Source organism: Esox lucius, chromosome 24, assembly GCF_011004845.1.
Source record: "Esox lucius isolate fEsoLuc1 chromosome 24, fEsoLuc1.pri, whole genome shotgun sequence".
Lineage (NCBI taxonomy): Eukaryota > Metazoa > Chordata > Actinopteri > Esociformes > Esocidae > Esox > Esox lucius.
The window spans coordinates 3,412,780-3,484,868 of NC_047592.1; the positions used below are offsets into that span (position 1 = coordinate 3,412,780).

Consider the following 72,089-nt stretch of genomic DNA (forward strand, 5'->3'; position numbering starts at 1 on the left):
TGTTATTAAGAAGGGAACATCAATGCACTTCCTTTCTCTCCCCTGAAGTGCTCTGATCTACTGACACCGACACGTTTCGTTATTAGGTTGTCCAGTTCAAAGCAACTCATTACGTTGATGCATTTCTTATTTTAGAAAAGTTATTGATTCATTTTCTCTGAGGCAGAGGTCTTGTACAGCCTTTATTAGTAGTAATATTAAACCACTAATTAATAAATGTTGACCTTATGTTACTAATAAAGGCTCTTATAAACACTGACAAATACTGAATTAAAGGAGCTTCCTGATACAACTGTTTTTAATTTTTTTATTGATTCCGTATTTAATATCTGTTTACGTTGCTGTCGGCTTGCATGTAGCTGAGATTTCCGGGGGCAGAGGTCAGAGGTCTTAGCTTGGAGACGAGCATTTCCAAAAGTCACACAGCTGATCTGACCATCTTCACTTTGAGATATGGTGTGGTGAGATGCAGAACGGTTGGCCACAGATACTTAGGAGGAATGCATGCGCTCATTTTCAACTCTCCCAGGCTCATTGGGAGTTGCTGTGACAATCAGGGCGTAGGTTCAACTAGATATATCTAAACTGGGAAGGGAAAATGAAATGCGGCTGAATATCCTGGATCTGAATTCATAGGTTTGGAAGACCTTGGTGCCGCAAGGATGATTTATCTGGTGAAGTTAGAGCTAAACCAAGCCATAACAATTTTTTTCCCCCTGAGAACGTGCCAAATCGAATAGAACACAATAATGCACCCACCCTTTGTTCTGTGATTCTGTCTGTCTTTTAGAACCCGCAACAGTCAAGGTTCCACCCGCATGGACAAGTTCCCTGGGTTCTGGATATGACAGACAGATCTTACATTTGTACTCCCTGAGTAATGTGCTGTAGGATAAAACATGTGCACCATTTGGAATAGATGTGCACCATTTGGAATAGATGTGCACCATTTGGAATAGATGTGCCCCATTTGGAATAGATGTGCATCATTTGTAGTAGATGTGCACGGTCTGATGTTCCTTCTGGTCTCCATTTGTATATTAAAACCTGTTCCCACACACACTGGGAGGTTCCCCTGGCGTCAGTAGCAAGGTATTAGTTTACATCTTCAGTAGGACTGGGGCCTCGTTAGAACCCCTCGTTAGCAGGCCCGGCTGAGACCACCCAGGCGGAGACACCATGTGTGTTCTTCGTCCTCGCCCTCCTCTACCTCTCTGTTTCTGTCTTGACACTGAGATGCGCACAGCCACCCTCGTTCTCCACATAGTGCATCCGTTCTCTTGATCAAGTCATAGGTCCTGTCAGCTAGCGACTAGAACAACCCCAGAGGAAGGATTTGTCAGATCATCTTTTCTCATGTGCCTCGTGACTCACTGGCCAAAACGTTGCTGGGCCTATCAGGTGAAACCACTGTCTTTCCTCTGGTTTATTGTCTTGTTGACATGTGATTCTCGCATGATAAAATGTGGCAGATACGGGGGTCACAAGCTACAAGATGTTTCTCTGGAAGAAATGTAGAACCCCAACTGCAAAAGACTTGTGACGCTGTGTAGAATTCTAATAAAAATAGAATGCAATGATGTACAAATCATTTAAGCCATATATTTAACTGCAAATAGTACAAAGACAACATTTCAAATGATTAACCAGAGATTGTTTTTGGTAAAATATATGCCCATTTTGAATTTGATGCCAGCAAAACTAAGATCTGTACATTCCGGATAATGCTGAAATCTGTAGCTGTGCACATTCCAGATCATATTGGAACCTGTAATCGTGCACATTCTGGATAATGCTAAAACCTGTAATCTTGCACATACTAGATAATGCTGTGTAAATTGTGGTTCCCCCACTCTCATATGGCATGTAGTTCATAATGGTAATGACCTTATGACCTCTTAAAAACCTCATGACCTCTCCAGTTCTCCTGTCATGTATGTGTGTATACGTACGTGTGTGTGTGTGTGTGTGTGTGTGTGTGTATGCATGTATCTACATATTCCCTCTCTTTGGCAGCTTTGGTCAATGACGGGTGACATGACAGCGTGCGAATATTCAGGTGTGTGTGACTATGAAAGGTGTGTGTGTGTGTGTGCCTGTTGTGAGTGAGAGGTGGGTGTTGAATGGTGGGTGGTGATCCCAGGCCGCTGCAATACAAACTCTCTCCACGCTCCACTGTGTGTCTGGCAGCTGAGACCCTCTTGTTTTGACTGGCGGCCTCCTAACAATCTTTAGAAGAGCATTGGAGTGTGAAGGAAGGAGGGGGTGCGATGGAGAGGAAGAGGACGGAGGGGGAGCAACTGTGAGGAAGAGGAGAGGAAGGGTTGACGGTTGTCTATGCTGTGAGAACAGCGCTGTGAGAGAGAAAAGGGACAAGGGACTAGGGAGAAGCGGAGCGAGGGAGGGATGGGAACAGAGGAAAGGGGGAGAGAGGAGTTGGGGAGATAGAGATGGACAGAGTTGGAGAGGAGAGAGGGAGAGAAGGAGGGAGAGAAGGAAGGAGAGGGGTCATGGTTGTGAAGGGTGTTTTGTGATTTCTGTCTAAACTCTGAGCGCTCCACTGATCTTCTAAAGACTGTTGGGACCACATACACACACACATACACACAAATTCACACTTACACAAACTTGATCTCACAGCTGATGTTAGTATTTAATGTCTGTCCACAGGAAGATAAGTGTCTATATTTGAAAACTGAAAAGGGTCAGGTTTGGTACAAAAGGTTAAGAGTTAAAGGGGAATAGTGGCGGACACCGAGAAAGTGTCTAGGATCATAAATCCCTTTAAGTAATTATTGGACCGCCAAAGTGCAGCAACCAGGAGATCCATGCCACAGGGTCACCCCCCCCCCCCCCCCCCACACACACACACACACACACATGCACAACAAAAACACAAAATGATTGAAACCCATTTATTGTTATTCTAGGCACGTGTTTTGTGATACATTTGCAGGGTTGGTGTGCAAGATGACAATATGCCTGCTGGCTATCCAGTGTTGCTAATGATGAACTGTAAGCTGTCTACGATACGGGATGTCATACGGGATGTCATACGGGATGTCATTCGGGATGTCATACGGGATGTCATACGGGCTGTCATACGGGCTGTCATACGGGCTGTCATACGAGATGTCATACGGGATGTCATACGGGATGTCATACGGGATGTCATACGGGATGTCATACGAGCTGTTATACGGGCTGTTATACGGGCTGTCATACGGGATGTCATACGGGATGTCATACGAGCTGTCATACGGGATGTCATACGAGCTGTCATACGGGATGTCATACGGGATGTCATACGGGCTGTCATACGGGCTGTCATACGGGCTGTCATACGGGCTGTCATACGGGATGTCATACGGGCTGTCATACGGGCTGTCATACGAGCTGTCATACGGGCTGTCATACGGGCTGTCATACGGGCTGTCATACGAGCTGTTATACGGGATGTCATACGAGATGTCATTCGGGCTGTTATACGGGATGTCATACGAGATGTCATTCGGGCTGTTATACAGGATGTCATACGAGATGTCATACGAGATGTCAATCGGGCTGTCATACGGGCTGTCATACGGGCTGTCATACGGGCTGTCATACGAGCTGTTATACGGGATGTTATACGGGATGTTATATGGGATGTTTTACTATATTTGGGAAAGAAACGTGTGTTGGTAAGGAGTTGTGGGGACAGGCCACGACAAGTTATACCTCTGGCCCTGCAACATCTGCTGAATGCAGGTCGCGATATGATTCTGCTTGTTTTGGACTCCAGAGAAGTGGCATGATATCCCTGGTTGATATTGGCTGCTGACAAGATTCTCTTTAATCTACAAATGCCAGATCCAATCAGTCCTGCATGACAATGAAAAAAAACAAACATTGAAATGTTGGGGTTATGTTCAGGTAAAGAAAAAAGGTAATCATGAATATCGCAGGGTATTTATTCAGTTGGAACGAGTTATGGTCAGAGCACCGAATCATTTTGAAATAGAAGATACTGTGTTAGGGACATGCCTATTCTGATATTTAAAATGCACCATGAATGGGCAGCTATGTTTGCGCTTTCATAGTCTAAACCAGTACAATATGACACTGAAAATGTAATACTCCTTGTCTTGTAATATCATATAATAGGAAAGTCATCCAAAGGTCAGATATTTTTAAACGGGTACCTGTGACGGATTACATTTGAAAAGGAACATGCTTGACCCTGCTGAGGGCTTTCAATGTTTCTCACAGTATGACGAACTGGATCAGGTGATAGCACTGCGTTATCTTTGGTGATAACTAGCTTTGTTCTGCCGCTGCCTGAAGCCTCTTTGTGATGCCGGCTCTCTGGCTGTGGAGAACACATGCCGTGTGCCGTTTCCTCATGTCTTGACCATAATGGACAGGTTTTATTTTTAGCTCTCTTCCTGATCAAGAGAACTAGAACGCCATATCAGCCCTCAGGATCATACAAACTCACGACACACACACACTGATTCTTCTATGGGCTATGTATTTTTGTCCTGCACACATTGCTGTCAGTCTGTTCTCAGATGTGTGTGTGGGTGTGTGTGTGTGTGTCTAGACTCTGTGTGACCTGAGGTAACCTGTTTAGTGGTGGGTTGAAGCAAAGCTGTCTTTTTTTTGCTGAGTCTCTCACTGTTTACCTATATCTACCGTGCCCTCTAAATTCTGGCACAGTGATAATTGACAGTGAGGTCAAGGCTTTTTAACGTGTTTTGTATACATATGTTCTACCATTTAGAAATGACAACACTATAGACATAGCCTCCTGTTTCAGGGCAACAGAAGTGTTGGGACAATTAGCTCGACAGGTGTTTTCTGGTAAGTCGGGGGTTTTGTTACTTCATTTGTGTAGGCCTAGGAGATCTGCCAAAATCTGGTCCTGATTCAGAGCTTTGCATTTGACTTTGTAGTCTGTCAACATGAGGTACAAAGTCAAGGAAGACAAAGCGTGGGGAAAAAACACAGTAGATCCAGTAGATCACTCACTAGGAGTGTCAGTTACAACCAACACAGAAGACTACAGAGGCTAAACACACATTCAAGTTGAATAGAACCGTTTCTCTTCTTTCTGATAGTGGACTGTTAAAATGAGAACACTGGTGATCCAATAATCTGCGATTGGTAAATATATGTAGTTGTATTGGTAAATATATGTAGTTGCATTGGTAAATATATGTAGTTGTAGTTGTATTGGTAAATATATGTAGTTGTATGTGAAGTGTGTCTGTGTTTTATGTGACTCTCCAACATCTAAGTGAACTTGTTTGTAGATCCACAATAAATGTATGAATAAAACAGGCATTATATTTTTACATGACCTCTTCAATGTTACCCGTGTCCCTTCAAAGTGTGTGTGTGTGTGTGTGTGTTTGTACTCTGTGTGGTTGTGTAGAGAACAGAACGAGATTCAAAGCTAAGACACAGAGAGAGGTCTACTTTCTCTCCCTTTGTGTGACTCACTAAAAAAAAAACAAGATGCAAAGCATCCTCTGGCGGCGAGATGAACAGATAACCTGCTTTCACACCTGCCCAGAGAAAGAGACTGAGGAGAGGGATTGAAAGAGACAGACGGAGGGAGAGAAAGAGACAGGGGGAGGGAAAGAGAGATAGAGAGACAGACAGAGGGAGGGAGATGGATGAGAGGAGAGTCTGGTCTGTTGTCTTATCTGGTAATGTTATGGAAAAGTGTTCGATGAAAAAGGGAGTGCAGAACACGCACTCTCCCTTAATAAAGATAAACCAAACACACACACGCACGCTTGACCAACAATGTAGCTGGCCCTCGACTGTGTTGCATTTTCTTTTTGTCCTTTCTTTTTACGGTTTGTTACTGTACCTATCTCACACACAGATACACACACACACACACACACACACACACACGGGTCCCTATATATGTTCCCCGTGGGCTGTCTTGAGTCAAGGCAGTCATTTTGACTCCCAATTACACTAATGTTTTTGGACATTTTAACTCCCTATGAATGACCTGGACGCAGATCAGAAACGATAAGCTAACCTTTCTCCCTTATAAAAAACTTATGATTTTATTTCCATTTATTCTCAGTGGTTGGGAGCGGTCCAAAACCCTGGGATGAATCAAGGACACACACGCACACCCACAGTGCTGTTTTGACATACGCTGGGATAAACTGAAGCTATTCAGTACAATATCAGTTATTTAGTATTGTCAAGAGCTTCCATCACTGTTGAATTCACCTGGTTCTTTGGAAGTTAATCTCCAACTGTTTAAAATAATCTGTCTAACCCATGACCAAAACCATACTCACTGGTTTGGGGCCTCATCATATCTGAAAACTCCGGCGCCAGGATGTCATTACGTACGAAGAAAGCATTTCCAGGAGCCATCTGAGTTCTAGGACGTGGAAGTCACCCAGTGAAAACCCATGCGATTGGGGAATTACATCCAGTAAAACCCCATACGATTGGGGAATTACATCCAGTAAAACCCCATACGATTGGGGACATTACATCCAAGTTAAACCCCATACGATTGGGGAATTACATCCGTAAAACCCCCATACGATTGGGGAATTACATCCAGTTAAAAACCCCATACAATGGGGAATTACATCCAGTAAAACACCATACAATTTGCGAGTGTATACACTGTCAATGTAATTTCGTTCCACACCAGAACAATTTCAGCTGTGCACGGTCAACGAGACACATGTAGACCGTGTGGAGTTTACTAAACAGGCCCGTATTAAGGCAGTGTACCAATTTTCATGCTTTTACCAGTATCCGCATCCCTGTTCCTTTGAGCACTGAACGTCGCAACACATGCTTACTGTTCAAACGCTCCTCTGACTCTTATGTGCATCGCAGAGAAAACTTTTGTGAAAATATTTGAAGAGAAAGGGATAGAGATGCGATTGAGGGAAGATTAAAAGAAGTAGAAATACAGTAGGAATGTGTGATCTGTGTGGTAATATAAATACATGTGGTCATGTACAGACAGGTGACAAATTAAAAGAAAACCCTAAGAAATGAGTGGAGCAACCTAACGAATGCAGATGCTTACATACAGTTGGACAGCATGATAGGCTATTAACATCCCATCATGCGCTGTGGCATGCATAGAAATGCTGAGCCGGACCAGTTTTTGATATTTATTTAACAAGGAAGGGCACATTGACATTAAATATCTCAAGAGTGTCCAGGCCAAGATAGGCAGCAGCAAATCATTATTTCAGCATTACAAACATACAGCATAAAACAACAACATACAGAATCACAGTCATAACTCACCATCATATAAACAGCTAATTAAAAACATTAGGTCAAGGAATCAACCTCAAAGTCGTTCATCAATGATCTAAAAATACCAAAAGGGCCAAGTTCCTCCAATTCAAAACTATTGTGTAAGCCGATGGGACAGATTCCATAAAAGCCCCAAAGTTCCGTGAGGGCAAGTGGGACAGTTATCGGGATAACAACGAGTACCCACCACATTTCGGAAGAATTAAAACTCATAAATAAGAACATAGCAAACCCAGAATGTCTTTGTAAATGAAAGTATCCCAGGGACTGAGTCTGTGGATGACTAGGGAAGGCCAGCCAACCCCAGCATGAAAGTGACTAGGGAAGGCCAGCCAACCCCAGCATGAAAGTGACTAGGGAAGGCCAGCCAACCCCAGCATGAAAGTGACTAGGGAAGGCCAGCCAAACTCAACATGAAAGTGACTAGGGAAGGCCAGCCAACCTCAACATGAAAGTGACTAGGGAAGGCCAGCCAACCCCAGCATGAAAGTGACTAGGGAAGGCCAGCCAACCCCAGCATGAAAGTGACTAGGGAAGGCCAGCCAACCTCAACATGAAAGTGACTAGGGAAGGCCAGCCAACCCCAGCATGAAAGTGACTAGGGAAGGCCAGCCAACCTCAACATGAAAGTGACTAGGGAAGGCCAGCCAACCTCAACATAAAAGTGATTAGGGAAGGCCAGCCAACCCCGACATATTATGTGACTCCTGTGCAATAATCATGCTGTCTAATCAGCATCTTGATATGCCACACCTGTGAGGTGGATGGATTATCTCGTCAAAGGAGAAGTAACACAGATTTAGACAGATTTGTGAACAATATTTGAGAGAAGTAGGTCTTTTGTGTACATAGAGAAAGTCTTAGATTCTTTGAGTTCAGCTCATGATAAATGGGGGCCAAAAACAAGTGTTGCGATTATAATTTTGTTCACTGTATATTTTTAAAAATAAAATCCCAAATTCAGCTTCGTTTTTTTTTGCAAGTTGTTCAATATGTAATTTAAAGAAAAGTATTATATGAAGTCATAACCTCTAATATGCCCTGGACAAGTAGTAATAAGACGAAGATTCAGAGATCTACTTCTTTCTCTGGAAAACAACATTAGTTTGGTTTTGTCTACAATGAGAACAATACTTCAGTGACAGTAAGGTCTAACAACATTAAAAGTTTGTAAATTCTGAAAAGACTTTGCAAATGTTGAGGCACAACAAATGCCGATATAAAATATCACCATAATTTAATAGCAACATAAAAGTTGCTTGCACAATATCATTTCTATGCTGGCATGACAGATTTGATTAATTCCCATAAAAATAAACCAATTTTAATCTTAAGCTTTTTCACCCACTCACCAACATGTGTTTTAAATGTGTTTTAATCTAACCAAATCACAAGGTATTTATAAGAAACAAGACATTCCAACCCTGATCTCTCAGCATAATCAACTGGATCAAAAGACTTCAATACAAGTTGAGATACAGTGCTGTTATTTTAATCTATGGCATTAGTGGTATCCTTTAAAACCTTCTTCTTGAAGCCTGATTGGTAGATTTATCAAATTGTGTATAAAATCTCCTTTAGCTGTTCACTAACAAAGGTTTCAAGCATTTTACAGCTTTGAAATTGGTCTGTAATTGTTTAAAAGAGATGGATCTCCCCCTTTAAACAGTTTTAGAACAAATGCGGACTTCCAGATCCTTGGTATTTCATTACATTCCAGGATCAAATTAAAGAGAAATGTAGATGGTTCAGCTTTAAAATTTGCTGCTGATTTCAATAAGTAGGTATCAAGAAAATCAAGACCTGCAAGCTTTGTTTGATCTGTAGGGTTCAGGCTTTATATACTTCCTCCACAGAGAACGGCAGAGAACTGGTTCATCAAGACATTCTTAAACAGAGTCTGTTCACCTGGAATCAAAACGGAATCAAACAGATAACCAGACAGTACAAAGTTCTTATTAAACAATGCAAAATTTCAGTGTTCTTGTACATAGCAACAGAGTTCTTCAGTAAACATGACAGTGAATTTCAGTGTTCTTGTACATAGCAACAGAGTTCTTTCAGTAAACATGGACAGTGAATTTCAGTGTCTTGTACATAGCAACAGAGTTCTTCAGTAAACATGACAGTGAATTTCAGTGTTCTTGTACATAGCAACAGAGTTTCTTCAGTAAACATGGACAGTGAATTTCAGTGTTCTTGTACATAGCAACAGAGATTCTTCAGTAAACATGACAGTGAATTTCAGTGTTCTTGTACATAGCAACAGAGTTCTTCAGTAACATGACAGTGAATTTCAGTGTTCTTGTACATAGCAACAGAGTTCTTCAGTAAACATGACAGTGAATTTCAGTGTTCTTGTACATAGCAACAGAGTTCTTCAGTAAACATGACAGTGAATTTCAGTGTTCTTGTACATAGCAACAGAGTTCTTCAGTAAACATGACAGTGAATTTCAGTGTTCTTGTACATAGCAACAGAGTTCTTCAGTAAACATGACAGTGAATTTCAGTGTTCTTGTACATAGCAACAGAGTTCTTCAGTAAACATGACAGTGAATTTCAGTGTTCTTGTACATAGCAACAGAGTTCTTCAGTAAACATGACAGTGAATTTCAGTGTTCTTGTACATAGCAACAGAGTTCTTCAGTAAACATGAGAGTGATTCATTAGCTTTGCTATTACTTGATGCAGACTTAACAGTTTTCCAAAACATCTCTAGGGTGCAGGTTTTCAGTGTTAATGGGGGAAAAAATCGGACTTGGCCTACTTGAGCAGAGAAGAACAGTTGTTTCGTAGCTGCAAAAAAAAAAGTAAATCTGCATCAGAAAATGATTTCCTTGCCTTTGCCCTGGTTTGATTGTGTTTATGAATATTACAAGACCGCTCAGGAGAAAAACATGACCCAGCAGAATGGAACATGACAATATGGTTATTAAAAGGAATCGTTGGGTCATAATTCATAATAAATCATGATGAAAGATTTTCCAGGCAGTTCCCACATCAAGTGAGCTCCATCCCCATCCGGTCGGTATTGAACAAGTCATGAAAAGAGCCTGCAATAAGACTAATTAAATCAATCTTGCGTTGGTTTGCGTTGGTTTGTCTTAGGGACCTTAGTATTTCCAACAGCTACGACCACACAACGGTCCCATCCTTACACAATACACCAACTGCCTCAAGTGGAGGAGTTTAAGTATCTAGGGGTCTTGTTCACGAGTGAGGGAAGGATGGAACGGGAGATTGACTGACGGATCGGTGCAGCTTCTGCAGTAATGCGGTCGATGTATCGGTCTGTCGTGGTGAAGAAAGAGCTGAGCTGCGAGGCGAAGCTCTCGATTTACCGGTCAATCTATGTCCCTACTCTCACCTATGATCATGAGCTTTGGGTCATGACCGAAAGGACCATGTCCCGGATACAGGCGGATGAAATGAGCTTTCTCCGCAGGGTGGCTGGGCGATCCCTTAGAGATAGGGTGAGAAGCTTGGTCAACTGGGAGGAGCTCAGAGTAGAGCCGCTGCTCCTCCACATCGAGAGGGGTCAGCTGAGGTGGTTTGGGCATCTGTTTCGGATGCCTCCTGAACGCCTTCCTGGGAAGGTGTTCCGGGCCCGTCCCACCGGGAGGAGACCCCGGGGAAGACCTAGGACACGCTGGAGGGACTATGTCTCCCGGCTGGCCTGGGAACGCCTCTGTGTCCCCCCGGAAGAGCTGGAGGAAGTGTCTGGGGAGAGGGAAGTCTGGGCATCTCTGCTTAGACTGCTGCCCCCGCGACCCGGCCCCGGATAAGCGGAAGAAGATGGCTGGATGGATACACCAACTGTAGAGTATGAGGAACATCTCTCAGTATCTCAATTGGAGTCGATTTTTCTGGACATTTGAGTTTTGGGAAGATGGGTGAGTTGAACTTTAAACAACTGGGTAAGAATTACAATGCATTTTTAAATAGTCCGACACCAGCTTTAACCAAAGGCAGTTAAGACAATTCCATCTACTGCAAAGTTCAGACAATAAGGTGCATGGGAGAAGAAAATAAAGAGGAGAAGGGGGTCTATTACAAGCCACAGTTAGAGAGACCCTTTGAAACATCAAGATGCAAAGCCCCAAAGTCCCATCTGTTCACAAACAGTTTGAGACATTTCCACACTCCTCACATCGATAGCAACGCCACCGCCTTTCTTCACTGGGCCAGTCTGATAGACACTGTTACCATGTATACAGATATCCTCACCAAGGACAGACTCTTTTCAAAAACTGTATAAGCCAGTTCCCAGAAGATACAAAACATTCATTTAAAACCTTTTGACTTTGGTAGTGACAAAAAAGTATTTATGACCTATCTGTATATACAGCGCCACAGCACACAAGTCCCCACAAAGTTAGTGGAACCTGATAATTAGGTCCCGTAAGATTTTTTTAAGCCGGTTCCACTGGATCCCAGCTATTTTCCTGTTCAGGCATTAGGCTTCGGTTTAAGTGTTAGAGGACAGTTACGTTGAGGCGTACATGTTAAGTTATAGAGGTTAAACTCAAGGTTTTTCTCGTAACTCTCCCCAACTTTGGTATTGCTCTGTGTCATAGGATGTGTTTCCGTGGTGGCTCATCTGGGAAAATCCAAGCATACATGTGTTATCAATAAAACATTTAGCCAAAACAGAGAGAAAGATGCGGGCCTTGACCATGTGACCTTCTTTGAAGTATTAGTGTGTGTCACTCTTCCAGGTGAATTCAGTAGACACACTGGTTTTAAACATGTCCTCTAATAACCAAATCAGAGACTGTCTTTGGGTGCCCATCGGCCCTCTCCTAGGCTACAGCACTCCAGGCTGGGATGAGAAACCACCCGTTCCCTGGGTGTGAGGCAGAAGAGGAGGCCCGAGGCTGGATAATGGGCACCAGGACATCTGTCTGCCTGTCTTTCTGTCTCTCTGTCTGTCTGAATGCCTGCCTGTCTGGCCGACTGTGTTTGTCTCTGGGCATTCCGTTGTGCGTGTGTGTCTGTGTACGTGTGCGTGTGTGTGTGTGTGTGTGTGTGCGTGTGTGGGTGCCTGGCGGTGGCGAAGTCTACATCGCTATGCTTATCGCTATGCTGGAACAAATAGCCGACAGACCGAATAATGTTATCGTGTTGTGTTGTGTGTGTGTGTGTGAGTGTGTATTCACTCATTATGGGATGTTCAGAATCCTACTAAATGCTTAGAATAAGGGTGACTGGGGAATTTATTTGAGGTGGACACACACACACGCAAACACACACACACACCAACAGTGGTCCACAGAATGAGATCCTCTGTAATTCTGGAGACACTGAGAAGACTGTGGGTGGCGCTGGCCAAGGTCTTGTAGATTTCTCCAGGATCTTCTTGCAACCGTTACTTGGGACCTCCTGCTACTTGTCCCAGTCGCCACAGGACTCTGGTGCAGGATAGAGCGCTACATGGGGAGGAAGCTGGTACCATTTGGGACACACATTCCAATGGCAGGATTGGAAGAAACGCTCTTCCCTGTGTCCTTACTGGTGTGAAGATGGCCCCCTAAGATCGCTCTGTAGGAAAAATGAGAGCGTTCAATCAGAATAACCTGGATGTTCCTGTTTAGAATCCCACTGAACTCTTAGAATCAGAACTCTAGGTAAGCCTTCTTCAAAGCCGAATGGCCCGTGGGGCTCGATTCTGTCTCCTATTCCTGTAGTGTGAGGCAGAATGGCCCGTGGGGCTGGAGTCTGTCTCCTGTTTCTGTAGTGTGAGGCAGAATGGCCCGTGGGGCTGGAGTCTGTCTCCTATTCCTGTAGTGTGAGGCAGAATGGCCCGTGGGGCTGGAGTCTGTCTCCTATTCCTGTAGTGTGAGGCAGAATGGCCCGTGGGGCTGGAGTCTGTCTCCTATTCCTGTAGTGTGAGGCAGAATGGCCCGTGGGGCTGGAGTCTGTCTCCTATTCCTGTAGTGTGAGGCAGAATGGCCCGTGGGGCTGGAGTCTGTCTCCTATTCCTGTAGTGTGAGGCAGAATGGCCCGTGGGGCTGGAGTCTGTCTCCTATTCCTGTAGTGTGAGGCAGAATGGCCCGTGGGGCTCGATTCTGTCTCCTATTCCTGTAGTGTGAGGCAGAATGGTCTGTGGGGCTCGATTCTGTCTCCTATTCCTGTAGTGTGAGGCAGAATGGCCGTGGGGCTCGATTCTGTCTCCTATTCCTGTAGTGTGAGGCAGAATGGCCCGTGGGGCTGGAGTCTGTCTCCTATTCCTGTAGTGTGAGGCAGAATGGCCCGTGGGGCTGGAGTCTGTCTCCTATTCCTGTAGTGTGAGGCAGAATGGCCCGTGGGGCTGGAGTCTGTCTCCTGTTTCTGTAGTGTGAGGCAGAATGGCCCGTGGTGCTGGAGTCTGTCTCCTATTCCTGTAGTGTGAGGCAGAATGGCCCGTGGGGCTGGAGTCTGTCTCCTGTTTCTGTAGTGTGAGGCAGAATGGCCCATGGGGCTGGAGTCTGTCTCCTGTTTCTGTACCCTGAGTCATCCTGATGTGCTGGTAAATCCAGGTGACATATTTCAGTAGGTTTCATTTGTGTGTGTGGTGTGTAAGGTGTGTGTGGTGTATGTGGTGTATGTGGTGTTTAAGGTGTGTAAGGTGTGTGTGGTGTGTAAGGTGTGTGTGGTGTGTGTGGTGTATGTGATGTATGTGGTGTGTGTGGTGTATGTGGTGTATGTGGTGTGTGGTGTGTGTGGTGTGTAAGGTGTGTGTGGTGTGTGTGGTGTGTAAGGTGTGTGTGGTGTGTAAGGTGTGTGTGGTGTGTGTGGTGTGTAAGGTGTGTGTGGTGTGTGTGTGGTGTGTATAAGGTGTATTAGGTGTGTAAGGTGTGTGTGCTGTGTAAGGTGTGTGTGGTGTGTAAGGTGTGTGTGGTGTGTAAGGTGTGTGTGGTGTGTTTGTGGTGTGTGTGTGGTGTGTGTATAAGGTGTGTGTGGTGTGTGTGTGTGTGGTGTGTGTGTGGTGTGTTTGTGGTGTGTGTGTGTGTGGTGTGTAAGGTGTGTGTGGTGTGTTTGTGGTGTGTGTGTGTGGTGTGTATAAGGTGTGTGTGGTGTGTTAGGTGTGTCTGGTGTGTTTGTGGTGTGTGTGTGTGGTGTGTAAGGTGTGTCTGGTGTGTTTGTGGTGTGTATGTGTGGTGTGTATAAAGTGTGTAAGGTGTGTGTGGTGTGTGTGTGTGGTGTGTGTGTATGTGTGTTGAGTATAAGGTGTGTGTGGTGTGTGTGGAGTGTGTGGTGTGTGTGGTGTATATAAGGTGTGTATGGTGTGTGTGGAGTGTGTGGTGTGTGTGGTGTGTTTGCGGTGTGTATGTGTGTTGTGTATAAGGTGTGTATGGTGTGTGTGGAGTGTGTGGTGTGTGTGGTGTGTGTGGTGTGTGTGGTGTGTGTGGAGTGTGTGGAGTGTGTGGTGTGTGTGGTGTATATAAGGTGTGTATGGTGTGTGTGGAGTGTGTGGTGTGTGTGGTGTGTGTGGTGTATATAAGGTGTGTATGGTGTGTGTGGTGTGTGTGGTGTGTGTGGTGTGTGTGGAGTGTGTGGTGTGTGTGGTGTGTGTGGTGTGTGTGGAGTGTGTGGTGTATATAAGGTGTGTATGGTGTCTTTCAGCTGTATTGTGTGTTTGTGGGGGAGAGTTCTTCTTAGGAGCTAACAGTCATGGAAGTAATTAAGAGCATGCAGGTACCTTTAGTAGCATGGATAATTTAGGAGCAGAGGATATGAAGGAGCAATAATATGAAGAAGCAAGAGATAGGAAAGAGCAATCATATGAAGGGGCAAGAGATAAGAAGCAGCAGAGGATATGAAGAAGAAGAGGATATGACAGGAGATATGAAAGAGTAATGATATGAAGGAGCAGGAGATATGAAGGAGCAGAGAATATGAAGGAGCCGAGGACGTGAAGGTTGTGGGGATTTGAAGGAGCAGAGAATATGAAGGAGCCGAGGACGTGAAAGTGTGGGGATTTGAAGGAGCAGAGAATATGAAGGAGCCGAGGACCTGAAAGTGTGGGGATTTGAAGGAGCAGAGAATATAAAGATTATGATCTCCGATCTCTTTTCCACATCTCAGACCTTCTCTCCACTCTCTCCACTCTCTCCTCTTTCCTCTCCTTTCTCATCTCCCCTCTCTATTCTCTCCTCTCTCCTCTCCTTTCTCCTCTCTTTTCCTCTCCTTTCTCCTCTCTTCTTTCCTCTGTCCTCTCTCCTCTCTTCTGCTCTCTGCTCTCTTGGTGTGGTCCTAAGCGCTGTGTGTTTTGGGACCACATGTTTGTGTGTAGTGGTCTTAAGGTGGATTTGATTCCAAACACACTTTAATTTCCCCTTGACCCCTAGTCGACCTTTGACAGCAGAGATGTTTGGGTAATGTCTTAAATGGCTTAGTGGGACATTGGAACACACACAGCCGGGACAAGGAACATACACACACGAGTTGTGAAATTTTACAAGACATTTGTGAAGGTATGTGTGTGTGTTTATGTATGAATTTGGGCAACATCTTTAAAAATATATATATTTAACCTTTATTTAACCAGGTAGGCTGATTGAAAAACAATTCTCTTTAAGGGCCAATAAGGGCCTGACCACAGGCTATTAATTGCACAAGACTTAGTTACACATAAACGCAATTAAACACCATGTACAATGGAATAGTCAAGAGGATAAAACATTACAACAGTAAGTTGCACCATCCACAGGTGGTGCAACTGGGGAAAAGAGTGGATGTTGTGAAGCTGGATTTAGGTTGCCAAAGTCCCACCCCTCCACTTGACATCCCTAACCTTAACCTTACCATAACCAGAACTCCTAAACCTAAGCATTAGTCCCTCAAATTAACCCTAATTATAACCCCAAAACCTAAACTTCACTCCAAGTCAGGTAAAGCTTCTTGTTGAAGTGAGGACCTGCCAAATGTCCTCATTATATACAACATGAAACGTTGTTTAAAAATATTCCTATTATCAAATCAAAAGCCCAAATATATTATTATTTACTATTTAGTAGTTTTAATTAAATAAAATAGTGATTCGATTACGAAACATGTTGTGAGGTCGTCTGACAATTTCCATCTCATTCACTTGAACTTCGATCGACCCTGGCAGAGACAGTTACTCCTTATGCGCCAAACCGCCTGCAGAGATTGTTGTGACCGCTAGGCGGCAATGTAGGGCCGGGGAAAACACTAAAGTACAATCCTTCACTGACTGAGAAATTGAAGTTGAGTAAAAAAAGGTGTGTGTGCTTGTATGAGAGAGATTGTAACTCTAACTGTTGCTATTTTTTTTCCCCCGTTTATTTAGTTTCTTCTCATAGTTATGTATTGTCTAATTCACCTGCTTTTCCCCATGCCAAATAACCTACTTTGATTCAAACGTAGAGGGAGAGGGGGAGGAAAGAAAATGAGTAAGGGCAAAAGGAAGGGAGAGGGAGAACGAGGGATTCCTGGTATGTCTTAGAAAAATATAATTAAAATAAAAGGCAAAGAAACCCTCTCGCTTCATTCAGTGCAAACATGGGACACGTTTTCTTTGGCTGGGGTGATGAACAGAAAGTGGACGGAGTGAGAAAGAGAGAAATCGGGGAAGACAAAACGATGGAGAGCGCAGTAAGGAGAGAGAGTGTGGATGGAAAGAGAAAACAGAGAGGGACAGATTGAGAGAGAGAGAGAGAGAGAGAGAGAGAGAGAGAGAGAGAGAGAGAGAGAGACCCTGGCCGCCCGAAGTGTTTTCTGTGCAGGCAGCAAGACAGGCACACAGGAATGGGACGATTTCTGTGTATATGTGGGTGTGTGCGCGCGCGCGCGCTCGTGTGTGTGATTGTGTATATAACGTTCTTAAGGTTTCATTTACGTGTAAAACAAAAATGGTATTCGATTATTATCCTTGATTAAAGGCAGGAGAGTCCTGTGCGCTTTTATTCTTTAAAACTTTTTTTAAACCATGCGCTTCAGAATGCTTATGTTTGTATGTGTGTGTGTGTTTGTATGTGTGTGTGTTTGTATGTGTGTGTGTGTGTGTGTTGGGGGGGGGGTCTTTGAGTGTGCGGTCTTTGAGTGTTTGTATTTATGTTTGTTCGTGTGTTTGCACGTATGTTTCTGCGCAACGTGGAGACGCGAGTTCAGAAAGACGCGGTGCTCCTTGCACCGGAGCTCGAGCATTTAGCTGTTACGTAATAACGAATGAAATGGGGATCCGAATGCGGACGTAATTGAAACCATGTCTCCTCTTCTCCTGGTTCATGTTGCATAGGGAACACACATACACACGCTGAGATAAACACATACACATTTGGGAGAAGTGTGCCATTAGAAGTGTGTTAGGAGTGTGTGTGTGTGTGTGTGTGTGTGTGTGTGTGTGTGTAGGCTTCTGGTTTAAAGACAAGATAATAGCACATGACTTTGAAAGGAAGGCCAAATGACCTCATCCACCGTACATGGTCAAACGGCTAGCCTACTTATTGCTGAACTAGCGAAAGGATGAATTAATCAATCTGTACCAAATGTTCAGATGAACCAAGGAATAAACGAACGATCACACATGATCGCTGACCTGTGCTCGCGCTTCACAATCTGTTCATGCCAGTCCATCCTCAAGTGGCACTCCCGTTGAAACCCCCTTTACGCACGCTCCCATCCGTTGTCCCCGCACGGCTAACTCCTCTGTGTGGGTGAAAAAGAGTTGATGAGTAACTGAACATGAGTAGCCCAGAGAAGTTTAGGAGTGTATAGAACTCCCCTCCGCGTTGGAAATCACAACCTTCTAAACGGATATTTCCCTTACGCGCTAGACTGACGTTTTGGGGGATGCCTCTTATTTTAAGTCCTATTAAATAAATAAATACATATTTTTTATGAATAACAATATATAAATTAATAACACCATCATTGTTGTCATCAGTAGCACATTCCCATTCAAGCTAACAAGCGTTCGCTCCAACATAGAAGTCTATGTGAATCCAACACGGGGATGCAAGAGTAGTTAGGACGTTCGCAGTAGCAAGAAACAAGGAGAAAAAAGACCTGAAAAAAACTTTAACCCCATTTCCTCTCCCTAACCTTTTTACATCTCCGCCTTCTCTCTCTCTCTCTCCCTCTTTCTCTAGCTCTCTCTCCGGCGGAACGCCAGCACCCGCACGCTCCAACCCCTCGTCTCGTTCACTTTTCACCCCGCCTCGGTGTGTGTGTGTTTGGTGTGTGTGAGAGTGTGTGTGTGTGTGTGTGTGGTGGGGTCTCTAGCTTGCCTAGCCGTCTCGGAGTGCCGTTGGGTGGGGTTGGGGGGCTGGGGGAGCCGCTCTCTCTCTCTCCAACCCTGGCGGGTTGCCGGCGAGCTGCCTGTCTGCCTACTAGCCTATATAAACACACACTGAGAGCCTGCCGGTGCTACTCACTACACACACTCTGAGAAAAGTGTATGTGAAAGAGAGAGAGAGAATTTGAGGGAGTGAAACGACAGAGAGAGTGTGTGTGACAGAAGGAACGCTAGCGGAAGAGGTAGAGAGAGAGGTGACTACTAACGGTAGCCCCAAGCAGCATCAGAAGACTCCTTGACGCTCGCTCTCTAGTTCCATCGGACTCTCGTGCGCTCTGCTGCTATAACTAACGGCAAAAACGGATTATTATTCTTTATATTTAGCTTTTATTTTTTATTCGTCTATCTCGTGAACCACACAATATTGTACTGGTTTGTGTCAGATTTAAGAAGGTATACACGTTTTTTTTATTTTTTTTTGCGCAATGGGAGAGGGGTATTATTGGAAGACTTTTTTTCTACTTTCCATTTCTTGAAACTTTTTGAAAAGCTCCAGTTTATTTTCAGAATACTTTCCGAGTCTCGCTCACTGTTTCCACGTGCGCTCTGGGAGCGGGACAAATACTTGTCCAAAGGACTTTTTAATCAATTCTACATTTTATTATAGGTAAATTAATCTACCAATTTAAACAAAATGACATTTCAAACGTTAATTATTCACTTCCCACTCTCGTCGAATTCTCTCCATCAGTCAAACCGTTGAAGGTGAAGTTTATGAGAAGTTTATTGGGTTTGTGACAGATTTTTTATTTACTGATTGATACCTTTGAAAGCCCTCATCAGTGCGAAGATTAGCCTACTATATGACCACCTGTAGTTTTCCCATTCTCACTAAATCGGAAACTGCACTATAACAACAAACACATCTCCCCATTTTTATATTTATATTTCACATAAATTACAGTCTAGACTATCTATTCGTTTTGTCACTACCCATCAACTGTTGGGTATTGATCATACTTGGTTCGTTGTCAAATTCCATCCTTCCATCCCAACTTTCCCCACACCGTGGAGAGATCAGTGATCTGATTTCCACCAACAACCCCACAAACAGCACCACCTTCCAGACAGACACCGACCCTTCTTCAACATGCTATTCGATCACTTTGACCTGGTTTCTGCCTTGGCCACCTTGGCGGCCTGCGTGGTGTCCATGGCCCTCCTCCTAGCGGTTTCCCAACAGCTCTGGCAGCTCCGATGGACCTCTACTCGGGACAAGAACTGCAAGCTGCCGATGCCCAAAGGGTCCATGGGGTTCCCCATCATCGGCGAAACCTGCCACTGGCTCTTCCAGGTAAGATCTCCAGAATATAAAAGTCTGCCTGTCTCTGGTGGATCTCGTTGATTTGTTTTACGCACGTGCCTTTTCTGTCCATCCTTCCTATCACCGCATGTTAAATAGGCGTCAAAGCTGCTGTTTGAGTGCAATACCTGTGGCACATCCACCTCACTCACCGGGAGGCGTTTTCTTGTCACTACGTGCTCTTGTGCGTAAAAAAAACCATATAAAAATAAACCGAATTATTGTGTCCTACGGATAATGTACAAAGAGGGTGATGATTAGTATGTGGATGGAATACGGTTCACGGTTGCGAAGCAACGTCATGATCGGAGGTTACAAAGAGGGTAAGTCACAATCTGGCTTTCAGTTTTTGACTCCGTACACCGGCTCTCTCCTCTACCGGTCACTCTGCCTCCCTATTCCCGCTTCCCTCTCCCTGAACTCGATATAGACTGATTCAGAAATGTATCGGTGCGTCCAGCCGCAACTCCCCTAACCAGGTAGTTCCAGAGACGCTCCAAACGATAACGAGTGTATCTATAGCCGTTAGAAGTAGCACTACGAAATTCGTCCGTCAGTGCATTTTTGCACCTCTGCGCATTTATGTGTATAGACTAGAACTAAGTAGAAGTAAGTGGTGCGAAATAAACATTTGGCCGCTATCCACGACGTATTCATTAATGTTGGCCGGTCTTAATGTAGGTTGGATACCATAAATATAAATAACTGGGCTTTTCATTCAAGTGTTTCAACTCTTATGCGCCGCTTCATTCAGATGCCGTGTATCCTTCGTCTGTCAGCGGGATATATGAACGACTGATGAGGGAATGAAATTGAAAGTGTAGCTGGCTCCCATCCACGTTTTATAATGTGATAGAATCATAGAACGACCCCGCGAGGCTGCACGCGAGCCCCGTCGCTAAAGCACTTGTCAGTACGCTGATGTGTCCCAGGAGCGCGCGGAGAGAGAGAGAGCATTTCAGAGCAAGGCGGCACGTTGCCCGCGTGTGGGGCTTGAACTCTCAGTGCTCCGCTCCCCGCGTGCGCTTTCATTTATACACCGCGCGACGCGTTCCGGGAATGCGCCGGAAGAGCTACAGCCAAGTTTATGGATATGGGGAGAAAAAAACATTACATGAAAAACTCTCTCCCTCTCTTTCTGTACTACTGATTTGTCAGTTAGACTAAAAGCTTTTACGCTGAAGGAAACCCTAGAAAATCAGACAGCACAGTGCCACGTTTCTTTGGGGGTTCTGTTGATGCGTTTAGCTTTTTAGTTGTGTAGATCTGCAGACATCTCCTGCAGATCCAAACCAGAACCGTTAACAGAAATAATGCGGAACTAAAAGTGTATTCTCTGAAAATCGAATGCCATTAGATTTTTTGAAATAAGAAGCTTTTAAATGTGACTTAAAGAACGTTGATTATTGTTGTTTGCTTGCACACATTTGCGGATTGCGGTCCAACGAGTGAGTGCGATAGAGTGAGAGAGATAGAGAGACTATGGATGAGGAGAGAATTTGGATGAGGAGAGAATATGGATGAGGTGAGAATATGGATGAGGAGAGTGGGGAATCTGCCTTTGACACCATGCATCGTCGTTCTGCCCAGAAGCGGTTTTAGCTAAACTAAAAGTCAAGTCCAGGAATGTTTTTTTCTTTTGGATTTGAGAAGCTGTGTGTATATGTGTGTGTGTTGTGTGCGTGTCTGGCTTACAATCACTTTGCCAAAAGCCTGTAACTTTCAGGATTGTGATTGGTATAATATCTTTAACCCTGTTACCCTGTAGAGTGAGCATTTCTAAATATGTGAGTTTGAGAGTATAGCGAATCAGGGACATATGCAAAGATTTCCTGTAAAAAGGCCAAATGCCCTCTTTTGCTAAGTTTCCCATTTTAACAATAATCACCATATTTGTGTGTTGAGGTGTGTTTTAATTTTATTTATTATCACTCGGGAAGAGAAACGATGTGCCGCGTGCCAAACCCCCGTCACTTCTCATTTGTCCTGACTTTCCGCTCGACCGTGCTGCCAGAGAGAACGTGTGTGTGTGTGGTTCTGTGTGTGTGTGTGTGTGTTTGCAGTTTTGTGTGTCTGGAAGGTAATTTAAATGGGGAGGCGTGGTCAGCGTTCTGAAGTCAGTCCCGGTAAACCGATCCGGTTACTCCTCCCCTCCTGTCCCTCCGGACCGGTTACCCGCGGTTACCCCCGGTGTGGTCCCCTCTACGCCAAAACCACAGACACACACAGATACACACATACACACCAAGACGTGTGGCTGTCCAGTACATGGAGGCAGACCTCTGTCAGAATCTGGTTCAGATGAGATGAAATCAACACGGTGTCAGGCATGTATAACGGTGTGTGTGTGTGTGTGAAGGTGTGTGCTCCCAATGATGTAATTGCTCCACGTGCATAGCATATCTATGCTCTTGTCTTGCTTTTCTTTCATTCTATATTTCATTCTTTCACTGCCTTTCCCTACCTCACTCCCTCAGTCGTTTCCGTCTATCTGTTTCACTCCTCATCTCTCACCACCCACACGCACACACTCACACACGCACGCACGCACACACACACACACACACACACACTTCTCATGCTCTCATAAGCAGTAAAGCAATATCAGGACAGTCATTCTCACATCTCCCAGACATCAAATTCATACCCAACACATCATGGTCTCCACTGTATGCAGATTAGACAGATGTCTGTGTGATCCTTTTAGTTTGAATAGTAATATATAGTTATATTTCTGTTGTTAGTTTTCCCTCAATAAGGGGTGTTTACTATTTAATATTACACTTGAATACGACATATTGTAAGACCATTCATAGTACATACTGTACTATAATATTACATAGTGTATTACCATTAACAATGCATATTGTACTATAATATTACATAATATACTTCCCTTCGTATTGCATACCATAGTATAATATTACATCATGTACTATTAAATATTACACTACCAGTCATAATCTCTCTACAGCTAACAATATCCTCTCCCTCTCTCTCTCTTTCATTGCTTTCCCATCTCCTTCTCTGTTCTCCCTTTCTCTCCCTTGATGTCCCCCATCTCTACCTCCTTTTCTCTCCCTTGATGTCCCCCATCTCTACCTCCCTTTCTCTCCCTTTATGTCCCCCATCTCCACCTCCTTTTCTCTCCCTTGATGTCCCCCATCTCCACCTCCCTTTCTCTCCCTTTATGTCCCCCGTCTCCACCTCCCTTTCTCTCCCTTTATGTCCCCCATCTCAACCTCCTTTTCTCTCCCTCTTGCTGTCTTTCTCAATAAAATAACATTTAAAGGGGATTTCTTTGGCATGGGAAACATTTGTTTACATTTCTAAAACAAGTGAAAAAGAAAAATGTAAAAAAAGTAAAATAAAGAATTTAAAGTAAATTTAAAGTAAATGTAGGGGGGAGGGGGAGACAGAAAGAGGGAGAGAGAGGGAATGAGAGGTAGGTTATGTTTGCATATATGTACAGTATGTGTGTGTGTATATATATACATATGCACATATATGTGTGTGTGTTTGTGTGTGTGACCTATTGTACACTGACAAAGGATATTTAGAAATGTTATTGAGGTTCTAATGTGTGTGTGTGCCTGAGGGTGTGTGTGTGTGTGTGTGTGTGTGTGAGAGAGAGACCCTGTATAAACTCTATGATGTTAGCATGCAAGGCAGGCGCGGTCCACTTGTATCCTCCAGGGACCTTGAACAAGACCCCCCCACCCCGGGGACTCCAGATTAGCAGGGTGACTGGCACAACCCCTCTTGCCCCCTCTTTCACCCCTGGAGCACACTGCTCCTTCGTTCACTCCCTCATCCCCTCCTTCTCTCCATCTCAAGTAAGCTCTTGTCTCCAGGGAGATGCACGGCCTGGGTTAAGCTGCGTGCGCGTGTGTGTGTGTGTGTGTGTGTGCGTGTGTGTGTGTGTGTGTGTGTGTGTGTGTGTTTGCGTCGAGGATTTGGCAGCACTTTAGAGATGTGTGTGTCTGTGTGTTTGTTTGCAGGAAGGATTTGGCAACCTTTCGGAGGTGTGTGTGTGTGCGTGTGGGTGTGTGTGTAGCGGGACTAAAGAGGTCCTGGGGTGAGTTCTGAACAACCGTAATCTCTCTCTTTACATTGTTTCCAGGTTAGGGTTAGACCTCTCTTTCCTCGCTCTCTCTCTCTCTCTCTCTCTGTCCAATCTCTTCAATTTCTCTCTTTAATTACTTTCCTTTTCTCAGCCTCTATTTACTCCTTCTCGTTATTTTTCTTTTACTATTTGTCTCTCTTATAATCAGAAAATAATCAATGCAGCAATTAATTAATCCCATGTTTAATCCCATAGGAGTTGTCACAACGTTCTTAAACAGATGCTCAAGCTAAATCCCATCAGAGCAAGCAATAAGGTGTTGAAGCCAAATAACTGATTCTCTGGCTGTACTGCTTGGAGATTTGTAATGACAAATTGTTTATCAAACACTGTAATTTAGCTTGTAAATGTAAATGTCAGTTGGTTTCATAGCGGAAAAATAATCCCATTGGTGACACTGGGGGGTCCCGTGGTCTGTCCTGCTGCCTCCAGTGCACATTTACTGCTGAAGATTGTATTTGAGTCTGACCCTTTGCTCTTTCAGCAAAAACAATAGTAATTGTAATGGTTACAGAGAACTGAAAAAGTAAAATCCCTTAGAAAAAAATCTTGATTTCAGTTGTCTTTTCATTGAAAACCTTAATGTCAAATGACTTTTCACAGAATGCCTCAAAGTCAGTTGGGTTTTCATTACTAAGTAGACCACTAACTAACTACCCTAACACAAGGCCGAGTAGACACCGAAGTGTTCTCTTCTGCTGCACGATCGAGAGGGGCAAAGAAACAGACAGAAAGAGCCCTTCAGTAACTCAACCCACTCACATCAAGTATGGAAAAAGATGTGCCAATTACAGGATGGCATGGTTGAGCAGGAATAACCTAGTGACTAAGCCCCCCCTGCTCAGTGGCACTAAAAAGTGTAGACATGCACGGCAGGAACAGCTCTTAGATAAACAGTAAGTAGGAGCACGTCCATGTAATGCTTTGTACATTAAGAGTAAAACTTGACCTAGTCTTCACAGGCAGCCAGTGTAGAGGGGCTAGCACTGGATGAATATGACAAACGTTTGGGTTCCAATCATGATTCTAACAGATGTTTTCAGCCAGCTAACCATTGTGAAAAGCCTTGCAATGGTTGAATGTTAACACAACAAATGTGTATATTGGCCTTTTAATGGGATTTCTTATGTAAAATATTTCAGAAAATAAATGCTGCTTCCCTTTAGTTTTTTTGTCAAAAGATCTTTCCCTTCCTTGCTCTTTTGCTCTACTCTTGTCTTCTCTCCCTCCCTCTCTGCTTCTCTCTCAGTTTTCTCCAACTTGGCTCTGTCATACTCTTGTTTCGTGATCCCCTTTCCATATTGAACAATTACCCCACGCCTTCTGCCCCTCCTCCCCCCACCCTCCCCATCTCTCTCCCCCTATCAGAAGCCTGTGTGGTGAGGGGAGAGGGTGACAGTGAAATGACATGTATTGTTAGATCAGGGCCAGTGCCATGACCCTTTCACCTCGTTCACACACACATACATAAATATACACACATTCACGTATGCACACACACACGTATGCACACACACACGTATGCACACACACACGTATGCACACACACACACACACACACGTATGCACACACACACGTATGCACACACACACACACACACACGTATGCACACACACGCGTATGCACACACACACAAGTATGCACACACACACAAGTATACACACACACACACGTATGCACACACACGTATGCACACACACACGTATGCACACACACACACACACACACACACGTATACACACACATTCCTGGGTATCTAGTTGTTTGGCAGAGAGTTAGATGTGCTAGAAACTGACTGACAGTAGAAAGGATATCCCTCCCTCCCTCCCATAACATAACATTGTCTCTGGCTTACAGATCTACCCTAGACCTTTGATACTGTCAATCATTCTATTTTACTGAGCAAGTTGATCTCTTTAGATTTGGGAACCGAAAACACACAAACATACCCCCCCCCCCACACCCCCCCCCCCCAAACACACACACACCCCTCCAACGTTCTGGGGTTATCCTTGCTGATCTGAATAAATATAATTAAAGAGCGTGTGTGTACAGGCCTCCACGTATGTCTGGCTGTATGACTTCGTATTTGCCTGTGTGTGTGTGTTTTGCTGTCGGCCTAATAAAGGGGTCATTTGTAAAACATTTCCACTTGCTGCACAAAGGCTTCATTATAGTAGGCCGACCGGCTTGCACCCATGTCCAATCCACACACACTAGGAGTATTTTTATCCCTCCACCCTGTTGGGACTGGGGCGATGGAAAGAAGTAGTTCCCTTCATTGAGTACCTTTAGTGTTTCTGTGTTAATAGTCACGTACCCGTTCAGTTTAGGCATTCAATGTCAGTGGTTAAGTTGAGGGTTATGATTTTGAAAAAGCTAAAAAGAAAAAAACCTAGCCGTGGATTTCAACCCATTTGCCTCTACTCTGGAGCTGGGCCAATGATCTTCTGTCACACCTCGCCACCAGTCTTCAGCAAACCCCTCCTACTGACCAGCCAAACAACTGACCAGCCAGATAACTGACCAGCCAAACTACTGACCAGCCAGATAACTGACCAACAGAATTACTGACCAGATAGACAAACTGGATTAATGATCAGCCAAACTACTGACCAACCAGATTATTGGACAATCAGATTATTGCCTGCTATATAACTGACCAGGCAAAGTACTGACCAGCCAGATAACCGACCAACTGAGTTACTGACCAGCAAACTACTGACCAGCCAAAGTACTGACCAGCCAGATAACTGACCAACCGGCTTAATGACCAGCCAAACTACTGACCAATAGTGGAGTGTGTGTGTACGTTTGTGAATAGTAGTGTATCAGTGTGTGTGTGCTTGTTTGTCTCTCTTCTCTCTCTCCCCTTGACATCACTTACACATGAATTCACATGAAATCCACAAATGTGTATTTAGGCTAAAAGTTGGGTGAAATAAATGGCAATATGTCCTCACCATGGAGACCTTTTGCAATTTCCATGTGGATTTTGCGTCATCAGATTAAGAAAAATAAATAAAAAAACATTTAGTCCTGTGGGCCACTGCTAATATCTGTCTTCAGAAAAAAGCAACAGATGAGTGGGAGGAAGAGAGAAGAAGGAGAATAAAATGTGAGGAAAACATGTCACAGGTAGAGCTACAGGTGGAGCTGAGGTAGAGAGACCGAGAGAGAGGGAAAGGGATTGAGAAGGTGAGAAAATGCGTAAAGGAGAGAGGGAGCGAGAGAGGGCTTTGGAAAGACAGAGGAAGTAAGCGAGGGAGAAGGAGAGTGGGAAGGAGAGACAGACGTCTCAGGGCTCAGTTCCAATCTTTCCTGGATTCTACTTGTATCCCCTTTCCTTGCCCCCTCTTTCCTGGACGTATACGTCTCCAATACAGTGGAGACAGAAGGTGAGGTGAGATTAAAGGTCTTCCTTCTAGAACCGCAGAGAACTGAAAGAGAGGAACCCTAACAGAGAAGAAAAAGGAGCGTCAGAGTTTGCAGTGCTTGGTCTGTGTGTATATGTTTGTGTGTATTTGCAGCGCCAAAGAGTCGAGAGGTGTGTTTTCCCAAACAAACAGGAGAACTCACTGCTAAAATTAGCCTCCAAAATAACCAACCATTTACACTGACACACACACACACACACATACAGTGAATGCGTTGAAGCAGTATTCAGCATTTCTACAGTAGCTCTTTATACTATAAGAGTTGAAATCCCAGTGGACATGACTAGTTACAGTACATTACAGGGAGAGGGAGAGAGGAAGAGAGAGGGAGGGAGGGAGAGAGGGAGAAGGAGAGAGAGATGGGAGGGAGAGAGGGAGAGAGGGAGAGAGGGGAGGTGTATGTAAAGAGAAAAGAGTGAGGGGGTGTGAGTGAGGAATGGTAGGGTTTGGATTGGTTCTGCTCTGCAGTCTTGTTTGGGTCACTGCTACATGTCTCTTGGTTTAAAATGTGTTTATGTATATTTTGGAAGTGTTTGTGTCTATGTGTGTGTGTGTGTGTGTGTGTGTGTGTGTCTGATCTAACTATATAAGAAGACAAAAAAAAGTCCAACTGTGGTTTAATTAAAATAAAGTGACTAATGGGGAAATGTTTCCTGCCCCTATTTTGAAAGGTAATTCTTTGGCTTAAGTGTCCTTTGCAAAAGTTACACCTGATCTTAAGGGTTTGGTGAAGGTTAGGCATTACCGGTTAGGTGTAGGGTTAAGGTTGGGCATTACTGGTAGGTGTAGAGTTAAGGTTGGGCATTACTGGTAGGTGTTAGGGTTAGGCATTATGGCTAGGTTAACTTTAAACATAAATGTTAGATTATTGAGGTTAAGGTTAGCATTGGGGTAAGGTTAAGATTAGGGTTAAGAGTTAGTCAGTGTAGGATTTTATATGGGCAGTCAAATTTGCTAAGCAAATGTGTGTGTGTGTGTGTGTGTGTGTGCATTCATCGTAGTATACACACACATGACACATTACACTACTCATTACCGAGAATTCCCTGCGTTTGTGAACATGTGTAAAACGTGTGTTGAAGTCAGTGCGTGTTTGTAGGTCCACAAGCACTTGCTGAATGATTTGGTTGGTGTGTTTCTATTTGGCGTGTGAATAGATGATTGTCTATTTTCGATTGTCCGCGTTTTGTCGGTCGAGGAATTTGGCGAGTGCGTGTGAGTGTGTATGTCGGTGAATGTGTGTGTGTGTCCATGTGTCACAGTGTAAACCTCTGCCTGTCCCTGCACTTCTGATTCCAATCTGGAAGTCGTGAGGGCAGTCCAGTTTGTTGCTTCTGGTGTATGTGTGTTTGTGTGTGTGTATTTGTGTTTGTGGGGTAGAGGTAGTGTAAAAGTTGCCCGTGATCCACGATCAGTTTCCTAACCTCAACCGCTGAAGGAAATGCTATAATGCTGATCTGTGATCAGCAGGGATCAGGTCCAAACCGACACCTGGGGCCTCAGAGGCCTGGGCCCCGTTCCAATACTGAAATAGACTCCCCCACTTGCCTGCTTGAATCTTTGTGTATGGTTTTGGTGCGAGGCCGAGTGAATTTGGGAACATTCAAACATGAGAAATGTGATCGTTTAGTCTCACATATTAGAGAGACATGGGCATCTGGAAAACATAGCTACAATGTAATGCTTCTCTGTGAAACCCTTTGGCTGACCAACCACACCAACCCAACGGTCAACGTTTCTCTGTCTCTCCGCAATTTGAGAGTGTTTATGTTTGTGTGTGTGTGTGTGAGAGTGTATATGTCTGTGTGTGTGTGTGTGTGTGGTGTCAGCTCTTTAGCTACCTGCTACACCCCTCTTCACATCTCTCCCATAATCCTTTGCTAAGGGCCCTCAGGCGCTAAAGACAGTGATGGAGGGATTAGAGAGTGTAGGACAGAGGGAGGAGGAGGAAAGAAAGGCAAAAAGACAGGTGTGTGATATTCACGCTCAGGGCCATAAGGATCGGACAGGATTAGTGTGTGTGTGTGTGTGTGTATTACCCAAGCTCTGGGCAACATGGGTGAGGTGTTTCCCATCATTTCAACCAACGTGTATCAATGACATGTGTACCTTATCCCTCCCTCCACTTTCCGTCCAAGTGGCAAGTTTTATTAATGACTTCTCTTTTGAACGGGATGAACAAGGTTTGTGCCATCCAACAACACGCTTGCCTGTTCCCCTCATGAGTACAGAATACAATTAGGGCCCAATACTAATTAAGAAAGGTATTGGCAGCATATGTGAGTGTGCGTCTCTCTCGTTCGCTCTCTCTGTGTTAGTCAGTTTGGATCAAATTCTGTCAAGTCTAATGGCTTAGAATCTGTCTCTGAGGTGGTTTGAATGGGACCTCATGTTCCCATCCCACTCTGCTCAAAATCTGTTGAACTCTGACCTGCTAGAATAGCATGCCGCCTCAGTAAGCCAGACCAATAGCTTGAAGAGCACTGGCCTCGTCAGACTATGGTCACTCAAAGAAATTAATTAAATGTAGAATCAAAAATCATGTTTATGACCAGTTATCATGAACACTAGCCATGCAGCTGAAATGTTGAAGGTCTGATCAAAGCATTATAAGGGGAGCCACTCAAATGCAACCTTTTAGCTTTGAAGTAAGAGGCGGGATAACAGCACAATATGATTCGGTGAGGGTCCATTAATCACCACATTAATGAGACCACTGGCCAGGGTCCATTAATGAGACCACTGGCCTGTATACACACACACACACAAACACGTGCACTGAGCCTAGCTCTGCACTCCTGTTGAGGTCGTTGGTGGATCACGACCTTTGACCTCTGGGAACATGTGGTGCGTTTCAACGTTCTGTCTGGAGAACGTACACTCTCCACTCCAGGACTCCCCTGACAACTGTTCCCTTCCCCAGGGCTCGGGCTTTCACGCGTCTCGGCGTCAGAAGTACGGGAACGTATTCAAGACCCACCTGTTAGGTCGCCCCCTGATCCGGGTCACAGGTTCTGAGAACGTCCGGAAGGTTCTGATGGGGGAACACACACTGGTCAGTGTGGACTGGCCGCAGAGCACCTCCACACTGCTTGGCCCCCATTCACTGGCCAACAGCATAGGAGACATACACCGCAAAAGACGAAAGGTAAGAAATACACACACACACACACACACACACACACACACAAACACACACAAACATACACACGCACAAACACACACACACACACACACACAAACACACACATACACACACACACACACACACACACAAACACACACATACACACACACACACAAACACACATAAACACACATTCACACACACACACACACGCGCACACAAACACGCGCACACAAACACACACAAACACACACGCACAAACACACACAAACACACACGCACAAACACACACATGTACACAAACACACACACACATACACACACACACATGCACACAAACACATGCACACGAACACACACAAACACGCACCCACACATGCACACACAAACACACACACACACACACACAAACACACACAAACACACACAAACACACACACACAGGGTGCAGGTATATAGAGGCTCTTTGTGCGTCAGTGAGCATTCAGACTAATCATAGGTCATTATAGGGGCCTCCAGGACCCCCAGAGCCAGGGGAGCACGGCCCAGATTACACCCCACTGACCCCTCACCATACCTGGGTGCAGTGGAAGTAACTTGACCCCTTCCCTGGAGATAGACACTGAACCACCCTGTCTTCAGATGGGGAGAGGCTGGGGGGGGGGCGCAGTGTTTGTGTGTCTGCACTGTGTTTGCCTGCTTTCTTGCATGCACACGTGTGTGTGTGTGTGTGCAGGTATGTGCCCCGGGCTTAAGAGGGTAATGAGGAGAGAGTAAAAGTGTAATTTCCTGTAATGGGGTCTGGCACTGGAGAGAGAGCGAGAGAGAGGGAGCGAAGGAGGGAGAGAGGGAGAAAATGAAGGAGAGGGAGAAGGAAAGAGAGGGAGAGGGGAGAAAGGGGCCGAGGGGGAGAGGGAGATAAGCAGGGGGAAAGTGTAAGGGACTGAGGGAGAGAGGAAGAGAGACGGGCTAAGTGGAGAAGGGATTGAGACGTCAGGAGAGAGGGAGAGAGGGGGAGAAGCGGGAGAAGCGGGAGAGAGGGAGAGGGGGAGATGGGGAGCAAGTGAAGAGGTATTCTCTCCCCGTTCCCTCTTTCGCCATCAAGATAGATAAGGACAGCCATTTTGTTCTCACGGTTTGCCCAAAAAGACTGTCACAGAAACTCACAAGCACACACAATCACTCCCTTTCTCTCTGTCAATCTACCTCTATCTTTCTCTCTCGCTCCCTCTCGCTCCCTCTCTCTCCCTCTCGCTCCCCTTCGCTCCCTCTGACATAAGCCACAGGGGTTCCCCCGGTAACCCTCCCCGCCGCTTCATGTGTGAGAGTCTTCAGCTGCCAGCAGAGGGCGACATCATTTCTGTAATGTTCCTACTCCAGATGTACACTCACTGGTCCTATAGGCTGGCAGCCCTGTTAGTCGCCCCCAGATATACAGTCACCCAGATATACAGTCACTGGTCCTATAGGCTGAAGGCCCTCACAGTTACCACCAGATATACACTCACTGGTCTTATAGGTTGAAGGCCCTGTCAGTCACCACCAGATATGCAGTCACTGGTCCTATAGGCTGAAGGCCCTGTCAGTCACCACCAGATATGTATGCTGCTCCCATTTTGAACCTCTGTTCCTTTACTTGGGGATTTTGCACACTTTTGTTTGTACTGAACATTTGGGACTGTTTTGGGGCCGTGGGTCTGCCAAGTGGTCTGGTTGCAGCACGCTAGCCTGGAGTGTGAAGCTGTGTGCTGGTAGAGGAGGGGTTAATGAGCTCTGCTCATATAGCTGAATGAACACTGGAATCAGATATCCAGAGCATTGTGACAACCCACGGGTATACATGCACACCTTAATTTGGTAGATGCTCTAATCCAGGTGTACATTTAGATCTTCGTCATTTGGTAGATGCTCTAATCCAGGTGTTCATTTAGATCTTCATCATTTGGTAGATGCTTTAATCCAGGTATACATTTAGATCTTCATCATTTGGTAGATGCTCTAATCCAGGTATACATTTAGATCTTCGTCATTTGGTAGATGCTCTAATCCAGGTATACATTTAGATCTTCGTCATTTGGTAGATGCACTAATCCAGGTGTACATTTAGATCTTCGTCATTTGGTAGATGCTCTAATCCAGGTATACATTTAGATCTTCGTCATTTGGTAGATGCTCTAATCCAGGTGTACATTTAGATCTTCGTCATTTGGTAGATGCTCTAATCCAGGTATACATTTAGATCTTCGTCATTTGGGTGTCTTGAAGGAGCAGTAATGGTCTTATTCAATGACACAATGACATAATTTGTCCCCTTTTCACCCTAATGGTTGCTTTTTGGTTAGTGATTCTGGCTTTTGTTTTAAAGCCATCGCCAACAGATTTGGGAGAGTTGAGGATCACTGCAAACCTCCTCCTTGGCATCCTCACCTGGCCAGTGTGTTTTCTCCAACAGCGACCATCTAACCAGGAAGTCACATATGTCAATGTAAAGGGGCACCTGGGTCAATGTGAGGGGCACCTGGGTCAATGTGAAGAGACACCTGGGTCAATGTGTGGGGACACCTGGGTCAATGGGAGGGGGCACCTGGGTCAATGGGAGGGGACCCCTGGGTCAATGTGAGGGGGCACCTGGGTCAATGTGTGGGGAAACTTGGGTCAATGGGAGGGGACACCTGGGTCAATGTGTGGGGGCACATGGGTCAATGTGAGGGGGCACCTGGATCAATGTGAGGGGACACCTGGGTCAATGTGAGGGGGCACCTGGGTCAATGTGAGGGGGCACCTGGGCCACCTGGATGAACTGCTACAGCGCGATGAGACTGGAAAGTCCCTGCTAACGATGGCTCCCAATCCCTGGCTAGGGGGCGCGGTCAAGTCTCAAACCAAGACTGTGGTGGTGCTACAGAAGGTGAAGGTGAAGAGCAGTTGGCCTGCTGTCCAGGAATACTGAGAAAGGGGTGCGAGAGCGAGAACAAGCGGAAGTGAGAGGAGAAAGAATAAAATGGTCTTTGCATGTCTATGGAACCAGGAGCAGTTTCATATAATTTAGGCCACATGGGAATTATTATGGTGTGTGTGTGCGTGTGTGTGTGATGTGAAATTATGTGTGTGTTTTTGTGTCTCTCAATGTGTGTGTGTGTGACACTAGGAATATCCCGCAGTGATATTTTAGTGTGTCATAGATTGAGAGGACATTAGCCTGGGAGTGAAAGATGGGTGATACCAAACTCTCTGTACCCATGGGGGTGAATCAGAGGTTTGTTTGTACTACCCAGATAGAGTTACCTTGAGTTAGAAGAAGCTGACATACCAATGCGCAGACATCCTGACACTCAGACAGTAGCCCACTAATGTGTGTGTGTGTGTGTGTGTGCGCGCGCAGGGCTGAGTCTCGCCTTTTGGGGCCCTAAGTAAAATGTTATTTGGGGCCCACCTCTTTCACATGACGACGACATGTTTGCGCAAATAAACAGCGTACCAGTGAGCGTTAAAGATGCCATACTGAGCAGTCGGCCCGTCTAGAGACAGCATCATTTATTAAAATCAGGGAGTGAAAAATGTCCGGGACATTACTGGAAGACTCCGATTTCTGATTTTTTATTTCTCCGAGGTATATTGTAACACTGCATGAGGAACAATTCAGGGGAATAATTTAATGTAACAAAACAAAGAGAAGCTGTCACGCTACTGACCACCTGCTGGAGGTGCATTCTGGGATCTTTGGCCACCGGTTGTAAAAGTGGTGCTGTTGAGCCAAAACAGGTCCTTGATAATTATGAACTTCAAATGTCATGGTTAACTGACGCATCATAGTTATTCATCTCATTGATGATGCACATATTAACAAGGACTATTCATTATTAGGAATTATCAGGATTATAAATTATAGTACATTAGCAGGATTGTACATTGTAATGAATTTCAAGTAAATACAGTAATCTAAGATGAAAGTTTGATTGATTTCTCTTCTCGGTGACAGGTTAAGAGCTTTACAGTAAGATGAAATGTTAAATTAGCTTATTTTGTTAACCATTGGTTAACCTTAATAGACTTTTTGAGATTATGAACCTCTTTGAAAAGAGACCTGGCCAGAATTGACCACTTCGGTAGATAATTGTTGCTTTGAGATAGAGATCTTCTGGAGTAACAACCTCTGATATTTCAGGTTAGGAACTGGGTCGGGTTTGCTGAACAGAGAGATAGAAAGATGGAAAAATATATACAGAAACATTGATATCAAACATAGTCTTTTGAAACATAAATACAGAAAGAAAGACATACTTTGAAAACATAAATATGAAGCCATAAAAAAACTGTGGAGATATTGAAACATAAACATACTGTGAAAAAAACATAGAATCATAGATACCGTAGAAATTTACATATAGAAACATAGACATACTGTAGAAATTTACATATAGAAACATAGACATACTGTAGTAACATAGACATAGAAACATAGACATAGTGTAGTAACATAGATATAGAAACATAGAAGAGTAAGATAAGTATTGTTGAAATATAGATTCCGAAACATAGATTTACTGCACAAACATAGATATAGAATCATGGATATGGAGTCAGAGAGAGAAACCTTGTTGTGTAATCAACCTGGATAAGTTACGAGCCCCGGAGAAACACTTGCTGTTCTAAGATACTGATCTTGGGATGTGGGGAGAGCTGACTACGGGCGATGCTACAGAGGAAATGTGCAGGTCTCAAGCTTCTTAACACTGTCTATGATCTCTGACCTCCTCCCTTTCTGCCCCCACCCCTCTCACTCCCCCTTCTTCTCGCTTTCCTTGCCACGACTACCACAGTAGCTCTGAGGACTATTGTTCATTCATACATGAGAGGCAGAGAAAAAGAAGTGGGGGAGGCAGAGGCAAACAGACAGCGAGAAAGAGAGAGGGAGACCAGAGGGGTGGAGAGGAGGGAAGACAGGATTGGGTTAGGCTGGGTTTTTGTGTCTGGTCTGCTTTCGTGGATCTTTTGGCCTTTTGGTGTGTTTACCTGGGTTGGTTTGGGTCTGTGTCCCAGGGTTTCTGAGTCTCTGGGTCTCTTGGTCTCTGAGTTTTTGTGTTCTTTGGTCTCTGGGTCTCTTGGTTTCGGGGTGTCTGGGTCTCTGGGTTTTTTGGTTTCTGGGTCTCTAGGTCTCTTGGTCTCTGAGTCTCTGGGTGCACACACACTGCGCACACACTGATACACACATTGACACACACACACACATGCCATAAACACACACTAACACACACTGCTGACTGCTAGGGAAAGTAGAGAGGCTAGAATGTGTTACTACTTGGAGCCAGGGCAGGGAGAGAGACAGACAGGACAACAGACAAAAGAATAGGAACAGACTCACAAACTGTATGACACACAGACAGAAAGACAGACATATCTATAATAGATGATATCTATTCTATAGACAGGTACATTAAATAAGTAGATAGATATATAGATAGACAGAGAGAGAGATGTACATCTGGGAGTGTAAGGAGAAAAAGAAAGCCAGGGGGATTCAGAAGTAGGGGGTCAGGGTCCATCTACAACGTAACATTGACATATTGAGAGATTTTCCATGTCAGAGGAAAATAAAACGAAGAGCGGAAGGGAGTACAGTAGGAAACCCTTTGCCATGCAGATGTTTACGGGAGCTTCCGACCACAGAATAATATTATCTATTCTCAGAGCAGAACTAGGACCTAATTACTCCACAAGCACTTCAGAGTTCCTTTTAAAGTCGACTACTTTGTTTCGATTTGAAGTGCAATACCTGTTTCCCTTTATAGTGGGTTTGAATCTGTGGTGTGCCGTCTTTGAACCGTCATGAGGAAAATGTGCGTGGAAGTGCGGTTGAAGTTTCCTCTGGACAGACCATGGTTCTTAAGCAAAATAACACCAGAAGACGAACTGAAAGAGACATCCCCATGTCTTCCGGTGAAACAGAGACTAAACGTTCGATTATTTTGTATCTTTTTTCTTTGAAATGATGAATACTGTAGTTGCCTCTTACTTCCATCATGTGTGCGATCGGACATCGTCAGGGCACAGTCGACCTGTCGTCCAGTGATATGGTAGATAAAACTAACATGACTAATACACTGCCATGACGAACCCAGTTCACCTTTCATATGTCTCTAATTTCTTTCTGTTGTAATGTCTTCAAGCGTCCAATGTTAATGCATTATCACAATCACCACTGAAACACAATGTCTGTGTTTTGGTATTTATGAGCGGGTAATTAATACATGAACTGTGACCTATTGTCTGGTAACGTGGATGAGCTGCATTTAGGGAGTTACATTTGAATGCTGTTTCCCGCGGTGCTCTCTGGGGGCCGATACGTCTGTTGAACATTATCAAACCCTGCTTGTCTGGGACATCACTGGGCTTGTATGGGACATCACTGGGCTTGTCTGGGACATCACTGGGCTGGTCTGGGACATCACTGGGCTGGTCTGGGACATCACTGGGCTGGTCTGGGACATCACTGGGGCTTGTCTGGGACATCACTGGGCTTGTCTGGGACATCACTGGGCTTGTCTGGGACATCACTGGGGCTTGTCTGGGACATCACTGGGGCTTGTCTGGGACATCACTGGGCTTGTCTGGGACATCACTGGGGCTTGTCTGGGACATCACTGGGCTTGTCTGGGACATCACTGGGGCTTGTCTGGGACATCACTGGGCTTGTCTGGGACATCACTGGGCTTGTCTGGGACATCACTGGGCTTGTCTGGGACATCACTGGGGCTTGTCTGGGACATCACTGGGCTTGTCTGGGACATCACTGGGCTTGTCTGGGACATCACTGGGCTGGTCTGGGACATCACTGGGGCTTGTCTGGGACATCACTGGGGCTTGTCTGGGACATCACTGGGCTTGTCTGGGACATCACTGGGCTTGTCTGGGACATCACTGGGGCTTGTCTGGGACATCACTGGGGCTTGTCTGGGACATCACTGGGGCTTGTCTGGGACATCACTGGGCTTGTCTGGGACATCACTGGGGCTTGTCTGGGACATCACTGGGGCTTGTCTGGGACATCACTGGGCTTGTCTGGGACATCACTGGGCTTGTCTGGGACATCACTGGGGCTTGTCTGGGACATCACTGGGGCTGGTCTGGGACATCACTGGGCTTGTCTGGGACATCACTGGGCTTGTCTGGGACATCACTGGGCTGGTCTGGGACATCACTGGGCTTGTCTGGGACATCACTGGGCTTGTATGGGACATCACTGGGCTTGTCCTGTATTTTCACCATTTCTTAATGTTTCTTTCCACCATTTTGTATGTAGACTAAATAAGTGAAAAGTAAAGTTTGCACCCCTTAGAAATATTTGGTCCATGGCGATGCGTGTAGCCCACAGTGAACATTGGCTATTAGTCGTAACTTGGAAGAGGAAGGACAGCATGTGCTTCTGGTTATTGAGTGCCATAACGTTAAAAATAAAACCCAGGCCTGAACCCAAACGGCAGAAAATAATTTACTGTCTCAAAGGAAAATACAGAACATTTCACTGAAAAGCATAAAGAGGGGCAATGGGATTTGCCACTTCATGGCTATATACATCAAATGTCAATGAAATGGATGACCTATTGACATAAATCATCGCAGAAAGTTTCAAGTCTGATTTGGCCAAGAGCTTCAGAAGTTTCAGATCCAAAACTGGATTTCTCAGTGAGTGGTGCTTAATGTCATAGATATGAACTCTAAATGAAACAAAACTGTAAAGCTTTTTTTTTTTTTTTACCATATCCCAAAGGGTATGAATGAGCCAACTGGAAGTTGTTGATGATTACACAATGATGTTAGTGTGAGGGCCAGATTAAACATTCAGCCAGGACACTTGGTTTAACACCCCTATTTTTGGTCAAAATGCTGTGGGATATTTTGTGACCACAGAGAGTCAGTGCACCTGTTTATGTTAGGTGGAGGGTTGGAGTGTTAGTCAGCTGCCCACAGGTATTACGGACATGTTTATACACCCACACACACACACACTCTGACACACACAGAGTCACACAAACACACACACACAGAGTCACACACACACTCTGACACACACTCACTCACACACACACACACACACACTCAGGCACACATATGTGATGTCTGGGATTACCCAAAAAGTCAATGTTATCTGTGTGTGTGTGACCCAAGTCCCGCCGTTGCTCCTCCAGGTGTTTGCCAAGGTGTTCAGCCACGAGGCACTGGAGTCCTACCTCCCCAAGATCCGACAGGTCATCCAAGAGTCCCTGAGGGTCTGGAGCTCCAACCCAGAACCCATAAACGTTTACAGGTGACTTTTCAACCTCATCCGTCTGTGTCTGTCGTCCTGTGTGTCCTGTCGTTCTGTCTGTGTCTGTCATTCTATCTGTGTCCTGTCAAAGTCTGCTATTCGGTTAGTGTCTGTCGTTTTGTCTCTGTCTGTTTTTCAATCAGTGTCTGTTGTTCTGTTAGTGATTGTCAATGTGTCTGTCATTCTGTTAGTGATTGTCAGTGTGTCTGTCGTTCTGTTAGTGATTGTTGAAGTGTCTGTCGTTCTGTTTGTGGTTGTCACTGTGTCTGTCATTCTGTTTGTGATTGTCAGTGTGTCTGTCATTTTGTTAGTGGTTGTCAGTGTGTCTGTTGTTCTGTTAGTGATTGTTGATGTGTCTGTCGTTCTGTTCGTGGTTGTCAGTGTGTCTGTCATTCTGTTTGTGATTGTCAGTGTGTCTGTCATTTTGTTCGTGGTTGTCAGTGTGTCTGTCATTCTGTTTGTGATTGTCAGTGTGTCTGTCATTTTGTTAGTGGTTGTCAGTGTGTCTGTCATTTTGTTAGTGGTTGTCAGTGTGTCTGTCATTTTGTTAGTGGTTGTCAGTGTGTCTGTCATTCTGTTTGTGATTGTTGATGTGTCTGTCGTTCTGTGCGGGTCCAGATACCGTATCCTTAACAACATCCTGCTGTTGAGGGAAGTGCACTAGTTTGAGGGAAGTGCACTAGTTTGAGGGAAGTGCACTAGTTTGAGGGAAGTGCACTAGTTTGAGGGAAGTGCACTAGTTTGAGGGAAGTGCACTAGTTTGAGGGAAGTGCACTAGTTTGAGGGAAGTGCACTAGCTTAATCAAGGACCAGCAAGGCTCTTAATTTTGCGAATCCACGAAAAATGCTTCAACCCCCACACCTTGTCTGACCCCTCTCCCCCCTCTCCTTCCCCTCTCCAACCCCTGCCCCCCCCCCCCCCCAGGGAGTCCCAGAGGTTGTCGTTTACCATGGCCATCAGGGTGCTCCTTGGATTTAGGGTCGCGGACGAGGAGTTGAGACATCTGTTCTCCACCTTCCAGGAGTTCGTGGACAACATCTTTTCCCTGCCCTTGGACCTGCCCTTCAGCGGGTTACGCAAGGTGACTGACTGGCTGGACACGGTCTAATCCACCGTGTAGTCCACCTGAAACCTCAACAGATACTTTTCAATGCAACGCACCCAGCTCCGACGTCTCATTTGGGTGCCATGCCATTTGTTGTTTTACTACACAAACGTGTAAAATTGTGACCGAGGACACGAAGACACATTCCAAGCAAATGCACCCTTGACCCCAGTCCAAAATACACAAGCCAAATATGTACATTTACCAGGCTGAAATTAGATGCCTTTGCACACAGTTCTGTAGCCAGGATGTAACAAATTTTGCTGTGTGTTTCTATCTGTGTGTGTGTGTGTGTGTGTGTAGGGTGTGCGCGCGAGGGACACACTTCAGAAAGGCATCGAGAAAGCCATCCGAGAGAAACCCCTCTGTTCCATGGGGAAGGATTACAGCGATGCACTTGATATCCTGCTGGAGAGCGCTAAAGAGAATGGAACCGAGCTCAGCATGCAGGAACTCAAGGTAGGAACCTGTCTCTCTGTTATGATTCCACACCCCTATTTATTGGTTCTCTCTCACCCCCCTGTCTGTCACAAATGTCTCCCCATTCATTATATAGTGCACTACTCTTAACTACAACCCTGGTTGAACATAGTGAACTACTCTTAACTACAACCCTGGTTGAACGTAGTGCACTACTCTTATCTACAACCCTGGTTGAACATAGTGCACTACTCTTATCTACAGCCATGTTTGAATGTAGTGCACTAATCTGAACTGCAGCCCTGGTTGAATATAGTGCACTACTCTTAACTACAACCCTGGTTGAACGAAGTGCACTACTCTTAACTACAACCCTGGTTGAATGTAGGGTACCACTCTGATCCCCAAATGTTTTAGGGGACTTGGGCAATACCACACACACACACATACACACACACAGAAACACACACAATCCCTCTGAGATCCTAGACCATTCCCTGGAAAAAGTCTCTTCGCTGGGCCTGGAATAACAGTGTAGGATAACACGCACTGAAAGCTCTCATCCACTGTCATCCGTGTCAGAACATGTCTTTGTCACTCCTGTGTTCGTGCATACGTGTGTGTGTGTGTGTGTTCGTGCATACGTGTGTGTGTGTGTGTGTTCGTGCATACGTGTGTGTGTGTGTGTGTGTGTGTCGGGTGTCTCTGGGGCAAGGCCTAGACAGGGGCGGAGGCCTTTAGCTGTCAGCACCAGATCACAGTACTGACTGTAAAAACAGCCCTGACTGGATCCAGAGGAACCTAAAACACACACGTGTTCACAGACACACACAAACACACACACCGTTTTATACTGTAAAAACAGCCCCAACCCTGACCTGACCTATGCAAACCCTGTCTGGCAAACTGCACTCTAGACCCTACATACTGTCCCCTAGACCCTACATACTGTCCCCTAGACCCTACATACTGTACCCTGGACCCTACATACTGTACTCTGGACCCTACATACTGTCCCCTAGACCCTACATACTGTCCTCTAGACCCTACATACTGTACCCTGGACCCTACATACTGTCCCCTAGACCCTACATACTGTCCTCTAGATCCTACATACTGTACCCTGGACCCTACATACTGTCAACTGGACCCTACATACTGTACCCTGGACCCTACATACTGTCAACTGGACCCTACATACTGTCCTCTAGACCCTATGTACTGTCCTCTAGACCCTACGTACTGTACCCTGGACCCTACATACTGTACCCTGGACCCTACATACTGTCAACTGGACCCTACATACTGTCCTCTAGACCCTATGTACTGTCCTCTAGACCCTACGTACTGTACCCTGGACCCTACATACTGTCCCCTAGACCCTACATACTGTACCCTGGACCCTACATACTGTCAACTGGACCCTACATACTGTCCTCTAGACCCTATGTACTGTCCTCTAGACCCTACGTACTGTACCCTGGACCCTACATACTGTCCCCTAGACCCTACATACTGTACCCTGGACCCTACATACTTTCCCCTAGATCCTACATACTGTCCTCTAGACCCTACATACTGTCAACTGGACCCTACATACTGTCCCCTAGACCCTACATACTGTCAACTGGACCCTACATACTGTCCCCTAGACCCTACGCACTGTCAACTGGACCCTACATACTGTCCTCTAGACCCTACATACTGTCCTCTAGATCCTACATACTGTCCTCTAGACCCTACATACTGTACCCTGGACCCTACATACTGTACCCTGGACCCTACATACTGTCCCCTAGACCCTACATACTGTCCTCTAGACCCTACGTACTGTCCTCTAGACCCTACATACTGTCCTCTAGACCCTACGTACTGTCCTCTAGACCCTACATACTGTCCCCTAGACCCTACATACTGTACCCTGGACCCTACATACTGTCCCCTAGACCCTACATACTGATATCTAGACCCTAAATACTGTCCCCTAGACACTACATACTTTCCTCTAAACCCTACATACTGTACCCTGGACCCTACATACTGTCCTCTAGACCCTACATACCGTCCCCTAGATCCTTCATACTGTCCTATTGGCCCTATATACTCTCCCATAGACCCTACATACTGTCCCATAGAACCTACATACTGTCCCCTAGACACAATATTGTGTCCCCTATACACACCTCCACCTGTAGTAGGGCCAGAGATACAGCAACCTGAAACACCTACACCTGTAGGAGGGCCAATAACATGAAACACCTCCACCTGTAGGAAGGGCAGAGATACAATAACATGAAACACCTCCACCTGTAGGAGGGCCAGAGATACAGCAACCTGAAACACCTACACCTGTAGGAGGGCCAATAACATGAAACACCTCCACCTGTAGGAAGGGCAGAGATACAATAACATGAAACACCTCCACCTGTAGGAGGGCCAGAGATACAATAACATGAAACACCTCCACCTGTAGGAGGGGCAGAGATACAATAACATGAAACACCTCCACCTGTAGGAGGGCCAGAGATACAATAACATGAAACACCTCCACCTGTAGGAGGGGCAGAGATACAATAACATGAAACACCTCCACCTGTAGGAGGGCCAGAGATACAATAACATGAAACACCTCCACCTGTAGGAGGGGCAGAGACATCCATATCGGCTTTCAGCAGATGTTGCATAGCCAGAAACACTTCACTCACCCTGATTACCTCATTACTTCTTTTTTTCCCAGGAGGCAACCTTGGAACTTATCTTTGCGTCCTTTGCAACCACAGCGAGCGCATCCACCTCTCTAATCATGCAACTCCTTCGTCATCCCTCTGTACTGGAGAAACTGCGAGAGGAGCTACGGACCAGGTGAGCTAGATCTGTGGCGAGATAGATAGAGAAAATTAGATGGGATGGGGGCGGGGCCAAGAGGAAGGGGGTGGTCAGAAGACAAAATATTGGACAGAAAATGAACTAATCAATCAGTCCATCTATCACTCTGTTTCTCTAACTTAATATCTACATAGGGTCTATAAACTAAAATTGTTCTCTATCATCCAGGGGTATATACACTAAAGGTCATCTCTGTCTATATTGTAGGGATAATAGTGTAAACTAAAAGTAATCTCTCTCTGTCGATCTTCTAGGGTTATCTAAACTATATAAACAAAAAGTAACCTCTTTCTGTTTGTCTTCTAGGGGTTTATAAACTAAAAGTAATCTCTTTTTGTCTGTCTTAAAGGGGTATATAAACAAAAAAGTAATCTCTTTCTGTCTGTCTTCTAGGGGTATATAAACAAAACGTAATATCTTTCTGTCTGTCTCCTATGGGTATATAAACAAAAAGTAATCTTTGTCTGTCTGTCTTCTGGGGGTATAGAAACAAAAAGTAATCTCTATCTGTCTGTCTTCTAGGGTTGTAGAAACAAAAAGTTGTCTCTTTCGGTCTGTCTTCTGGGGTATGTAAACTAAAATTCATCTCGCTCTGTCTTCTAGGGGTATTCTTCACAATGGATGTCTCTGTGAGGGGGATCTGGGTCTGGACACCATCATTAGTCTGAAGTATTTGGACTGTGTCATCAAGGAGGTCCTCAGGCTCTTCTCGCCGGTGTCTGGAGGATATCGAACGGCACTGCAGACTTTTGAACTGGATGTGAGTGTCTGCCTGGATCTTTTACTATTACAGGTGTTGTTCTCTACCGTTGCTTCATCTTTCGGTGGCTCTTATTCACTGCCTTCAATGTGTCGTAGTCGTTTTGGTTGTCAACTTTGTTCCTCTTCTTGTTTTGCTCCACTCTTCTCATCTCTTCCGCTGAACTTTGAACTTACACAGAATGTGGAAATATTTCAAAATAACCGTCAAGTCATTATGTCCGTCTTTCTCACCCGATCATCTTCATGTTTTTCTCCCCCTCTTGCCCTCTCTCTGCCTCCCTCCCTCCCTACTGTCCATCTCCAGGGGGTTCAGATTCCTAAGGGCTGGAGCGTCATGTACAGCATCCGAGACACTCATGACACCTCCTCCGTGTTCAAGGACGTTGATGCGTTTGACCCCGACCGCTTCTCCCAGGAGCGCTGCGAGGACAAGGAGGGCCGTTTCCACTACCTCCCGTTTGGTGGCGGCATTCGCACCTGCCTGGGGAAGCAACTGGCCAATGTCTTCCTGCGTATCCTCGCCATCGAGCTGGCAAGCATGAGCCGGTTCGAGCTGGCAAGCCGGAGTTTTCCCAGGGTCATCACTGTGCCGGTGGTGCATCCTGTGGATGGCCTGAAGGTCAAGTTCTATGGTCTGGATTCTAACCAGAACGAGATTCCGTCCGATCTCTTGGCTGACATCAAGACCGAGGAGCTGCTGGGAGCGCCGGTTTAGATTGTGGTTTCTGATTGGAGGGGAGAAGGGGCAGGAGGAGAGAGGAGAGAAGAGGGAGTAGAGAGATGAGGAGAGAGGCAGGACAGAGGGGGATAGGGCAGAAATGGGGATGAGATGGTGGGAGTGGTTTAGTTCCTTTTTTTGTTCTGCTCATGTTTGGAATGTTGAAGGCCTCCTCGGAACTCTAAAGACGAACATTCTGAATTCCGAAATTCCGATTCCTTCTCTTTTGTCATTCTGCAGTCATCAGAACATTTTAGAAAATAAATAAGAACAGAATCTGCCAAAAAACATTAATATCTCTTCCCTGTGTTCCAAAAATATATCAACAAAACACTATAAAATGAAAAGTAATGTAATATAATAAAACATTTTAGTACAGAGAAAATAACGTTAGAATAAGTTATGCACAATTAGGAAACTGATACATTGAAGATTTGGATAGATGGAGAGATGAAATGAGGCAAAGAAAGGATTCACTGAAAAGATGAAGGAATGAAGAAAGGAGGGATAAAACAGGGTATAACAATTCAAAGAGCTCTAGAAAAGAATAAAAGAAAGGATAATCTAAAGAGGAGAAATAAAGGGTGAGAAAGAGATGGTCAGATTTGTTTTTAAAGGAAAGATTCACAAAAGCAACCCTTAGTATTTTTTCATCAGTCCCCAGAAAAACATGAATGTCAGCCATCAAGTTTTTAAATGACAGAAATGTATTTGATATTAGGCATTTAGCTTCGTATGACCCATTTTGCCTCATGTCTATTGTAGTTCCACAACATATGTCTTAAAGAATGTGTTTGTTGATGTGCAAAAAAAATGTGAACACAAGTGAACAGATGAAACAAATACTAAAATATAGTTTTTAAATGCCTTTAAAGCCTAGAGGTTATCCAGAGTAAACATATACAAGATTAGCAGATATTTACTTTTGTACTCCAGGTTTGGAGTTTGAACAAAGACCCTTGCTATTAAGACTTCAGGGAAGATGCGAAGGAGAGATTAAAAAGTTGACAGAACAGTGTGTTTATAACTCAGGTGTGGAAAAGGATATTTCATTGGACGGATTTTAAGGACTTGTTTTTGTTTATTATTTTTATTCAATCTGCACATAAGAGACTGACTATCAATAATTATCACCTTCCTTCCTCTTCTCCTTCAAACCCTCAAAACCTGTGCTATGATGTTATGTTATAGGAAGGTGTCTGCGCTACATCATCACTATGATGTCATAATCAAGATGTGTGTGTACTATGTCATCGCTATGATGTTGTAATCAAGATGTGTGTGTACTACATCATCACTATCTGTCTTTTAGTCGGCCTGATGACTGTATGAGGTTGATGGTTCTGAACTCATTGGGGACATAACCGTTTCTTTCTAAAGCTAACATAACTGTCAACGCTAGAGAAAACAAGGCAGAGAGACTAGAGGAACCGAAGGGGATCAAGGTGGAGAGAAGACCTACAAACTTGCTGCTTGGGAGCTTTGTTTTTGATTGTTCTGTATTTCTTTGGAGCAGAGTGTTGTTGACCTATGACCTCTGTTAAACACATAAGTTACATTTTGACTTGCTGCTCCTCCTTATCAACACTAAAATGCAAAAATCTTTAGTTGCTAATGAGATTTAACAACATGAGAAGATTGCTTAATCAGAATCACTCAGAACTTAACTCCAACACCAAGAAATGTTGATCATGGAAAAACATGATAGATGGAAAATGCTTCCATAAATAGAACTCATTTCTTGATGACTCATGAACAGAACACTTTTCTGAAAATTCAGGAATTCCCAAACATTCCAGAACTCACAAACACTCCGGAGCTCTGAAACATTCCGGAATTCTGGTAACCTTCTAGAACATTTAGGAATCCTCGGACAGTTGGGATTTTTTTTCAATGGAGGTAGCTCGGATCCAGGGACATTGTCATTTGGACAAATACATACTGTGTCCCACCACCATGTTCTACAGATATCGAATGTCTACTTTATGGATGCCTAATGCCTATATGTTGTAGACACTATATATTCTGTGACCAACCACACCACTGATTGTCTATACTATATGTACATTGTGCTGCTTCTGTGTGTACATTTTTCTAACTGAGAGCTATAGCACTATGACACATAGACTGCCAGTGAGATTCCTCACCATTTCTTCATGTTTTGTTTTTTATTTAGCAAATATTTGTCATTTGTGAAAAGCAAAGAGGGATGAGCTGTTTTTTTTTTTTTTTGGTTATCATGATTTTCCTGTTTAGTAAGCAAGCCATGGGGTAACACCTATTCTTCTCTAATATCCTAATATTATTATTGACTATTAATATTTGCTGTTGTAATAAAATGTTATAATTTTAAGTTGCTATTTTTATTATATTTCCAGAATAGAGTTCTAGTATAAATTACAAAATACTGTTTGTTGTTAAATATTGTTTTATTTAGTATGATTATTTCAGTTATATTGTAAAACAGTGTTGAATATGTTAATATTTTTATTGTAATAATTATTCTTATTTTGATTTACTATTACAGTACTTATTATTGTTATTATGCGTTCATTTATTAATATTAAGAAGCGAGGCACCTGCGAGGTATGTTTATTATTGAAGTGCCACTACAACAGCTTTTTTCTGTTGGCTGTGTAGCCACCCTATTCCCTTTGTAGCGCACTAGTTTTGATGAGGGCCAATGGGACCCGGGTCGATTGAAGTGCGCCACCTGGGGTGCAGGGTGCCATTTGGACGTCCACATGGCCGTCAGGGTCACTGAAATACATACACATTACACCACAAACATAATGCAAGATACACATCGATACCACAAGTGCAATTCATGACAATTTGCACACCTAGGGGACTGAGATTTTGCGATTAGTAAGCATACTGCATGTAGGGAATGGGTGACTTTAGATCTCTCAGCCTGTGGAATCATTTAGGACACAGCCTTTGTTCATTGTGTCAGTCTGTGTCTCTGTCCCAGCATCCGTAAATAACGTGTCATATTATTTCACTTTACAAGCCCAACAATTTCACTTAGTTCAAATATGAATGTTTTCTCCCCCGTATTTCTTTGTTACCGTGATTCTTAAATGTACCCCTGTAATAAAATAAAATGTAAAAAATTAAGTGGACTGATGTTTTTCTTCCTTTGTTCTGTCCCTGTGAATCAAGGGGATGGACCTCCAATCCAACAAAGTGATTCTGTCAAAAGGCCCACAGAGTAGTTAATCAAGTCAGACTTTAAAGCATTTAGCTGTTTTTCGCTGCATATCATTTAGATATGGTTGCTTTCAAGTTTAGACCAATGACAGCTAAATGCTTCATATAGTATATGCTTTGTATTACAGTAGCTGCTTGCATTGCTAGCATGAAGAAATCAGTGGCGGTAGTCAGTCATTCCTAGCTTGAATACAGTTGGTTGATTATATGACATAAAATTAGGGTTGACATTCATAAATACTTTGTACATTTTTACCTCAACCTGGTGTCAAACACTAAACTGATCACTGATTTACAATTAACACCGCCCTCGAAAGTATTTGTTGGCCAAAGATCTAATCTGAAACCGTGAACAGTACCAAATGTCCGGACGTCACATGTGCTCAACCCCCGAAGTAATCACATTTTACACATTTGGAGGAGAGCATGTTCTCTGGCCAACGACCACAGCCGAGCTCACGACCCCAGACTTTACACAGCGCGACAAGACAAGGCAGTCCTGTCTGACGTCCGACAGGGTGCTGAACCAATTTGTATCGCTCTTTGCAGGACCCCAGGGCCCGGTTGGATCAGTCACCAGCGTTTCGTCAAGATCGGGCCGGTGAGATATCGTGTGTTACGTACACATGGGGACCGATCCGAAGGCCCAGTTCCTGATTTGGTGCATGCAGGACAATCATGTCTTTGTCTGGCTTCAAAGATCCATGCCCAGAACAACTGGTGCTGACAACCTCTTTTGCATTCAAACGTTTGGGACTCGGCAGACAAAATGTTACATCGCTCAGCACATCAGGTTTAATTAAAGTCATTGAAATATCAAAAGGCCAAATCTATTTTTGATGCAGGCCGTTCATTTGTTACAGTGTCCATGTGAACATGGAGGACCACCGCAGCAAACAGTTCGCCCCAACAATGCAGCACAAAAACATGCACGCACACGCGCTCACGTACGCACCCACCAGCACAAATACACACAAGCCCACACGCGCACTCACACACACACATACACATTGGGGTACAGAAGAAGGCCAGGTCTAAGACGAGGCCCAGAAACATTTGTTTGTAGTTGCTCTGGGAAGAAAATCTCTGACCACAGAAACTGCTGTGTCCCCAATGGCCCCCTACTCAGAGTGGCACCCTAGTCAGAGTGGCACCCTAGTCAGAGTGGCACCCTACTCAGAGTGGCACCCTACTCAGAGTGGCACCCTGGTCAGAGTGGCACCCTACTCAGAGGGGCACCCTACTCAGAGTGGCACCCTAGTCAGAGTGGCACCCTATTCAGAGTGGCACCCTACTTAGAGTGGCACCCTATTCAGAGTGGCACCCTACTTAGAGTGGCACCCTATTCAGAGTGGCACTCTACTCAGAGTGGCACCCTACTTAGAGTGGGACCCTACTCAGAGTGGCACCCTACTTAGAGTGGCACCCTACTTAGAGTGGCACCCTATTCAGAGTGGCACTCTACTCAGAGTGGCACCCTACTTAGAGTGGGACCCTACTCAGAGTGGCACCCTACTTAGAGTGGCACCCTACTCAGAGTGGCACACTACTCCGAGCCCTGCGTCTGCCCACGGGGCTGTGCTGAGAAGGGCACCATGAAGGGGACAGGGAGCACTCTGCAGACTCCACAACAGGCCGTAACCACTGCCAGATGCACCACATCTGGGAATCGATCAGTCGCTGAGGAGTGTGTGTGAGTGTGCATGTTTGATCCCTACAGCAGGGCGTGTCGCGACAGTCCCTTCTGGGGTGAAACTCTGCCGAATCCCATTCTTGATCAGGCTGATCTAATTCCGCACAGTGGGTGCCCTTTAAAGCCGACAGGTTTTGGCCGGGGACATCCCAATGACACAGAAACAGTCACTGGTCTAAGATTCAAATACAGCTGTGGTCGACGGAGCTGTCCTCTCCAAAGGGGCACTGAGTCACTGTCCATGGGAACCAGATCTGTTCTTGTGAATATCATACTGTCTGTATCCCCTGTCATCTGCATTGCAGCTGCCTTATAAGACCTGTGAAAGAGCTGTATAAGAGCCTTATAAATCCTGTGAAAGAGCCATATAACTGTCTTATAAGACCTATGAAAGAGCTTTATAAGAGCCTCATAAAACCAGTGAAAGAGCTGTATAAGAGCCTTATAAATCCTGTGAAAGAGCTGTATAACTGCCTTATAAGACCTGTGAAAGAGGCATATAATCAATCAAATCAATCTTTATAAATAAATCACATTTATTTTTAAAACCCTTGTCACAAAGTGCTTTTACAAAACACCCAGCCTGAAACCCCAAGGACCAAGCAACAACAGTGTTAAAGCACACTGGCTCTCTGAAAGGGGCCAAAATTTGGGAAGAAACTTAGAGAGGAACCAGGTTTGGAGGGGTGACCAGTCCTCTTCTGGTTATGCCGGATTTTAAGAGAATGTGTAAAAATGCATAAATGCATTTGGGCTGTGTCCTAATCCAGGTGGGAAGCATGACCAGATGTGGGGGTGGGCAGCTGGAATCGTCAGGTATCATCTTCATCTGCAACAAAATCAGGAAGACTTTGGACAGGGATAGAAACAAGTATTTTGAGCCTGGTACTTTGCAGGTGTGGAACAAGATCTCATGTCCTCCTAAGTTAAAACGGAGCTGGAGACAACGAGCATTTAGAAAGCGCATTACATAGATTTACAAGGATTTACAATGGAGAAGAGAACTGACCCTACTCTAGGCCGAACTTGTATGTAAGAGCCATACAAGAGCCTTAAAAGATCATTTTATGAGCCATATAAGAGACGTGAAAGATCCTTATATGAGCCGTATAAGAGACGTGAAAGATTCAACACAAGGTGTTGGCGAGGCTGAACATTTCTAAATGCTTACAGGATAGGTCAAAATATGTCCCTGTCCTTTTAAGGAAACATAATTTCCATACCATTAAAGGAAGGTAGGGCCCATGACCCTTGTTCTCACGGTCTCACCGAGAATCACTTCTTGTTTGATTTCCTCTGTCATGGAACCGCTTCAGGCAGACATGCAAATTTACAGTGTGTGTGTGTGTTTGTGTGTGTGTGTGAACTTGTCCAAACAAAGGTATTCAGGAATGTGTTATATTCCGGACTGAAAGACATGTGAGAACTTGAGTAAACTCTGTGTCACCTTTCAACTGTCAGGACAAGCCCTCAGATACTCCTACTCAGACAAGCTAACTTTACACAGACTGCCAAACTCAGAGAAAGATGGACAAGAGGAGGAGAAAGACAGGACAGGGATGAGAATAAGTGGAGGGAGAGATGAGAGGAATGAGAGTGGGAGAAAAAGGGAGATGAGAAAGTTATTAGACAGGTTGATGAGAGAGGAAATAGAGAGTGAGAAGACAGGGATGAGAGATGGATGAGAGCTAGATGAGAGATGGATGAATCAGGAACGTGTGTGTGTGTGTGTGTGTGTGTGTGTGTGCGTGTGTGTCGGCGGACATCTCGTTCTGTGACTGGCGTGTGAAGCTGTCAATGTGTGCAGATTAGTGATTTCTCTTTGTATAGCGCCAGACACCTGCACCTGCTTTCACTTACACACACCTCCAGAGTTCACACTTAGTTCAGGATAACTTACCTATAGTACACACACACACACACACACACACACACCATCATCTTCCAGACCTACTGAGATAACTAAGCCAAAGTGACATGTTAATGACATTCCCCTCCAGCATGTGTGTTTCTGTGTATCTCTCTCCCCCTGTCTCCCCCTGTCTCCCCCTCTCTCACCTCCTCTATTTCAATCCTTTGTGGTGTACCTGAGTGAATGTAGCGTCTGTGTGTGTCTGCGTGCAGCGTGTGTGTGTGAGTCTGTGTGTAGTGTGTGTGTTTGCGTGACCCTGAGTGAGTTGTGAGTGAATGAGAGAGAAATGTCAACATGGTTAAGAGTGTCTCTCTCTATCTCTCTGTCAAGCGCTGGAAATGGTGAATCTCTGATGCCGGATAACAAATAAGAGTGACTTGCAGTTATCCAGCCTTTAGATGACAAGTACCTGTGCTACTTCCTGAGTGAAATAAGGTTGTTCTCTATGAATGTTGTAGAGCAAGAACCTGCAGGCGTGAGTCACTGCCTTGATATTAGCGGAGAACCACAGTGTCTTCCTTGATAACACCAAGGTCCTAGGCCCCCTGGGTGGAGGACACTGTACAGTTCCCCATGAAAAAAGAGCTGCTCAGTCTGGTCAAGGTTAAGCTTGAGGTACTGGGGCGACGTCCAAGCGAAAATGTAAACCAGGCACAGAGAAATGCTTATGGTCACCTGGGAGTTGCTAAGGGGGAAGGGGAATGAAAGCTGCGTGTCATCTGCAGAGCAGTGATGGGAAAGACTATATTTGATTGGAGTATTTTGTGTTGAATGACTGATTGAAATATTTAGGGTTCTTTAACTGACTGCGGTATTTTTGGTTCAATTGCTGATTGGAGTATTTTAAGCCAGATCCTGATTTATCTAAATCTTTTGTAAGAATTCTTGAACTGTTCTTTCTGCCTGTGTCTTGAATAAAAATCTTGATTGCCCGCTGATTCTTGTCTCTGAGATTGTTCACAGCCTAGCTGAAGTTACCTGTGGTTTTACAAGGTTAAGGTTGAAGTATGTGGAGTTTTTGGGGGCTCTATCTCTTCCCCTCTCTTTCTCTTGTTCTTTTACTTTCTCTTCCTCTATCTCATTACCTTTCTCATATTCTCTCTCTCTCTTTATTACCTCTTCCCTTCAATCCATCTCTCTGTCTAAATGATGTCTGTGCCAATTGGACCAAGTCAAGGCCTTTTGGCTTCTTTAGACATACTGTATAAATATGGTCGCTGTCAATAGCCGTTATGATCTACTGCCTGTGTATAGAAACTGGGTTCTTGTAGACGGTTCTGATTGTGTTGGTTCTGATTGGAAATGAAGAATTGGAAAACCAGAAGAAGTGAATAAAATTGAAAGGCATTTTGGAAGCATCGAAATAAAAAATTAATTAAAATAAAAAACATGAGAGGAGTTTTCTCTCTCTCTTTCTCTCTGAATTTCACCCTCTGTCCTTCTTCTGCCAGCTCTCTTTCATTTCTTCGAGGCATATGCAATAACTGTCATGTCTAATCAGATGGGTGTGTGTGTGTGTGGGTGTGTGTGTGTGTGTGTGGGTGTGTACCCAAGTGTAGTCAGTGTTGTGTTGGTGTGTGTCTGCCTGTGTGTTTGTGTGTGTCTGCCTGTGTGTGTATTGTGTGTGTGTGTGTGTGTGTGTGTGTGAATGAGTAAGAAGTTGTCTTTACACAGAAGAACAAGGTTAAGTATGGTGTCTCTTTTGATCTTTCTCTCTTCCTGTCTTTCTGTCTCTGTTTCAGTCTTTCTCTTTCTCACTCTCTCTCTGTTTCTCTTTCAAGCACTGGCAATGGCAAATCACTGATGCTGGATAAGGAAAACTACAGTGTTCTGGATTGTTCTCATCACGTTTACTTTAGTCACAAATATCACGGATAAAGTATGCAGCCAGCCTGAAATAATTACCTGAACACTTTCAATATTCATAACAGCTTTAAATGACTTTGTGCTTATGAAGGGTTCACAATGCTTTCATAAGCGCTACGTGAATGTTTCATTGTAGTATTTTCAGTTCTATATTTTATATACTTTTTTGGAAGAGTTATTTAACTGTGCATTCTGCTGGTGTACTCCTTGAATCTCAGATTGTTCATAGCCTAGTTGAAGTTAGCTGTGGTTTTCTAAGGTTTAGGTCAGAGTAGGTAGATATGCTATGCGTGGCCTAAGCTTTCTCTATCTATCTCTATGTCTGTCCCAATTGGACCAAGTCGAGGCCTTTCGGCTTCTTTAGACATACTGTATAAATATGGCCACTGTCACTAGTCTTTATGATCTACTGCCTGTGTATAGAAACCGGGTTCTTTTAGACAGTTCGGATTGTGTTGGTTCTGATTGGAAAAAAATTAATTGGAAAACTGGAAAACTGAATATAACATTAAAAGGCTTTTTGGAAGTCCCAAAATAAAACCAAAATCGAAACAAAAAAATCTGAAAAGGACATCTCTTTTGAGTATACTTTTGAATGATATTCCACAGTAGAAAGGTTGTAGAAAGTCAAGAATAATGTAACATCTGGAAAACGGAGGAAGAGGATCACTCCCTCCCTCTCTCCCCCCTCACTCCCTCCCTCTCCCTCTCTCCCTCCCACTCTCTCCCCCCAGGGATATCAGCTTATCTGGGTTAAGTGGAATTTATTCACCACCTTCGGTTCAGATACCAGAGTCTAGTTTCATGGTCAGCTGGCAACGTCTTCCCAAAAGAAGTCCATCCTATTCACTTCAAAAGTGTTTTTTTCCCCTCTACATCTGGCAGTTTGAGCTTTCCAGTGTCAATAAACTAAATTATTGATGAGTAATCAATAAACATGATCATGTTCGTCCTATCAGATTACTTCTGAGAGTTACTATTGATTTGAATTTGAGGTTTTGGCTGAGGTTTCTCTGAGCTGTATGAGGGTAAGTGCTTGGGATGTCGGGCGAGTTCAGTAGCGAGGGAGCCGCTGGAACTCCCCAGGGTTGGGAATATAACGGTGGTGACCTAACCTCTGATGAAACGGCAAGCGTCTACAGCTAAAGAGGCAACATCTGATATCCCTCAATCAAGACTGGCTGACCCTGAAAACTCCAGAGGGTCACGAGTCCATCGGACGCTGGGAAATGTGTCCTGCTATTGAACGGAGGAGCTGGGACGATCAGTATTGATTAGTGAATTAGACCAGTCAGAGGTTATAACAACGTCCTAATACGATATGGGACTATGATTTCTTTCGGGATGTGTGTGTGTGTGTGTCTTCCTGCAACTTGTGTGTTCATGCGTGTGCACGTGCATGTTTTAAACATTTAGTGAGTGTTTGTGTGTATACTCTATGTGTGTGTTCTTGAGTGTTTATGTGCAACTACTGTGTGTTTGTGTGTTTGTAAGCAATGTGAGCGTGTGTGTGCGCCTTTTAGCCACACGCGTGCCTACTTTTCGATTGGTCCCCCTTTACAGCCCTTCTCAAAAAAAAACAATCCACTGGCCTAAAATCTAAATTATGACAACATTCTGTCCAATTTACAAATCAATCCATCTGCCCATGAATACTATTTAACTTAATCTATGACTGTTACTGTCAGCTAACTGGGGAAGGCGTTCCAAATGACCACCTACTCCCTTCTCAGTGTCCCAAGGGTGTCCGGTCTAAAGAAGTACACTATCCAGGCAGTAGGGTGGTGTTTGGGATGGGGTCTGGAACCACACATTTACCCGTTTGTTGTAGAACTCTTATCTGTTCTTTTATAGAACAATGGATTCCATTCAGGCATTCCGCCCCCTCTCCTCTCTCTTCTCGGAATGTCGATTTCCAACCACAAGGTTGGGAAGCCGGGTCGGTTGGAGCGCTTTGAGGGAGTGAGGGAGGGAGAAGATATTTGGGGAAAGAGAGAGAAAGAGAGGGAGAAATAGAGAGAAAGAGGCAGAGAGATTCGATTAGATGATTTCAGGATGGTGGTTGGTCTTGTTTGCTCATTCTCTTGTTCTCTAAGGGGAAGTGTGTGTATGTGTCTGTCCGTCTGTCTGTCTGTCTGTGTGTGTTAGCATGTGTGTGTGTGTATGTTTAAAACATTGTTTTTCTGCTGGAACCCATAACCATCTTTTAGGCCAAAGGATCTGCATCTCCTCATGAATCGAATCCAGTTTGTCATGAGGAAGAACGTGGGTGTTCTATACTGCCAATGTTCCACCATCACTGAGGAGAACAGCGTTGTTTTCTGTGACATAACACTTTTGGGACTACACAGTTCAGGGATTCAAACAAATTCTCTAATAATATGTCCTGCCAATTGGGATCACCAATGAACCAAATCCCACGATGAACCAATGTCCCACCAATGAACCAATGTCCCCCATTGAACCAAGGTCCCCCGTTGAACCAATGTCCCACCAATGAACCAATTTCCCACCAATGAACCAATGTCCCCCGATGAACCAATGTCCCACCAACGAACCAATGTCCCACCAATAAACCAATGTCCCACCAATGAACCAATGTCCCACCAATGAACCAATGTCCCCCGATGAACCAATGTCCCCCGATGAAACAATGTCCCACCAATAAACCAATGTGCCACCAATAAACCAATGGGTAACACTTTATTTGAAGGGCTGTGCATAAGAGTGACATGACATTGTCATGATACTGTCATAGCCATGACATGACACATGAAGGAATCATTATGAACGTTTATGAATGTTTTCATTAGGTGTCATTCGTTTGATTATGTCATTTTTTATGCAAGGTTGACATTGTTTGGGATGTCTTTGTTATGACAACCTAATAATAACTGAGTCAACACAACCTGTCAATGTCTTTATGACAACTTGACATTAACTAAGACAAAATATCCTGTCAATGTCTTTGTTATGACAACTTGACATTAACTGAGACAACATCACCTGTCAATGTCTTTGTTATGACAACTTGACATTAACTGAGACAACATCACCTGTCAATGTCTTTGTTATGACAACTTGACATTAACTGAGACAACATCACCTGTCAATGTCTTTGTTATGACAACTTGACATTAACTAAGACAACATCACCTGTCAATGTCTTTGTTATGACAACTTGACATTAACTGAGACAACATCACCTGTCAATGTCTTTGTTATGACAACTTGACATTAACTGAGACAACATCACCTGTCAATGTCTTTGTTATGACAACTTGACATTAACCACGACAACATTAGATTAGATTCAACTTTATTGTAATTGAACAGGTACAGTACAATGAAACTGAAGGAGTAGGGTAGCATTGTCAACTGAAATGCAAGGATAGCAGCAATGAGGTTCCTGAGGTTGACATGTACCTGTAACAACTGAAAACTTCCAACTTTGCAAGGCAGTGTCAGAGTCCAGGAGTACAAAGGGTGGATATGGTTAGTGATGGGTCACCTAGTTCAGCAGGGTTACAGCAGATGCAAAGAATGTGTTCCTGAGCCTGCTGGTGCAGGAATTAAGAGACCTGTACCACCTGCCTGATGGAAGGAGGGCAAACAGATTGTGGCATGTATGTGAAGGGTCCCTGATGATGCCACACACCCTGTTCAGACACTTGTGCTGGAGGTCTACGATGGCCGGAGCTGGGTACCAGTGATGTGGTGGGCAGTTTCCACCACAAGTTGCAGGGCCTTCCAGTCGGCTACAGAGCAAACGCCAAACCATGCTGTGTCGCAGTTAGTCAGAAACATAACCTGTCACAAACATGTCATAGCAGGCCTGATTATCAAACTTGAAGAAACTATTTAGCTTTATATGTTAGCATTAAATACAACCGTGGTTCGTTTTGACATTGGTTGTCATGAGACCATTATAAATGTGTCATAAATATTTTCCTTGACCTCAACTACAGTGGTACAATTTGGACTTGTCATAAAGATGTCATGACATGTTATAACACTGTCAAATGTATTAATAACAGTTTCATGAATATTTTTGTTGACCTCAAGTACAGTGGTACAATTTAGACTCGTCATAAATATGTCATTAAGTTTGTCAAATACTGTCATAAAGATAATAATTATTGTTTATTGTTTTTACACAAGACATGCACAAACGAGTAACAATGATAACCCTTACTTTATTAATGGTTTACAAGTGCATTAAATTACAGAGGGTAGTGTCATTTGTTCATGTTGACACAGGACATAAGCTCATGTCATTTTTTTGCAAGAACACACAGTTTGTACTGTAATTTTAAGGTTACCGGACATCCATTCGTAATATAATTACATTGAAAACATTATTTAAAAAGTAGGCTAGATAGTGATAGTTTAACAAATTACTTTAATCTCATCTCATTTTCATCCGCTTATCCGGTATCGGGTTGCGGGGGCAACAGCTCCAGCAGGGGACCCCAAACATCCCTTTCCCGAGCCACATTTGCCAGCTCTGACTGGGGGATCCCGAGGCGTTCCCAGGCCAGTGTCGAAATATAATCTCTCCACCTAGTCCTGGGCCTACCCCAAGGTCTCCTCCCAGCTGGACGTGCCTGGAACACCTCCCTAGGAAGACGTCCTGGGGGCATGTCCCACCAATAAACCAATGTTCCACCAATAAACCAATGTCCCACTAATAACCCAATGCCCCACCAATAAACCAATGTCCCACTAATAACCCAATGCCCCACCAATAAACCAATGTCCCACTAATAACCCAATGCCCCACCAATAAACCAATGTCCCACTAATAACCCAATGCCCCACCAATAAACCAATGTCCCACCAATAACCCAATGTCCCATCAATAAACCAATGCCCTACAAATGAACCAATGTTACAACAATAAACCAATGTCTCCCCAATAAACCAATGTCCCACCAATCAACCAATGTCAGAACAAAGTCAGTTTTATGCCAGTGTTCTACTAATAGATACATTTCAGAGGCTTTCACTGAAGGAAGAGCTGAGACAAATTTCGACAACTGACTTGAGAGTTGAGGATATATTAGTGTTTGAGCACAAAAAAATGAAATTTAATCAGATTTCTTTTGGTGGCATGTTAGAGTGTGAGAGAAACACCTATCCCGGGGCTGCAAACCGGGGCCCTAGAAGGCAGCTGGGCTGCCACCCCCTGAAGAGGCATATTTGTTCCTAACCTCATCAGGGGGAGGAGGCTCAGGGAAAGAATGGAAAGAGCATGACAGTTTTCACCTCTAACTGTATTTGTTGATAAAATACCCTTCAGGTTCCTGAACACTACAGCGTCTCTCCCTATTTAAGTCTCTACAGTGTTATGGGATATAGATACAAGACAACAGGGAAGTCCTCAAGATATTTGAGGAGGAAAAGTGTGTAAGGAATGATCACTCTCAGGAGAGAAAACCAAACGCGTCACTTCTGCAGTAATCTTCAATATGGCTTCACAGCAACTCAACAAGAAACGGCTCTCTATTGTTAATCAGGCCATGGCAACACCTTGACTGGCCAACTGCCAGTAATTGGCAATCAGCCTCCGCACCTGTTCTCAATCTCCTTAATCACCAGAACCGCATTGGAACCAAATGGGCTCTCCGCGTCTCGGTTACGACACAAGGCTCAGCGCGAGCTAAAACCAAGTTCACCACCACATCCTTTTCAAACGGATACCTGTGTCACTGCCTCGGAAACCCAAAAATGTTTGACACCCCCCCCCCCACACACCTCTAACCTGCTTCCTGACGCTCCATCTAAACCTCTCTCACCTTCCGATCCACTGTCCATCAGCTCAACCCTGAAGGTGTCCTCACTGAAGAACTGACTGAACCGGACCATACCAATCCAGGTTCTACCAGTCTTAACTCCTCACAGAACGCTTGTCCTGCTTCACCGAGATTTCCTCTCCTCTACGAAGGTACGCCGCCCACGCCCACGCCTGCTCACAAGGTCGGATCAGTCGGATTTTTAAAAGACTTTAAACGTTAATTGAGATATCAACATTTTTTTTAATGTGCATATTCATGTACACAGCCCAGTCGTATTATCTGTACTGAAGTAGAATGCAGTGGGTTTAAAACGCCATGAAGATGCGCATCCATTTCTTGTGTGTCTAAATGACCCTCTCCACACATAATCACTCATAAATACTGTACTTATATCCAGGCCTGTCTCTGCGATGACAAACGCGCTCACGAAGACTCAGACACACACACACGCAGTTTCGTGCCACGCATTCCCAAAACTTCCCAGAAATCACAGAGTCTCTCGTCCCGGAACACATTATGCAAATGAACTTAGGAAGAATGACATTGTTTATGATATTTTATTGTTTCCGTTTGTCTTAACGATGCTCAACAATGTCCCACTGTCAGAAAAAGCATTATCTCTGCCAACCAAGGATCCAGGGCTCAGCTGTTTGTTTGTCTGTGCCTGCGTCTTTTTGCTTGTGTGTGTGTGTGTGTGTGTGTATTACTGTCAGAGAAGCAGGATGTCTGCAAACCAAGCATCTTGGGCTCAACCGGGTCTTGATTTCGTTTGGCAAAGACCAACCCTAACCCTGTCAGAACTGGGGTCTATTTTTGAAGGGGGAGGAATCTGTGTGAATATCCTGATAGGTTCTGGTGGTAGATCAAGATGAGGAACCACACGTCCGCAGAAACGTGTGAACTCCAAACATCCACTAACAGGTGCACGCTTACACACACAGAAATGTGGATGCCTGCACACTGCGACCGCATCCGCATCTCATCTGGAAGCAGCTTAGCTTCAGTACTCTCCCAAGAGGTTCGCCCTGACCTCTTTCAGTGTTCCACAATGTTGCCCATCTTCTCTGGTTAGCAACCCCGTGGGAGAATGACTCCACATGAATCCTGCTCCTCCTCCTCATTTTCAAAGAACCAGAACATCCGGACGTCTTTCTTCTCTCCCTTCTCCTCCTCCTGAACATCCCTTCGTGCCTCCTCCCTGGGTCCTCTCCTCCGACCAGGATGCCTGAGCAGTGACAACTTTGCGGTTGCCCCGATCCTCAGCGTTCGCTAGGAGAGAGAGAGACAGAGACAAAGAGAGCGAATGAAAGAAAGAAAGAACGAAAGAGGTAGAGATTGGGGACCAAGAAAAAGGAAAGAGAGAGAGAAAGATGAGAGAAAGAGAGAGGAGGAATATTGGAAGCTGAATGTGTCATTATAAGCCATAAGGATGCAAGTTTTCAATTTGTGGTAATCACTACAAGCTGAGAAAAGACTAGGGTGGGGAGGAGGGAGGGGGATGATGGGAGGAGGGTGAGGGATGGGATTGGGTGAGGGCAGGGCGGGGCGGGGCCTTGAGACCCGAGGCGATGCTTGGTCATGAGCCTGTGCTCTCCTTTGAACCCTGATGTAGTGTGATGTAGAGTTTGCGGAGTGTGTGTCTGCGTGTGGTTGTGTTTGTGTGCGGGTGTGTATTATGCGTGTGTATGTTTGTGCGTGTGTGTGTTTGTTTGTGTGTGGGTGTGTTTGTGTGTGTTTGTTTGTGTGTGTCGCAGGATGGAAAAGAAAATTAGTTTGGAGGTTCAATCGTTTTGACTCAGCAAAATGATGGCTCTACTGTTTCTTTCTGTCCCCCTCTCCCCCTCTCTCCTCTCTCTCCCCCTCTCTCCTCTTTCTCGTTCCCTCTCTCCTCTCTCTCGTTCCCTCTCTCCTCTCTCTCGTTCCCTCTCTCCTCTCTCTCATTCCCTCTCTCCTCTCTCTCGTTCCCTCTCTCCTCTCTCTCGTTTCCCTCTCTCCTCTCTCTCGTTCCCTCTCTCCTCTCTCTCATTCCCTCTCTCCTCTCTCTCGTTCCCTCTCTTCTCTCTGTCCTGCTGTATTTATTACTCTTTCTTGGCTTCGGTTGTTTTAACGTTCCAGGTGAGGGCTGCTGTTTGGACACACCTGAGACCCACTGTAGAGACTAGAGAAGATCTCAGAACCAACCGGTCTGTCCCGAGAGGTCACCTCACATCAAAGTCCTCTTCTCCTCTCAGCTACTTCCTCATGTTCTATCCCTCTCTTTCATTTCTCTCTTTCTCTCTCATCAGTCTTTCTCTCCCTTTCAGACTCATACTCTTGCAGTAGATGAAATAGACAAGACAGCAGAAAAGGTTAATAAAATACATTTAAAAAAACTTTCACCAACACGCGCCTACAGCCCCCCCCCCCCCCCCCCCCACACACACACACACACACACAGACATGGGGCTCTAACAAGAGACAGAGCGGAGATGGTAATTAGCTTTACGGTCAAACGGGTTGGCCAAATCCTATTACAGACCATATGAAAACCCACAGGACACAGAGGAGTGTGTGTGGGTCTCTGTATATGTGTGTGTGAGTGCGTGCATCTCTGCGGTGTGTGTGTTAGTGTGTGTGCGTCTCCAAGTGTGTTTGGATGTGTGTCTCTGCATGCTTGTGTGTGTTAGTGTGTGTCCCACTCTGACCCACAATCAGCATTCCGACATCCGATCCCATCCACCTGACAGCTCTCAGAAGAGAGTCTGGCAATCCCTGTGGTTTTCCCAGACCGGTGTTTCGAGCCAATTCCCAATTACCCAAACTACTCCACCTATCGCAGGATGAATGGCTCTGCATGTGTGTGTGTGTCTCTGCATGTGTGTGTGTGTGTATGTGTTGACCTAATGACCTGCAAGGTTTCTGATTTATGATTTTATCAGGATCCCCATTAGCCAGAGCCAAAAGCAGCAGCTAGTCTTCCTGGGTCTCCACACAAAACACAGGACACAGCATAACAAACAATCATAATGTATACATTGGGTAAGGAGACAGAATACGCTTAGTAGAAATGTCCAATACGCTGAAGTCAATTTTATTGAGGCTTTTGATTCAATCGTGCGCAAACAGGTTTAATTCCAAGCTGAAAACAGAGACAATGTCTCCCTGAGCTTGTGTCTTCTGGTCTCTTTTGTTCTGTAAAATACGTGATCGAAAACACTTCACATACACACAGCCGCGGCCTTTCAGGACCTCAACAGTGACAGAAGATGAACAGGAAGATGGGAAAGGTGTTCTCGTCCCAGCTGCCCATGCCGCCACACTGCCTCAGCGACGCTATATATGACAGAGGAGGATGGGAAGGGTGGGAAGGATGGGAAGGATGAGAAGGATGAGAAGGATGAGAAGGATGGGAAGGATGGGAAGGATGGGAAGGATGAGAAGGATGGGAAGGATGGGAAGGATGGGAAGGATGTGAAGGAAGGGTTCAAACTGTAGAAGCCCTCTGAACATCTGAGCATCAACCGCTCACACTCCTTCCTCTGAAACTGCCTCCGCGAGGTTGCCACGGAGATGAAGCAGCCAATCCGGGGGCATGATATGTCTTTAAAATGAGTTGTTCCCCTCACCTCCTCTGCTCTTCCTTCTAATAAAACATCCTCCTCTGCTCTTCCTTCTAATAAAACATCCTCCTCTGCTCTTCCTTCTAATAAAACATCCTCCTCTGCTCTTCCTTCTAAAAAAACATCCTCCTCTGCTCTTCCTTCTAATAAAACATCCTCCTCTACTCTTCCTTCTAATAAAACATCCTCCTCTGCTCTTCCTTCTAATAAAACATCCTCCTCTGCTCTTCCTTTTAATAAAACGCCCTACCGGGTCCTGACCACTTGTGAATTGACCACTCCCTGTCTTGCTCCGTTACTGCACCTAGAATATACTATATTATTACATAAACGTCTTACTTCCACAAGTTTAACTTTCAACTAGTATGCCGTAAATTCTGCTTCTTGTATCCTTTCCAAAATCTTGACCTTTACTTTAACGATTCCAAATGAATACTTGTGAATGGTACGTTTAACCTCTAACCTCTATTCTTTTTCAGGTCCCGTGACGCCCTGACGGTTACTTTCATTTTACCTTTGGACGTCTTCCTCTGGACAAACATTGAGCAGCAACGGGATCTCTCAGCTCACATTGGTATTCAACGTGTGTGTGTGTGTGTGTGTGTGTGTGGTGTGTGTGTGTGTGTATGAGTGAGAGGAGCCTTGTTGCAGGACTCAACTCTCAGAGAGAATATTTTGGGAGGTCGTTTATATTACTCTGACTAATAGTTCTTAACCACACACACACCCACATATACACACCACACACACACACACACACCCACATATACACACCACACACACACACCCGAACACACTGATGGCTGACTAACTGTTCTTAACCAAACACAATAAATCCATTTAAGGAGCTCAGAATCTACAGTATGTTAATAACCTCAACACTGTCAGCAAAATGCAAGGACTGTATGTGTGTGTCCATGTGTGTGTGTGTGTCTGTGCGTTTACATGTGTGAATGAGAGAAATAGAGAGTATAAACCACTGTTTCAACTAGGGGTGAAATCTGAATCAATTCCACACAGTATGGGACCTAACATGATCATGCTTTTTTATAAATTGCACATATTCTCGATTGACCATACCTTGACATAACATGTAACATACATACCTTGACATAACAAGTGATATACATACCTTGACATAACAAGTGATATACATACCTTGACATAACATGTGATGTACATACCTAGACATAACATGTGACATACATACTTTGACATAACATGTAACATACATACCGTGACATAACATGTGATGTACATACCTAGACATAACATGTGACATACATACCTTGACATAACATGTGACATACATACTTTGACATAACATGTAACATACATACCGTGACATAACAAGTGACATACATACCTAATAACTGGTCAGGATTTTTTAATTACATTCCCAAACATAATTTCATAATTAGGCGCTCAGACATGACATCTGGAATCCTAAAATGTAACTGTTTACTTGAAATATTTGTTGTTGTTTATTTGCTAAACATTTTGCAACCTGCATCTTCGACCGAAGAACATCATGGCGAATCTCCTTTCTAGGAAGAGGCAAATTTAAACCCCCAAAAAAAGCCTTTCTCACAGCACCCTAAATGACGAACGCTCATATTTAAGAACCACTTTTGCTTACGGAGCTAACATTCCATGTATTAAAAACAACCTTTCCATGCATCCTAATGCACTGAAGTTAACACTGGAACACCTTCCAAAAACACTAGATCTCTTTGTTTCACCACACAGCCAGGACATTTTTAATCTTTCGGGTGTTATTTCACATGTAGAGACAGAAAGAGAGTGAGGATGAAGGAAAGAGTGGAACAGAGCCAGACTTACGGAATGGAACTGAAAATATGTATTTAAGTAAGTAACACATCTTTGGACCATGAACTGCGTGTTACAGAATGACACACTACTGCAGAGTTACCAGAAACGTTTGCACAGATACACACTGTTCCCTGTTAGATTCGCTCTTACTAGAACCATAATAAGGATCAGACATGGTGAGTAAACGTCATCTGTGGCTCGGGGTCACGCTGACTCGGGCCGTGTTCATGTGTCACTCGGAGGTCAGGGCAGTTCTTCTAGCTTGTTCCCTTCATCTGGTTAATTTTACAATCGTAAATTAATCCAAAATCCATCATAAATTAAAAACAGTAATTGCTAATATACAGAATTCTCAGGGGGTGTAGCTGAACTTTCTTCTCCAGACTGGTCTTTACCCCTCCCTCTTATGTTCCATCTCTCCATCTTTCACCCAGATGTGTGAGCTTCAGTGTGAGAGAGAGAGTTTGTGTGAGTGTGATCCAGGGTCTATGTGTACATGTTGTGACCAAAGGTTGTAAAGCCGGACAAATCGGTCAACAAAATCTTCTTTGGCCAGCACCCAGTAGGGAAAATGCAATTTCTGGCACAGGGGTTAGGTTTAGGGTAAAACCTCCAGTTGGTGTTAAGATTGGGGCCATGTTTACAGGTAAAGGAACATGGATTGCTGGGTTTCAGTTCCCCACAACGATAGAAAGACAAATGTGCGTGCATTTGAGAAGATCCAAATGAATGACCGGAAGTTCTGATGTCTAGTAAACAATCAATCAACACTATCAAACCTTGGTTGAAGTACAACATGAAATCTTTCTAATCCCACTATTGTTATCCGTTTCAACGCATGCACTTGGGTTAGCAGAGTAAATTGTTGAGGAGTTGTGTTCAAGACAACTAAGGTGAGACACACATGAGTGGAGAGACTGATTGGAAAACAGGTAGCTGCTGTTGCTTATTGGGGTGCTATGAAGCGGCATTCAAAGCACTTGGGTTCCCTCTCTTTTGCTAAACCTTAATGAACATATATACATGGTGATAGAGGACAACCTTGTCTTACGCCTCTTGACAACATTGTCATTATTTGCAATTCCACATTGCATTATTTTCACCCATCTTAAGAACAATTCTTAATAATTGATGTGTGTGTGTGTGTGTGTGTGTGCATGCCTGCATTTGTGTATGTGTGAGAATTTTATGCTGTTGACTGAATGGTCTCTGACTCGTTTTATGAATGACTCTCAAACTGATTAATGAAAGAGCCGGATAGAGTGAGAATAAAGACAACGTTGGAAAGATGGCAAAAAACAGAGGGAGAGGAAGAGAGAAGCATGAGAGAGAAAGAGAGGATGAGAAAGAGATGAATGGGTGAGAGACATGTTTTCTCCAGGAGTTTCCAATTAGGCCTGGACCTCTTCAAAGACAACAACAAGAGAAACAGAAAGAACAACTTGTAAAAAAAAGGAAAATACAAACTCTTTTGATTTCCTATTTTTCAAGTGATTATTCCGCGGTTCTTTTGCTAATGGCGTCCACTCAATTTATTCAAGATGACACACAATAAAAGATCAAAAACGGAACATCCATTTAGAAAATGGGAGAGAAAGAGACAGCGATTGAGAGAGAAAATGAAAGAGGGAACAGATGAAGTGGAGTGAACAAGAAAGAGAGAAAGAACAAATAAAGGGATTTATCCTCTGTGGTTTGTTGGTTTGTTCACAGTCCTGGTCTGACACTAAACCAAGAAAGAGACATCAAAGACAGAGAGGAAAGAGAGAAAAAAGGTCAGATCTTGGGGCAGAAGGCGATCAGCAGCACTACAACTTAACCAGAATACACTTTTAGTTTAAATGTTTTGTCACTCAGCAGAAGCTGTTATTGGCAGTTTCTTCCAGGAGCAGTCAGGTTTGACTCCCTTCTCAGGGACAAAACTACAGATCGTTTCACATCGACACTTCAGCACCATTTTGTTTTGCTGGATGGACAGGAGGAGATGGTTTCATTTCTCCCTCCACTGAGGCTGTGTCCCGTTATCCAGTCTTAACGGCCGCAGATCGCCGGATCAAGGTTCAAATTCCAGTTCAACTTGGACTCTGTACTGCAGGCAGCAGATGTTTCATTATAAGGACTGTACATTCCGTAGAAGGACTGTTTGCTTTGAAGTCTCCGCCCACTCTGAGGACAACGTCTACAAGGAAGGGTGAATCAGAAGCAGAATTCCGGACACTATCGTTATTTTACACATTATCACACTGATCCGAGACCTGTGTCCGCCGCGTATCCAATCGCATGCCGGATCAGCTCTGGGATAATTGGATTTCTGATAAACCCCCGAAGGCCTCCAGTGAGTACGGCGTAGTGTGTGCGCCGGTGAATGTGCGTGTGCGTGTGTGTATACGTGTGCTTGTGTGTGTGTGTGTGTGCGTGTGTGTATACGTGTGCTTGTGTGTGTGTGTGTGTGTGTGTGTGTGCGCGTGTGCTTTCGAATGTTTAATCAGATGTAGGAGCTCTAGTTTAAATGTCCTCATCCATCGTTTTGTGACTCACATCCCTTCTCACGGCACTGTGAAGGCACATATTACTGCTACTGCAACCGACCTCATCAATCACACACACACACACATGCACACGAACACACACACGCGCAGACACACGCGCAGACACACGCGCAGACACACACGCAGACACACACGCAGACACACACACACACACACATTTCCAGCGGGACACCCGGGGGCCTCTTGGACCACATGATGGACCGGGGCGTCAGGCCACATCGCACCAACGTGTTGCCATGCCAACAAGTTCATCCTCCAACTGCTGGCTGGGAACACAAAACAAATGGTCCTGTGAGGTAAGACTTCAGGGGTCCCAGAACACACACACTTTGGCTGGAGCAAGTGGACACACACACAGACACACAGACACACACACACACACATACAGACACCTGGGCCAAAACCACGCTCACCTGTCACATTCTATTGTGTCATTAGCAGTGAAATGTAAACATTCACAACGGAATGACAATACGCTAATGACTCAAGCCAAACAACAAAACGACGACAACAACAATCAACATGGTTACTGAGTCTGATGAAGGAGAGATGAAGGAAGAGAGATTCATAAAGAGGAACAGGCCAAAAACCTAAATGATGTACGTTTTGACCTCCCAATATACCCCACCCACCTGTCCTCTCTTTGTACCCTCCTCTTCTCCTCCTGTTCCTCTTCTCCTCCTGTTCCTCTGGCACCTCCTGTTCCTAGTTCCCAGATTCTCCCTCCGATCCTATTTACTCCTCATCCCTTCCAGGTCCCTTGTGTTTTGTAGGTTCTCAGGAAAGTAACTATCATTCCTGCTTTATCCTACAACCACACACACACTTACACACACACACGTGCACGCACCCACACGGGCACATACCCGCAAACATTCAGGCACACTCATACCCAAGCGCACACACACTCAAGTACGGACTACTGGTTGTGGTTTGCTTGCAGCAGATGTTTTGTAGTAAAATCCTTATATCCTGTTTGTGTGTTTTTCATTATGTGTGTATGTGTGTGTGTGTGTGTGTCTATGTGTCCGTCCTGTCCCTACAACAATAGCCCCCACTTCGATCATTCTGGAAAGATCCCAATCCGATTTTACTTCCAAAGAGATGACAAAAAGGAGATATTTGAATGCAAAGCAAGTGTTTGCATGGAAATGAACATATCTGGACATTCTGTATTCTCTGTTGAATTCTGTTTCATGTAATCTGTATTTTGTGTTCCGTGTTTTATATTCTGATTCCGTGTTCTGTATTCTGTGTTTTGTATTCTGCGTTCTGTATTCTGTGTTCTGTATTTTGTATTCTGTGTTCTGTCTTATATGTTCTGTTCGCAATGTTCTGTATTCTGTGTTCTTTATTCTATATTCTTTATTCTGTGTTCAATATTCTGTATTCTGTGTTCTCTATTCTTCTGAGCAACAGGGAAACCAGTGAGACAACCAGGAGCTGAGGGGTATAGGGTGAGATGGTGTGACACAAAGAGCAACACAAGTGAGGGGCAAGTCAAAGTGAGAAGACAGGGGAAAGAGAGACAGAGATAAAGAAAATAAGAGGACTGAGAGAAAAGGATAGATAAAACAAGGATGGAGAGAGTGAGATACAGAAGAAGAGACAAGGGACAAAGAGAGAAAGGGATAGAGAAAACAAAAGAAAGGGATAAAAAAGGAGCGAAAGGACATAGTGAGGAAGACAATGTAGATAAACAGAAGTACATTATTTGAGATAATGTAGATATACTGAAGGACATTATGTGAGAAAATGTAGAAAAACTGAAGGACATTATGTGAGAAATGTAGATAAACTGAAGGACATTATGTGAAAAATGTAGATAAACAGAAGGACATTATGTGAGATTATGTAGATATACTAAAGGACATTATGTGAGAAAATGTAGATAAACTGTAGGACATTATGTGAGAAAATGTAGATAAACTGAAGGACATTATGTGAGATTATGTAGATAAACAGAAGTACATTATATGAGATAATGTAGATAAACTGAAGGACAATATGTGCGAAAATGTAGATAAACAGAAGGACATTATATGAGATTATGTAGATATACTGAAGGACATTATGTGAGAAAATGTAGATAAACTGAAGGACATTATGTGAGAAAATGTAGATAAACAGAAGGACATTATGTGAGAAAATGTAGATAAACAGAAGGACATTATGTGAGATAATGTAGATAAACTGAAGTACATTTTGTCAGAAAATGTAAATAAACTGAAGGACATTATGTCAGAAAATGTAAATAAACTGTAGGTCATTATGTCAGATAATGTAGATAAACTGAAGGACATCAAGTGAGCCATTTGGCTGTAGCAGGACAGTAATCCAACAAGAACAGGACATTGTAATTACAATGGATTATAATGGCCAGTTTTAGTTAATGGCCAGTTTTAGTTAACGGACACGTTTTAAGAGTCGACACATTTTTGTGAAGGAAGTGGATATTGCGAACTTCAGAAGCCTTTTTAACCTGTGCGTATTTTCGCGTGTTCGTGCGTTTAAGCGTGCGGGTGCACGTGTGTGTTTATGCTTTTTTTTTCTTTCGCACGCGTATTTCTGTGTGTGTTTTTGTTTGTATGTGTTTGTGTTTCTATATGTGTGTGTGGGTCTGAAGAGGTCTGGTTCCAGTTAGTGCCTGTGTCTGCGATGATGAAGGGGGTTCTGAGGGACGCGTCTTAAGGGGCGCCCTACTCACTCTGTAGTACACTATTTTATAGGTCCCAGGTCAAACAAAGTGTCCCACTCGGGGAATAGGGTTTGGGACAGAATCTACACGATGTTCCGAACCGACTTTGGAACGGGACGGAATCTCAGAGGGAAGGGTCTTCGGAGCCAACATGAACCAGGAGCCAAATATGAGAGAGGGATGAAGGCCTCAGGAGGGAGATCGCGGGAGGGATGGAAGGATTGAGAGGAGAGAAGGATGGATGGAGAAGAGAGGACGAGGACACAAGTGGGATTCCTACAATTTAGACAGAGCACCCTAATCGGTGCCAAAATCTAATCACTCACAGCCCGAACATTATTTGTTGGCTCCTCTTCTCTCCTTGTCCTCTCTGTTTCTCTCCATCACGTAATATCTTTCACGCTTTCTTCCTCTCATTCTCTTTATACCCCTACAGTACACTCTCTTCCTCTTCCTCTTGAATTCAATGTAATTTTTTATTTTTTTTGTATCTCTTAGAGCAAGAACTCTCTCCAGCTCTGTTAATTGTTCAAATGAGCTTTGGCGGTCAAAAACTTGAAAGAGTTAGCCGTTGTCGCTTACAGTGGGATGAGTGACAGACATGACTGCACATAGATAAACTAGAGGTGAGATACAGAGAGAGAAGTAAAGAGAAATACTGACAAATTATTTTACTCGATCAACGCCTCAAACCTGATCTTCCTTGGCAAATAATTGTCCAGGAGACACCCCAAGCAAATGAGATTTTTCTGCCTAACCTATCAAGCTGATTGTAACCATGTATTTACCATCTTCTACGACAGCACCTTCTTAATGTATCTGGCTGGTATTCACTGCACCTATCAACTGCACCACCATCTACAACAGAACTTTCTTGAAAGGATTTTCACAGCAAAAAAGGAAAACAAGTGACGAATGGTGGCCGCTGATTAGGTTTAATATTGGAATGATTGATTAATTAGTGGAATCCTTGATTAATCAGTAAATGCTCCATATAGGATAGCCTGAGTGCAAGGATAGGAGAGTGAATGAGATGAAAAGAGAATGTCCCACAGAAGAAAAGAGGGAGAAAAGCTGACCAGCACAAATCCAAGTGTCAGACTATATGATAATGGAACTGTACGGACACAAGGCAATGAAACCTGCTTTGCCAAACATCCACTGGGAGCCAACAAGAAGCCCTCAGAGTCCCTCTACCTACCTCATCACCAACATCCTCTGGGACCCAACAAGAAGCCCTCAGAGTCCCTCTACCTACCTCATCACCAACATCCTCTGGGACCCAACAAGAAGCCCTCAGAGTCCCTCTACCTACCTCATCACCAACATCCTCTGGGACCCAACAAGAAGCCCTCAGAGTCCCTCTGCAGTTTGGCTGTAAACTATTGAAGGCATGTGTGGATACACACACACACTCCTGGAATGTCTAGGGCCTGAACTCTTTGCTTCTAAAACAAACCCATAATTTCAACGAAAACAAAAAACATCAAAGCACAGGACATCATAATACGTCTTGAAACTCAATGGCCCCAAGGCAACAGAAAAAACGTTCTACCATCACAAAAACTAAAACAAAAAATGAAAAAGGGCAGGATTTCAGGTGGAATTATAATTTGGCATAAACAGGACTTAGCAGTGAATTAAATATTTAAAAAATTTGCTAACCACATAGGGCTATACACAGCTCATGCTTCTCAATCATCTCAGTGTTCTTTTGACAATCTCTAAACATTCAGCCCTAGGCAGAGGGCAAAGTGCTTTTTTGTCTATTTTTTACTGCTAGAACAGTCTCAGTCGGACTCCAGTGATATGGGAGGCAACCATGACATATTTGGAGAACAACTTAAGTAGAACAGACCCAATATCCCAGCCAGAACCCGTCTTTTAACAGACCTACTGGAGGTACAGCCAACATGGTTCAATAACAAATGTTAAAATAATTATAAAAAAGTGAGGATAGCCAACAATATGAATTTTTCCTTACCTGCTGACACCTGAATGAAGAATGTCTACCTCGATAAAGACAACTGATTATTAAACCTTATAACCTGAATGAAGAATGTCTGCCTCGATAAAGACAACTGATTATTAAACCTTATAACCTGAATGAAGAATGTCTACCTCG

General features: G+C 44.2%; 1 protein-coding gene across 1 annotated transcript; it reads left to right on the forward strand.

The window, feature by feature from the left end:
- Positions 1-18,731: 18,731 nt before the first annotated feature.
- On the forward strand, positions 18,732-47,156 carry LOC105010221 (cytochrome P450 26B1). The gene is made up of 8 exons (XM_013132449.4): positions 18,732-19,906; positions 30,403-30,627; positions 38,793-38,911; positions 39,837-39,993; positions 40,321-40,476; positions 43,175-43,299; positions 43,927-44,083; positions 44,390-47,156. The coding sequence occupies exons 1-8, from the start codon at positions 19,703-19,705 to the stop codon at positions 44,798-44,800; spliced, it is 1,554 nt and encodes a 517-aa protein (XP_012987903.1). The 5' UTR covers positions 18,732-19,702; the 3' UTR covers positions 44,801-47,156.
- Positions 47,157-72,089: the final 24,933 nt, after the last annotated feature.

Excerpts from the sequence above, each read along its gene's own strand:
- LOC105010221 (XM_013132449.4), top strand. The coding sequence starts at position 19,703 with ATGCTATTCGATCACTTTGACCTGGTTTCTGCCTTGGCCACCTTGGCG. Across the intron at positions 38,912-39,836 it reads GAACCCATAAACGTTTACAG|GGAGTCCCAGAGGTTGTCGT; the intron begins GTGACTTTTCAA and ends CCCCCCCCCCAG. Across the intron at positions 39,994-40,320 it reads CCTTCAGCGGGTTACGCAAG|GGTGTGCGCGCGAGGGACAC; the intron begins GTGACTGACTGG and ends GTGTGTGTGTAG.